The sequence below is a fragment of the Acomys minous genome, assembly GCF_964271855.1.
Source record: "Acomys minous genome assembly, chromosome: 4".
NCBI lineage: Eukaryota > Metazoa > Chordata > Mammalia > Rodentia > Muridae > Acomys > Acomys minous.
This window is the reverse complement of record NC_140486.1, coordinates 127,748,394-127,820,482: the sequence shown is the minus strand read 5'-3', so window position 1 is coordinate 127,820,482 and position 72,089 is coordinate 127,748,394. Positions and strand designations below refer to the sequence as shown.

General features: G+C 46.3%; 1 protein-coding gene and 1 pseudogene across 2 annotated transcripts; one reads left to right on the top strand and one right to left on the bottom strand.

Annotated features, from left to right (window-relative positions):
- Positions 1-34,263: 34,263 nt before the first annotated feature.
- LOC311595777 (protein THEMIS3-like) lies at positions 34,264-69,739 on the top strand (the record flags this gene model as incomplete). The annotated part of the gene is given in 6 exon segments (XM_084778744.1): positions 34,264-34,354; positions 35,446-35,580; positions 62,672-63,148; positions 68,721-69,428; positions 69,431-69,690; positions 69,692-69,739. Coding segments are annotated over 6 exon segments (1,719 nt in total).
- LOC311595778 (large ribosomal subunit protein eL15-like) lies at positions 56,074-56,657 on the bottom strand (annotated as a pseudogene). The gene has a single exon. The product of its transcript is annotated as a large ribosomal subunit protein eL15-like (transcript).
- Positions 69,740-72,089: the final 2,350 nt, after the last annotated feature.

The following is a 72,089-nucleotide window of genomic DNA, read 5'->3' as shown; positions in this document are numbered from 1 at the left end:
ACACGGTGGAGAATAAAACCTTTGCGTTTACTTTCAGGGATGCTTGCTATAAAACCCAGAAAAATAAGAATCAGATTATACTTTTTGTGCTGACAGATTATAAAGCATTTTTTTTAACCCAAAAGAAGGCTGTCTGTCTAAAGGAACAGAAGCTAAAATGCAGACAATTAGCAGATAGCGTGTCATTTTCAATTTTCATGCCTGCTAATGGAGGCTGTGCGGCTGTGGCAATATGGCGTCTCAGTCCTCAGTGACACACACTCTTTAAAAGAAAGCCTAAAGCAAGGGAGAAGTGCTGCCCAGTCATTTGTTCCGTGTTCAGAGCCCTTAGCGCCCACACCCATGTTTTGGGGAGCTACAGCGGCTGTAACATAGGCCCCCACAATCTCTGCCACTTTCCTGCAAGAGGCTGTTGCAGTTTAACGTGGACTGTGCCCCATAGGTTGATACATCTGAACACTTTGTCCCCAGCCGGTGGCACTGTTTGGGGAAAGTGGTAGAACCTTTGGAAGGTAGAAACTTGCTGGAGGAAGTGAGTCACTTGGAGGTGGGCCTTGGGTTTTCTAGGCCACCCCCACTTCTGTTCACTCTCTGCTCCCTGAGTGTAACCGGATATGATGGGACCAGCTAACCTCCTACTCCTCCCTTTCCCTCCCCAGATGCCATGTCTTCCCATCATGAATTTGATCTCTCTCGAACTGCCAAGCCCAAAGCCTCTCCCGTGAGCTGCTTTGGTGAGCATCCTTATTACACAAGAAAGTAACCAAGGCAGCGATAGGGTCTGATTGCTCTCTTCTCCAGCGTCAGCTCTGCGGAGCTGCTCTGCTAACAAGTGAGATGGGGTTAAATGAGCATGCTCAGTTTTAAAGACAAGGGCGTGACAAGGGAGGAAATCCCCCTCAGGAACAGTCATACTGGAGGGAAATAAGGGGAAAATGGGAGGGAGAGAAGAATGGGAGGATACAAGGGATGGGATAACCATTGAGATGTAAAAAGAATAAATTAATAAAAAAATTTTTTTAAAAAGACAAAGTATAAGCCAAAATAGCCCTTTCTACTTTGTATTTGTTAGAAGCTGATGTGGTTGCACGTGTAAGATGCCTCAGTGGATAAAAGCACTTGTCCCACAAGCCTGATGACCTGAGTTCTGTCCCCAGAACCCAAGGTAAAAAGATAAAACCAACTCCTCAAATCTGTTTTTTGTCCTCCATACCCACACTGTGCCATGGGCACACACACACACACACACACACACACACACACACACACACACACACACGCACACACGCTCACGCGTTTGCACACATATACACACAATAATAGTTAACTCAAATTTCTGTCATTGTTCAAGCGTGTCTAAGATCACAGATTTTATAAAGAAGAAAGGCTTATTGTGGCTCCTGTTTCAGAGGTTTGATCTAATCTCAACTGGTCCAATTGCCTTTGGACCTGCGGCCAGTGCAGCCCATCATGGTGGGAAAAAATATTGGGAGGAGAAAGCGACCTACTTTGTGGTAGCAAGGAAATGAAGGGAAAGGAAATCTCAGAATCCCAACATCCCCTGAAAGGTTATGCCCTCCATCACCTCACCCACTTCCATCAGGCTCCACAAAGCCTCCTAATATCACCAACATGTGGGCCTCTGCAGGGTCAGTTAGAATGGTTGGTCATCTCAGGCATCTCCTATGGGAATGTAAAGCTGTCTGCACAAGGCCTGCCTCTGGGTCCTCTGAGTAAATGCTGGGAGGCAAATGTGGCAGCTCAAGTCAAGTCCCCACCCACACCTGGACTAGGACACCTGCAGCAGGGAGGGCCAGCGACCTCTTCTGCTCTCAGGTACAACATGAGGGCACAAAGATGTGAGAAAATAAATGCCTTTCCTCTTCAGTGACGAAGTTTTATGATGTGATGGTGTGGATGCCATCCTGTTAGAGCCTTACACTCATTCCTATATATTCCCAGTGTTACAGCCTTCTCACTGTTTGTGGGATTTCAGTAGCTCTATGAGTTTAGTACCTGATGTCCTTACCTCAGGTTTAAGCTTCAATTCTGATATTCAGCAGAAGCTTCTGGAAAGAGGGACTTCCAACCCAGGAATTTAACTGTAGTCCAAACTCTTTATTATGCTATAGGTTCCCAGGAGGGTTTATAGCCAAAAGATCAGGTTTCAGAGATCACTGAGCCGGTGAGCATTTATTTTCCAGCATTCTGAATTCATCTGACTCTGTTTTAGAGAGGTTGTAGTTTTCCAATTTCAGTGCTAATAGATTCCTTAGTGCCTGAGGGGAATCTGTTCATGCAAAGGGATGCTTGCTACTAATTATAATTTTGGCAATGTTCCAAATATTAATCTTAAGAATTTATTAGATAATTAGAAATCTTTTAAATATTTCGTAATCAATGCCGCCCTAAATAGTCACAAGCACAAACAAGTACTAAGCAAAAAAATTACAATTCCGCAAAATAAATTTTCCCAATCAGTATAAGCCCCAATTATAAACTTAACCCAGCACTTTCAGACACTTAATTAAAATCTAAATATTAACATATTAATTTCCTTTCATAGTCTAATACCTTAGAATGCTAAAGCTACCACAAAGGGAGCTACACCACCAGGGAACATAATGATGTGGGTGCCATCTTTTTTTTGTTTTGTTGTTCTTGGGTCATTTTGGGTTTGGGGGTTGTTTGTTTGTTCATTTGTTTTCCTTTTGCTAAAAATAGATTTTTTAAAATCATAAATATCCTGATTTCAGTATCCCCTATCTCTACTCCTCTGACTTCCTCCCCACTTTGCCTCCCTTCTAGATCCACCCTCTTTCTGTCTCCCATCAGAAAACAAACAGGCGTCTAAGAGATAATAATAAAACATAATGTAATAAGATAAAACAAAAGTAACACACCAGAATAGGATAAAAGAAACAGGAGGAAGAAAGCTAAGAAAAGGCATAAAAATAGCTGTAGACGAAGAGACCTGCTCCTCCCAACACTCGGGAATCCAATCAAAACACAAGACTGGAGCCATGATACACATGAAAGGACTCATAGAGCGAAAAGAGAGATTAAAAAAACAAGCAAGTTAAATTTAAATTTAAAAAAATAAAAAGAATAAGCCACCATCACATGACATTATGTGACAAGGAAGACCAAAGATGCCACTCAGTCAAATTCTGTTGTCATCTACTGCTGGGCATGCAACATACCCTTAAGAGCAGTTTGTTTCCCCCAGAGAGACTCCCTTGGAGAAAACTAAATTTTCATTTCCAAGTGGTTATCAATTGGATAGCGCGTCTGGGTAGGGTTGGGAGGTTATGTTTACTTCTTTCAGCTCTTGGACCCCATCTTATGCAGACTCGTGCAGGCCCCGTTCAATGAGCTACGGTTCATTGTTCTAACAACCAAAGCTACATATAAGTGAATACATACCATATTTTCCTTTCTGGGTCTGGGTTACCTCATTCAGAATGATTTTTTTTTCTAGTTCAATTTATTTATCTGCGAATTTCATGGTTCCATTTTTTTTAAACAGCTGAGTAATGCTCCAATGTGTAAGTGTACCACATGTTCTTGATCTAATCATCTGTTGAGGGACATCTAGATTGTTTCTCATTTCTGGCTATTATAAACAGAGTAGCAACAAACGTGGCTGAGCAAGTGTCTCTGGTAGGATGAGGCATCCTTTGGGTATGTACCCAAGAGTGGTATAACTGGGTCTTGAAGTAGATAGATTTCCATCTTTCTGAGAAAGCGCCATATTGATTCCCATCGTGGCTTCCCAGGTTTGCACTCCCACCAGCAACCAAAGAGCATCCCCCTTGCCCCACCCCCTCGTGAGCGTGAGCTGTCTCTTGTTTTACTGATCTTAGCCATTCTGACAGGTGTAAAATGAAATCTCAAAGTAGTTTTGATTTGCATTTCCCTGATGACTAAGTATGTTAAGTTTCCTCTTTTGAGAATCCTGTTTAAATTCTGTTTAAACCCCATTTTTAATTGGGCTATTTGTCTTCTTGATATCTAGAGCTTTTTTTTTTTTTTTTAGTTCTTTTATATTTTGGAATATTAGACCTCTGTCAGGTGAGTCATTAGGAAACATCTTTTCCCATTCTGTAGGCTGCCACTTTGTCCTGGTGATGGTGTCCTTTGCCATGCAGAAACATTTCCACTTCCTGAGGCCCGGTTTTTAATTGTTGATCTTAGTGCCTGTGCTGATGACATTTGGTTCAGAAAGTCTTTTGCTGTGCCTATGAGTTCAAGATAATTCCCCACCTTCTTTCCTCTCAGATTCAGTGTGTCCGGTTCTGAGCTGAGGATATGCTGATGCCGTCTCTTTTGGCCAACACTCTTATTCTTACACAGTCTCACTGTTACACCCTTTACAACTGTTCCCAAGTTTCCATGACTCTATGAGTTTAATAGCTGATGTTTCTAGAATCTTAGAAATTTTGCCAAAAACCAAAACAGGACTTTTTTTTCCTTATTTCATTGGGAGTTAGAAGATCCTGGGTCAAAAACCTGTTGACTTCGGGTGGTGATGTAGTTGTACAAGCAAGAACCATTGGTCCTTGATGTAGTATGTATTTATTACAAAGCGACTACACTTATACCGTGGGACTTTCCTGTTCTTGGCTGCTGTACTGGTGTGACTTTCAGAGACATGTGGCCTCTCCCATGAACTAAGTGCTCCTGACGTTCTGTGCCCAGTTTCTACTGCTTATCCGCCATAGATGGCGTGTTCCCCTGGAAACTCCTGGACTTGCATCTTCTTCACACTCATCTGCCATAGATGGCGTGTTCCCCTGGAAGCTCCTGGACTTGCATGTTCTTCACGCTCATCTGCCATAGATGGGGTGTTCCCCTGGAAGCTCCTGGACTTGCACCTTCTTCACGCTCATCCGCCATAGATGGCGTGTTACCCTGGAAACTCCTGGACTTGCATGTTCTTCATGCTCATCTGCCATAGATGGCGTGTTCCCCTGGAAGCTCCTGGACTTACATGTTCTTCACGCTATTCCGTAGTGAGCAGACTTGTCCGAGGTTTCTTTCTTTGAGAGAGGAGGCTATCTAGCCTTCGTCTTCTCTCTTCCTAAGGATGAATGACTAGTTTGTTACCTAAAATCATGTGCTTAGATACTATTAATCAATTACTTACCTTATAAATATGCAGGGCATAAATATCCATGACTGTGATGTTTTCTATTTGTCACCATACGTTTTTTGTTTTGTTTTGTTTTGTTTTTATAGCTATTCTTATTTTATGTGTTGTGTTTGCCTGCACATGTATGTGCTCCATGTATGTACCCAATGCATCTGATCCCCTAGGACTGGAGTTACAGACGGCTGTGAGCCACCACCTTTTTTGATCCCACCTTTTTATCTGTGCTGATGCTCAGCTGGAGCCAAGTGAAACTTCCAGGACAATGGGCCCACTTTAACCCCGCTGTTCCCTGTGCTAGTGAGAAGATGAATGAAAAGTGTGTGACTACCCCAGTACAAGAGAAAACATGCTGGGCTCCTGGCCGGCTCCAGCTGCAGAAATTTAAATGCAATGCTAGATTATGGGGTGCCCCTCTGATACCCCATCTTGAGGGCTTATCAGATGGATTTGACAATAAGACAGAGGTTCCTTTAGCTTCCCCTTCCTAAAAAGGAGCAGATCATGTGTCGAAGGCCTCTAATTCCTCTTGTCATGTCGAAACAAAAGTAAATGAGCTATAGCCACTGGGGACCACTTCCCTGCCTCAGTTTCCTCCTCTGTCTGAGGCATGTTACCACTGTTTATTATACAAGGACTCAACATAGGACAAAGTGAAATGGCAGGATATAGAGAAAGCCAAGGGCTACATGAGCAGAGAACACAGGTGGATAGCAGATATAAGGAATTCTATCTCCTGAAAGATTCCCACATGGATAAAGTAAGTTTCATGATAAAGCACATATTGTGTAACTACAGTGATAGGCATTGGATGACACTCCATGTTGTATCTGGGCAGTGATCTAGCTTAGACTCCTGGCTCCTCCAGCTGTTTCTGTGGAATAAACGGCACAGCACATCCTCGGATGCCAAAGCATTCAGCTGGGCCCTCTAAACAAAGATAATGCCACAACCTGGGCCCTAGTGTTATACTTGGCAGGCCAAGGAGAATTTCTCATGCTTCATTAAAGCAGCATTAAGATGCCCTTCATACCTCTATTATTATAAGTAATAGAGCGAGTGTGCAATTACTGCCTCTGCCTCCATCTGGAATAGTTCTGAGAGCATCCCCTGGCTCCAGGCATTAAAAAGAGAAAGAACCTGATCTCGTAGGTAAGTGGCTTCCCTGAGCTCACAACACAGCAAGCAGCCACTCAGGGCTTAGATTCAGTCCTGTCCACCCATTGCTTTCCCAGATGACAGTGGAGTTTGCAGGCCCCAGTGGCCACCACCTCAGTGCATCAGGTGTGATCTGGGGCAGTGTCTCTGGTCTGCATCTGAAGTTACTATAGCCATAGCAAAGTACCTGAAGTTAGGACATCTTTAATAGAAAGAGGGGAGGAAGTGCTCAGAGGGAGGAGGGAGAGCATCCCTCTTCTGTGAGTCAGGGTTTCTCATTGCTCTGCAGTTCGTCAGTTATGTCAGCCCAGCTTAACAGCAGACACTACAGCTCTGCCTCGGTCTCCCCAGCTCAGGGTTACATGTGTGCACCACATGCTCTGTCACTGAGAAAAAACACCAACCAAAAGCATCTTGAGTGTCTTAGTCACTGTCTTATTGCTGTGAAGAGACACCATGACCAAGACAGCTCCTATTCAAAAAAGAAAGCATTTAGTCAGAGGCCTGCCTACAGTTTCAGAGCGTTAGTCCATTATCATCATGATGGAAAGCAGGCAGGCATGGTGCTGGAGCTGTCACTGAGAGCTTGAATCCTGACCCATGAGCAGCAAGCAGAGAGACACGGGGACCAGCAATGGCCCTTTGGAACTTCAAAGCCTACCTCCAGCGACACACTTCCTTCAGCAATGCCACACATACTACAGCAATGCCACACTTCCTTCAGCAATGCCACACATACTACAGCAATGCCACACATACTACAGCAAGGCCACACATACTACAGCAATGCCACACTTCCTTCAGCAATGCCACACATACTACAGCAAGGCCACACTTCCTTCAGCAATGCCACACATACTACAGCAAGGCCACACTTCCTTCAGCAATGCCACACATACTACAGCAATGCCACACTTCCTTCAGCAATGCCACACATACTACAGCAATGCCACACATACTACAGCAATGCCACACATACTACAGCAAGGCCACACCTCCTGATCCTTCTCAAGCAGTTCCACTCCTTCATTACTGAGCAGTCAAATACATGAGCCTATGAGGGCCATTCTTATTCAAAGCACCACATAGGAGGAGGAGGAGGAGGAAGAGGAGGAGGAGGAGAAGGAGGAGGAAACGGCTTATGTCAAGTCACAGGTCACACTCCATCCTTGAGGGAAGCCAGGTCAAAAGTTCAAGCTAGGACCTTGGAGGCAGGAACTGAAGTGGGAGAGGGGGTGGGAGAAGTGCTGCCTACGAGATTGCCCGGCCACTTTCCTCATACATGCCAGGCCCAGCAGTGCAGGGCTGGGACCATCCACAGTGTGCTAGGCTGTTCTACATCTATTACCACAGACATGGCCACAGGCCAATCTGATGGGGACAATTCTTCAAAATGAGGCTTCAGTTTCCCAGGTGTATCAAGCTGGCATCAAAGGTTGGCCACCACAACACCATACCTGCATTTATGTGAGGTCAGAGAACCAAACTCAGCTTGCAAGGCAAATGCTTTCAGACTGAGCCATCTTCCTGGCCTCTTGAAACTAGACTTGATGAGGCTGGAGTTGGAACGTCCTGTTAAGAGGGACCTAAGCCACGTGACAACAAGACAGAGAATTGGAAAGAAACTTGGCAGGATACAGGAAGGACCAGATACATGATGTCCACACCTCATAACCCCAGTATCCCATCCTTGCCTTCCTCTCTCTGAGTCTCACTCTCACAAGACTGAGGGTACTCAAGGAGGTGTAGCTGGCAATGACATGGTCTAACTCTGTAGTGACCTTCCTATCTCAGCTCACCCAGAACCCACTCTTGGCAGCTGACACACTCATAAGACCAGCATTAGTCTCTTATAGGAGCTGTGTCCCTAAGTACCTAAACCTGGGTCACACTTCTTAAAGGGCCAACCAACTCAATACTGCCACACTGGGAACCAAGACACTAGTACACGAACCTCTGGAGGGCACAGTGAAACTATCCCGCAAGACTTCTTGAGAAAGCAGGTGACTGCTGTGGTAGAGGGCACTTCATATCCCCTCAAGCGATTCCTGCAGGGTCCCTCAGTACAGAAACAGCAGGTCAGATATAGGGAGTTCATACCCTTCATACTGTTCTCCATGGGGCAAGGCCAATGCCAGGAACCTAGTCAGTGAGTCGGCATGTGGCTATACTAGGGGCCTTTATAGTTGGTCCAGTAAGAGCCTGAGCCTTTCCAGGGGCAGATGTGGAGTTCTGAACCCTCTAGGGTGTGTATCTGACCAAACAGCTCCTAGCTGGTGATCAAAGCCTTCCTTAGGCTACAGACATTTTCCTAGAACTAGAAACACATCACGCTTTGGGTGTGTGTGACCATCTAAGGCAGAAGGCTCAGTTCTCTGCTCTTTTGGTAACTTAATGAGCAGTCTGAGACCATCTGCCTATGTCTCTTGCTTTCGCTCAGGCTAACTCTATGTCTCTATTTCATAATATACCAATTTGTCGGCCATTAGCCTCACATTAAAGTGTGTACGTTAGTTAAATATAATTCACCTCTCTTTCTGATCCTATTAGCTGATAAAAAAGCATTAGCAAATTGTCACACGTTTAAATGACCGTGTAATAGGTATTGGTTTTAATTGCCGGTGCCTAAGTGGCTATTATAACGACGTGTTTTGCTTCATAAGTCAGGTAGCCCCCTCATCCCCTGAGGGGCGGAGGGAGGCTTGAGAGGCAGCTGCAGCAGACTAGACATGCACTCATAGCCTACCAGGGACATGTACACGGGGCCCTGGTACTGTGACACTGACCTCAGGAGTCTTCCAACTGCTGCTGCTGCTGCTGCTGCTGTTATTGTTATAAAATAGTCATATGACCTAAAATTCACCCTATAACCATTTTAAGAGCACAGTGGCATACGGTTAGCCACTCCGTCACGTGCCTATCTACCAAAATCCATCCCCTAGGACCTTCCCATCTCTCCCTCCTGAAACATTTTACCCGTCAAACAGTTCATCCTCTCCACCCCCAGTCTTGGAAAGTGGAGCCCCGTGTTTTTTCTGCCAATGTGGTTCCTGTAGGTACTCCTGTAGAGAAACGATGTGTGGAATTTTGTCCTTCCGTGGCTGCCTTCACTTAGTGCACGTCCTCAAGGATAACGTGCTCCCTCCCTCTTCCTACCACATTCAGTTTTGTGGTGGTAACTCACATCTTAAGAAACTGTGCAGCAGCCTCCAACCACCCAACTCAGTACCCAGGCTTCCTGCATCCTTTTCTGAAACACTCCAGATCTAGTTCCAGCCCTCAGCCAGGGCCCTGGCTTAGTCTGACCACCCTACCTGTGCCATGAACCTTCAACCACCAACAGGTCCCTCTGTGCTGCTCCAACCACTGAGTACCCACCCAGACTTCCCAGGTCCTCCTCCAGGGTCTATCCTAGTGAGTCCCCTAAAATACCAGTCCATGATTTTTCTGTAGCCTGACAACAGCCAATGCACCTATTTGGTCCAGCCTCCCAGGTCTACCCCCACACTCCAGGCTTGGACCAGGAAGCACATCAGTGTACCAGTCTTGTCCCTCTGACCACCTGACTTCATTCTGCTGGAGCCATATCCAACCTCTAGGCCCAAGCCACCCACATAACCTGCTCTGTCCACAACAGACTCAGAACTAACAAAATCCACATACCCATATCTCATCACAAGAATAACAATATGGAAGAACAAGCCAGCATCTTCTCCCTAAAACCCATCAGTGCTGTAGAGATGTTTGCCAGCGAGAATCATCTAGATGAACTCCAGGATGCAGAATTTAAAAGAACAATCATAAACTTCATCAAAAAATTCAAAGTTTAAAGGCTACACAAAGAAAAAGCTTGATGAAATTAAGGATAAAAAGCTCGAGGAGAATATATACAAGTGATGCCCAAGAAAATACAAAGATGATGGAAATGGTAAAGACAATCCAGGACTTAAAAACAGAATTCAATAAGGAGATAGAAACACTGAAGAGGACTGAAGCTGAAATGAAGATGGGATTGGAAAAGTCAATAGCTCAACTAGAAAACTCAAAGGAAGGCTGTAGAAACATGACAGTTCAAACAGAAGAAACATCAGGACTCAAAGATAAAGTGCAGGACCTAAATCAAATAAGCAAGGATTGTGAAAAAGCTAAACACAGCAAAGGAACACAGAGAAAACGTGGAACACCGTGAAGCTATGAAGCCTTCATATTATGGCCATAGATGAGAGAGAAGAATCTCAAGTCGATGGCATAGACAAGATATTCAACAAAAGCATAACAGGAAATTCCTCAAAATAAGGAAAGACACGCTTAGAAATACAAGAGGTGCCTAGAGCACAAATATACAAGACGAGAAAAGAAAATCCACATGGCGTATCAAAGTTAAAGCACTAAGTATCCATAACAAAGAAAGTGTACTGAAAGTTAAGCAATAGAAAAATGTAAGACTCATATACAGAAAAGCCTGTCAGGATAACAGCTGATTTCTCAGTGGAAGCCTGGAAAGCCTGAAGAGCCTGGCACAATGCATTCCAAGTCCTAAAAGACTCTCACAGCCAACCGAGACTAATATACCGAGCGAAACTATCTGCCTCGACTGAAAGAGAAAGAAAAAAATTAAATCTAAATAACACACAGAGGGCATTATTTTGAGTTGAGAGATGAATCAGCATAGCAGAAGAAACTGTGGAGATAAATAGGAAATCATAATTATGAAAACCCAGAACACAAACAACACCAAAGCTCAGTAAAATGATGACCACAATTAACACACAAATTTCAATAACTTTAAATATTAGTAGCTTTAATATTCCAATCAAAAGACACAGAGTGACTGAGTGGATCAAGAAACAAAATCCATCTATTTGTTGTCTATAAGAAACACATCTAAGCTTTAAAGATAGGAGCCACCTTAGAGTAAAAGAATGGACAGAGGCACTTCAGTCAAGTAGGACCAGAAGACAAGCAGGCATTGCTATCCTAATGTCTGACAAAATAAACTTCAAATTACAACTAGTCAGAAGAGGTGAATAGGACAGTTATTTCTAATCAAGGGAACAGCTAACCAAGAGGTTACCATATATGCACAAGACTTTAGGGAACCCAATTTCATTTTTTTTTTAATGTTCTACTGGATTTAAAAGTATGGATTAACATTAATAGCAGGTGATTTCAGTACTCTACTCTATCCAAAAGGCAGGTCAACTGGACAAAATAATTAACAGAGAGACAGCAGAATTTATTGACACCACTCAAATGAGACTATTAAGGGGCTGTTCCACCCAAGCACCTCATCTTAGTGTTCTTTTGCTGTGAAGAGAGACCGTGGCAGCTTCATAGAGGAAAACATTTAACTGAGGACTTCAGAGGTCTAGTCCATTAGCATCATGGTGGGAAGCAGGCAGACATGGTGCTGGCTGGGAGCTGTACATCCAGATCAGCAGGCAGCATGAAGAGAGAGAGACACTGGGTCTGGCTTGAGCTTCTGAAACCCCAAACCTTACCCTCAGTGGCATGTTTTCTCTAAAAAGGCCACACCTCCTAATAGTGTCACTCCCTGGTGACCAAGAATTCAGACCTATGAGCCTATGGGGGCCATTCTTATTCAAACCACTACACACAAAAGTATGTATTCTACTCAATAACAAACAGGAGCTTTTCTAAAATAGACCATATTCTAAGACACAAAACAAATTCAAAAAAATTTGAAATTACACCTTGTATCCTGACTTAAAATTGACAGCAAACAATTCAAATAAATACTCAAACTTATGGAGATTAAATAGCTTGTTAATGAAAAGTGAATGGGTCGAAAAACAAAAAAGAACGAAATAAAAGTCTTCCTGGAACTACACGAAAATAAAAACACAGCAAACCTCCAAGACACAAAGAAAGCAGTCTTGAGATGGAAATTTATAGCTCTAGGTGCCTACAATTAAAAAAAAAAAATAAGAAAGAACACAAATAAATGTTTAGTGATGCAACTCAAAAAGTTAGAAAAACAAACAAAGTCAAACACAGTCCAAGGAAGGAAATAATTAAAAATTTGAGCAGAAATCAGTGAAATAGAAACAAAGAAAATAATACAAAGAATCTAAGAGTTCAGTCTTTGCGAAATGAGATTGACAGACTCTTAACCCAACTAATGAAAAGAAAAAAAAAAAGGACCGAAATTAACAGACTCAGAAATAACCAGGAAACATTATAATAACATACAAGAAATTCAGAATGTTATAAAAGGACATTTTTAAATGATGTACTACATTAAGCTATAAAAAAATCTAAAAGAAATGGAGGAATTTCTAGATTTGACCAAACCACCAAAATTAAACCAAAAAGCAGTCAACAACCTAAACAAATGACAAAGGAAGGGATTGAAATAGTAATTAAAAGCCTTCAGAAAAAAGAAGGAAAGAAATCTAGGACTTGGGTTCACAGCAAAATTCTACTAGACATTCAAAGGAGATCCACAGCCAACCCTTCTTAAAACTATTGTAAAAAGTAAGACACAGAAGGAGCACCCAGGCTCCTTCTAGAAAGCCAATCTCACTCTAATACCCAAACCAGATACCGACAACAGAACAAGAAAGCAACTGGCTAATACCCCTGATGAACATAGATTCGAGCCACTTAATAAAATACCTGCAAAGAGAATACAGACATACATCAAGAAGATGGCCACCGTGACCTACCTGGCTTTTACCCCTGAGATGCGTGAATGGTATAACATATGCAAGTTAATAAATGTAAAAAAAAAAAAACCACATAAATGGACATGGGATGATCAGATGATCAAATGGTCATCTCAATAGATACAGAAAGGGCTTTTAAAGTGCATGTTTTCATGATAAAAGTCCTAGAAAGATAGGGCTAGAGGGAACATACCTCAACACAATAAAAGCTGTATACAAGAAACCCACAGCCAACATCATCCTAAATGGAGAAAAGCTTGAGACAATTGAATTGGGACATTTCTACCATTCCCACCTCTTTTCAGTACTGTGCTTGAAACACTAGCCAGAGCAATAATGCAAGAGAAGGAAATTAAATGTGTACAAATTAAAGGGGTAGGGAAAGAGGAAGTCAGAATATGCCTGTTTACAGATGATAAGGTGCTATACACTAGGGAAATCTCTAAAATTCTAGCAGAAAACTTCTAGAAATGTTAAATCAGCAATGCAGCAGGATGCAAAATCAACTTGCACAAATCAATAGCTTTTTTAAACATCAACAACAAACACAGAGAAGGAGACCACGGACCCATTCACAATAGCCTCAGATAAAATAAAATATCTACAGATAAACCTAGCCAAGGAGGTAAAGCACCTGTACAATGACACCTTTGAAAGAGTTAGAGAAAGACACCAAAAAGTGGAGAGACGTTACATTCTCATGGATTGGTAGAATTAATATCGTGAAAATGACCATTTTACCAAAAGCTATTTGCATACTCAAATCAATACCAATCAAAATTCCCATATCATTCTTTGCAGAAATAGGAAAACATTCAAAAATTCCTATGGAACCCCAAAATATCTGCGATAACCAAAGCAACCCAGAGCAAAAAGAGCAATGCTTGAGGGAACATCATCATTCCAGATCTTAAAACATACAGTAAGGAGCTACAGTGATAAAAACAACATGGCAGTAGCACAAAAATGGACATGTAGGCCAATGGGACAAAATCTAAGAGCCAAACGTGAGCACATGTAACTTCAGCCACTTAATATTTGACAAAGATGAGAAAATATGCTAGAGAAAAGAAAGTATCTTCAACAAATGATGCTGGGGAAACTGGATGTCCATATGAATGAAATTAGACCCTTATCTATCACCTTGTACAAAAACTAACTTCAAATGGATCAAAAACCTAAGTGTGAAACCTGAAACATTGAAATTGCTAGAAGAAAATATAAAACAAGACCCTCCATGATATAAGTATAGGAAAGAGCCCTCTGAATGGAAATGTATTTGACCAGGGATTAAGGCAACAGTGGACAAGTAGGAGTTCAAAAGACTAAAACACTTTTGTACAGCAAAAGAAAAAATCAGCTAGGTAAAGAGGAAACCTACAGAATGTGAGAGAGTCTTTGTCAGCTATATCTCAGACAGAGGATTTATATCCAGAACATACAGAGGACTTAAAAGGCGGAGACCAAAAAAAAAAAAAAAGGGCCTGGACTATTAACAGAGTTCTTGAAAAAAGAGGAAAAAAAATGGCTAAGAAATATCTCAAAAATGTTCATCATTCCTAGCAATTAAAGAAATGCTAATCAAAGCAACTCTGAGATTTCATTTTACCCCATCAGAGTGACAGAGATCTACCAATTGGCTGACAACAAAAATGGAGGGGATGCAGGACAGAGGGAGCCCTCGCTCCATGCTTGTGTGACTGCGCACTGGTGCGGCCACTCTGGAAATCAGTAAGGACACAGACTCTACCACATGATCCAGATACGCCACTCCCTGGCATATGGCCAAACGACTCAACACCATATACTTGCTCTGCCATTTTCATCGCTGCTGTATTCTCAATGGCTAGGAAATAGAAACAAGCTACATGTCCTTCAGCCGAGGAGTGGGTAATGAAGACGTGGTCCATACACACTATGGAGGAGTACTCAGCTGTAAGGAAAAGCAAAGTCATGCGCTTTACAGATAAATGGGTTGAACTAGAAATAATCGTATTGAATGGGGTAACCTTGACCCCCAAAGGACAAATGTCACATGTTCTTCCTCAATGGAGACTCCTATCTCCAGATCTCCAGATGAGAGCACACAGCCTGTATTGACTACGGAAACCAGGAGAGTAAAACAGGATCGTTGCCAGTATGGGAGGACTGGGAAGCAATAAAGACGGAATATGTTGGCACAAGCAACCTAATTAGGAAAATAGGAAAAGGGGCTCTAAAATAGCAATAAGGATGTCTGAAGAAGTCATAAAGGATCATACTATTAACTATTTATCTCAAAAAACATATACATAGTTCTGTGTATAAATATACAAGTATAGTTGTAATGAACTTTTCTCAGCTGGGCTGACAATGCACCCTCTAGGAGCCAAAAATCATTTTTAAAAAAACAGACATGAGAAGACGTCTTTTGAATTGTTAGTCAGGACTGTCCAAGAGGCTTCCAAAACACACAGCCTGTTGCTCTTGAACGTGGTTGCCCGTCCCACGCCGTCCATCACCGAGGTAGAAGGGAAGTCCTACTGCTGGAGACACAACGCATTCAGACACAGGGCCGAGAGGCCATAAGCTGGCTCCGACCTAAAGTCTTCTCCCTAGGGACCGGCTTTCATGGTACCCGAAGGTGCCATCCAAGCTTCCGGAGGGGGGAAGCGCCCAACAGTCGATGACAACCAAGCAACAAGCTATGATGTCTATGAGCCACACTAAGCGCCAGTGTGGCACGAGAACCCTGCAGTAGTTGTGGTGCCTCACATACCCTGGCAGTGGTAAACAGCTCTCTAAGTGGACTGAAGATCTGCGCAACAAGAGGGAAGCCATGCGTGGCACTGAAAACCCAGCCTGCTTGATGCTAGTGAGGATACTGTCGGAGAACCTATAACCACCACTTGGCGAAACCAGCTTGGTCCCTAACAACAACCTAAACGCTGTCCTTCCGCCCTCAGCTAATGTGCCTCTCGCCCTTCACCAAGGAAACCTCTCTTTGCAACAAACAGAGACCGTTACCGAAGACCACAACCAATGAAGACGCGGGGAGGTGGAGCCCAGAAGACCACAACCAATGAAGATGCGGGAGGTGGAGCCCAGGCCCAGTGGACATGTCTTACAAACCAGCCCGCACCTAAGGGTGGGGAACGCTGTGGAGGGTGTGGGGTGGCAGAAAGATTGTAGGAGCCAGAAGATCGGGGGGGGAGGGGGTTGCTGGAAGATTCTGTCTCCTAGGAACGTCAGAAGCTACATCCGTAGAATCCCACCAACATGACTGCCCAAACATGAGCTTGACAAAGATGACACCAACAAACATGCCAAAGTGGACAGGGAAAGCAAGCCCAAGAGGCCTCAACCCTACACAAAGAGCTGCAGGCAACTAAGGAGTGCTGAGAGATCGAGGAATGGTCTTCCCAGGGAAGAACACACTGCTTATCCAATACCAAGTGGTCAGCCCGGAAACCGGTGATCCAAGTAACAGGATACAGACTGAGTGGACTCCACGTCATATATTTCATATGTATGTATATGTATATGCATACACATATGTGTATATGTACATATATGCATATAGTGACAATGAGAAAAGGGTGATGAATTTGAAAGAGAGAAAGGAGGGGGTAGATAGAATTTGGATGGAGGAAAGGGAAGAGGAAATAACATAGTTATATTATGATCTTAAAAATAAAAATGAAGCCAAGGCAGGAGCTTCTTTTATGGTCTGGATGGAGATGTTTAAAGAGTTGTCTAGAACTCACACAGGCGTGCGATAGCCAAGGGCCTGGGACACAGCTTCAGACAGCCTTGGCTAAAGCCTGCACCTCCAGGAGCCAAGGCAATCGGCTGTAATAGCCACTTTTTTTTTTTTTCTGAAGGAGTCCGAGGAATGTCCCAGATGGCTCCTGCTGGCAAGGGTAGTCTGACTGGCTATGTGGCTGATCGTCCTCTTTGTTCAAGGAATACTGGGAGCAAAGAAAGCCAACTAAAGAACGAGATTGTCCTACCCGCATTTTTCTTGTTTGTTTGCAGAAGGCTAACATCAGATATACAAACATTTTCCTTTTAGTGAAAACAGATTTTTTTTTTTCCTTATATGATATATCCTGATTACAGTTTCCCCTCCCTCTACGCCTCCCGGCTCCTCCCTGCCTCCCCTCCAACTGGATCCACTACCTTTCTGTCTCTCTTTAGAAACCAAACAGGCCTGGCTGGAGAGGTGGCTTAGTATTTAAAAGCACTGACTGCTCCTCTAGAGGACCCAGGTTCAATTCCAGCACCCACATGGCAGCTCACAACTGTCTGTAACTCTAAGATCTGACACCCACAGATATACATGCAGGCAAGACATCAATGCACATAAAATAAATGAATAAATAAGTAAATAATTTTTAAAAAGAAAACAAACAGGCCTTTAAGGGATAATAATTACTAATATTCTACATATAATATAGTATATTACATTAGAATATATGAAAAAAACTAACACATCAGAATAGGTCAAAACAAACAAATAGAAGGAAAATAGACCAAGAAAAGATGCTTGGAGAAAACTAAATTTTCATTTCTGAGTGGCTAACAATTGGAGACAGCTTCTGGGTTAGGCATGGGGCATTGTACCCACTGCTCCTTTTAGCTTTAGGACCCCATCTGGTGCAGACCATGCAGGCCCTGTCTGCGCATGCTGCCTCAGTCTTGTAAGTTCATATGAGCTTTGATTACATTGCTTTAAAGGGTCCTGTTTTCTTGGCATTCTGCAGCCCCTCTGGCTCTTATAGGCTTTCTGCCTCCTCTTCCACGGGGTTCCCTGAGGCCTCAGTGGGGATTTGATGGACACGTCTTGTTTAGGGCCAAGTGTCCCAAGGACTCCAACTAGTGATCTTCCTTGTGCTCAACAGTACTCAATACTCTTCCAGCGTCTCGGGGACAAGCAGCTCTTCCTCGTCTGTGTCACAAGGTGGAAGCCATCTTCTCTGGTCTGCCTCTGCCATCTTATATGTGGAGTTAATAGTATTACTTTGTGTGTACAACTGTTTCGCATGCATGTATGTTTCTGTGCCACGCAAGTACCAGGTCCCTGCCGACCCCAGGAGGGGGGCGTCAGATCCTCTAGAACTATAGTTAGAGGTGGTTGTAAGCCACCATGGGCGTGCTCAGGATTCAATCCAGGCATCCGGAAGAGCACCCAGAACTCTTAGCCACAGAACCACCTGTCCACCCCCAAATTTTTAGAGAAAGAATTGTTATTACCTTAGAGCCTCCTCTTTAGTTATGACCTTACTTGCTTTGATGGACTAATTACACCATCACAGATATAACACACCCAGTTGTCACAATGTTGCTGCTGTGGTTTGAAATCCAATTTTTCAGGTTGGAGTGGGGGGGGGGGGCAGGGGGGGATCACATGAGTGGGAGTGGAGGCTGGGTGCCCCCAGCTGGTGAAGCAGGAGCTGAGCGAGCCGACTAGAGCCATCACAGGGACCGACAGGTTGCTGATATAAATTCCTCCATCAGCAAACAGCAGACATACTGATGACTTTATCATCACGCCCAGGACTCCGCTGCAGTTCGTATCTTCCTTGTGGCTAATGGCATCCCAGCCCACTGATTCCACACGACACGTTCATCAGCTCAGAGGGGCGACTTCTACCCGGAACATCAAAGCCAATTTGTAAATATGGAGACAATTTTTTCCAGCAAATTTATATCAGAATGAGGCCATAATGCGCCCACAAAAATTAATGTGTCCTAGCAGATGTCTGACTTTTGACTAGCCTGGTTTGAATATATATTACCTGCAAATGTCTATACACCGAAAGCATTTTTTTTTAATTTCTACTCATTAAATCTCAATCAAATAAGTAACCATCCTAAATGACAGAGGCACAAAACTACCATCCCCCTGGCCATAAAATAATGGCAGCTTATGGTGGTATAAAATTAATTAATTGCCAGTATGTTGTAAGAAGCAACGCTGGCCATGGCAAAACCTATGTCCTCGGGAGGAATTATTATGTCAAGCCAGGGCTCGAGCCAGAACATGGTCTGATGCTTTCTGATTGGCCCTATCCATTTGCTTTGCCTGTGCCTCTGCCTGTCTGCTCAGTGTGGGGGGCATACACCCCAAAGACTCTATACCCTACTGCAGAGATACCTGCACATCCAAATTCATTGCTGCCTATTCCCAGTAGCCAGGAAAAAGCAATATAGACACCCGTCAGCTGCTGCATGAATAACCATAATGCACACATGCACAATGAATCCCACGTATGAGCCAGTGGCCTGCAGAGGTAGTTCTCCCAGCATGCTGTGGGGCAGCTCTGCAGAGACTTCTGAGATTCACTTCCTCCATGTGGACAATGTGGATGACTAGCCTCGCTTCTCAGAGGGGCATTTCCTGAGAGGTGAAGAAGTAGACAGAGCCCCTAATAGGCAGACAGATAGGTATGGGGATCATGACTAAGTAATAAAGCTGGTGAGCCTCCAAGATGGCTGGCTTCTTCCTCACACTCCTGACCTGAGACAAAAGCCAGGCAGTTTAAAATAAAGGCCCATGGGCTTTTTCTCCTGCCTGTAAGGTCCCTGGTGATAGAATGACCCAACAAGTTCAAGGCTGGATCAGGACAGTTTACACAGCAGTTTTGTGCCATCCTGTCTTCCTTCAAACACACCAACCCTGGTTTTGGGGAGGAAGAACCTTCACAGACTTTTAGAACTCCCAGCCCTAGAGGAAACACTGTCTTCTGCTTCCTGAGCCCCCTAGCCCCTCCTCTGCTTTGGGGGAGGAGGGTGTTTTTATCTGGGGTGTGTGTGTGTGTGTGTGTGTGTGTGTGTGTGTGTGTGTGTGTATGCCCTAGAGGAAAGACTGTCTTCTGCTTCCCGAGTCCCCTAGCCCCTCCTCTGCTTTGGGGGAGGAGGGTGTTTTATCTGGTGGGGGGGGGGGTGTATGTGGGGGGGGGTGGGGGGGTGGGGGGGTGGGTATCGGGTGTGTGTGTGTATGTGTGTGGGGGTGGGGGTGTGTGCGTGTGTGTGTATGTGTGTGTGTGTGTTCCATCACTGCTCCTGTTGGCTGTGCTCATGATTTCTCCACTGCCACCCATCATGCTGAGTTTCCTCTCCGTTTAATTCTTTAATGGGCAGAAGCAAAACGAATGAACAAGCAAAAAGTTCAGGACTCCTGGGCGGGTCCTGTTCCCATCCAGTTCTGTTGGGGCGACCCACGTGACTTCTCTCCCCACAGTGAGTCACTCACTACCTTGCCCTGTCAAAAGGTCTGGACCAGCCTGAGCGATGGTGAAGGCCACTTGGGTAGAGTTCCAACCCGGCACCAGGGCAATAGCTATTTCCTGAGTCTGTGACTCCTTAAAATGCTCTTTAAAGTTCTCTTTACTTCACCCCTTGTGCCAGTTCCCTAGAGTAATTAATCATTCTGTGTGTGTTACATGCGTGCGCAGGCATTCAGATGTGTGTGCATGTTCATGTGTGTGCACCTGTATGAGGAGGCCAGAGGTGAACGCCAATGTCTTCTTCATTCGCTCTTCACATCGTTTTTTGTGACAGGGACACTAAGCCTGGAGCTCACAGACTCCGCAAGACTAGCTCACCTGAAATGCCCAGGCATCCTCCTGACTCTGCCTCCCCAGCACCGATATGAGCGTGCACCACCACACTTGGCACACACACACACATGGGTGCTGAGGAACCCATCTGAGACTCTGATACTTGTGTGACAGGCCCCTTACCTGCCAACCCATCATGTCAGCCCCTGTAAGTCTTTATATTAACAAAATACTGTGTGTGTTCCATCTCCTGGTACCTGATTATACTGAAAGCCACTTAGCAGAGGTCCCCCTGTGCCCACCAGACCTTAGTTCATGGTTTCAGAGAGTTCACTGCATAGTCCTTGGGCGTGTAGCTTCTGGAGCCCAGGTGAGGCAAAATGTCACTGTGGCAAGATCACACAGGAAGCAGAGACAAGAAAGGTAGGCAGGGCCGGGTTTAAGTCTCAAAGCACTGCCAGGGACATGCTTGCTCCCAGAGGCTCCACTCTCTGAAGTTCCCAGAATCTCCCAGATAGCCCCACCAGTCTGGGACAAGAACAAGCATGCCGTGAGGATGTAATGTTAGACTCCAGCTGTGGCCAAGGCTCCAAATCTGCAGCAAATCTTCCTTTCACAGATAGGACAGAGAGTGTCTGTGAACACCTAGCTAAACAGCAGCCCACAGGGGTATTGATGACACGCCCTCTTCTCCACACCCTCCCTGCCTCCTGCCTGGACAGATCTTCTGCCACTTGGGCATTCGTTCTCTTTAGCCCTCATGTCAAGCTGTCTGTTTCTGCTGATGGGGCCTGAACTCGGTCTCTGAAACCCCTGCCCATGTTGCTGCTTTTCTTTCTGTCCATGGCATTAATAATTTTTTAAAAAATATATTTATTGCGTATACAGTGCTCTGCCTGCATGTACACCTGCAGGCCAGAAGAGGGCATCAGATCTCATTATAGATGGCTGTGAGCCACCATGTGGTTGCTGGGATTTGAACTCAGGACCTCTGGAAGAGCAGTCAGTGCTCTTAACCGCTGAGTCATCTCTTCAGCCCTGCACTAATAACTCTTATAGTGTGACCTTACTGCTCAGTGATCCATCTCAGTGTCCCCTCGAGCCCTCTCCCCCTTCTGAGACTTTTCACACATGAATCTATAGAGTTCTGGGGTGTCATATTCAAACCATAGCACCCCGTCCTTTCTGGGGTGTCATATTCAAACCATAGCACCCCGTCCTTTCTCGGTTGCTGCCGGCTATGAGAAGCTCTAGCAGGCTGGTGTGACAGCCACAGTTTAAAGCACTCAGCGACTGATGCCTCAGATGCAGGAGAAATTTACCTTGTGACTCTGATGCTATAATAAGCTTGCTTAGCAAATACTAAGATGCACAGCCTGGAGTCTAGTTAAAGGAGAGCTGCACCCAGAATAACTGGAAGGTAAGCAGTGTACTGTTCACCAGGCTCCTCAGAAACTGTGAGAAAGTTTGTGTTATAACTGAAGTTTGGGTGTTGCTGGGAAAGTTTCTGCTGATGTCCATTCACCCTGATTGGCCTCCAATTAATTAGATTTCGTTTCCATAACAAAAGAAGACAGCCCTGACCTACAGCCAGCCAATAGGTCTATCCCTACAGGCATCAAAGAACATATCTCAAAGAGGCAGCTCAGGGGGACAGCACAGGGTCCTACTTTACCACTAAATTCCCTTTGCTCTTACCAAAGAAAAGCATAAATCTGCCAGGTGGACAAGATGGCCCTGAGGAACAGCTGTGCCAAGAGAGCAACACAGATGTACTCAAGAGATCATACTGTCTTTGCTTGGCAAATCTCCCATCTGCCCCAGTGGCCAGACTTGGAGTCCCCTGTCTACTTAAATTGTTCAAAGGTTAACTTGGGGCCATGACCTAAAAGATGCTTCAGAACGATAGTACATGTAAAATATTTAAGCCTAAAGTGAGCATAAGTTTGTAAGAATCGTCTGTTCAAGGCCAGCTCTTCCTTGAGCATTAGCCTCAGCCAGACAAGTTGTTTCCTTCAGGGCAGTGGAAAAGCACACCTTTAATCCCAGCACCCAGGAGGTAGAGGCAGCTGGATCTCTGTGAGTTGAAGGCCAGCTTGGGCTATAAAGTGAGTCCAGGACAGCCAGGGCTACACAGAAAAACCCTGTCTGGGAGAGGGAAAAAGCTTTTCCTTTATTTCTAAAGTGCATAAGGTAATTTCTCACTATAAAAGAATTTTTTTTTTGAGACAGTGTTTTTCTGTGTAGCCTTGGCTGTCCTGGACTGGCTTTGTAGACCAGGCTGGCCTCGAACTCACAGCAATGCACCTGCCTCTGCTTCCCACAGTGCTGGGATTACAAGCATGCGCCACCACGCCTGGCTCATGTTATTTCTATAATACCTTCACTCAGTCACTCAGCAAGTAACCATCCTGCACCTATATCAAACACTCATTGCAAGTAATTTACAGACTACTGCAGGTATGAGGCCAAATGAAAGTCTTTTCTTCAATGGCTGAGCCATCTCTCCAGCACTAAAAGTCTTTTATTTAAGCCAGAGAGGAAAATAAGCTCCTGCCACAAAGAATTCTTGCTTCAAATTTAGGCAAACAGAGTTTATAAAGTCAAAAAGGCCAAGTGTGGATCAAGGGACTTTTACAAGCATTGTTTCCTTCCAAGAACGGAGGAGCCCTTCATCCTCTCAGGCAGGATGTGATAGAGAAGGTGGGGGAGGGGTCAGTCAGAGCCCCCACATCCTGTCAAGCTTGAGTTAGGGCAGCCTGGTCCAGTTCAGTATACGATTTTGTGTTTGTGTTGTTCAACTAGAGAGTGGGTAAATTGAACACGCCTAGGCATGAGCTCTACATAGCTAGGGTTAGGGTTAAAGTCAGCATCAAATCTGGGAGTCATTAGTCTCTCTGAAGCATTGTCTGGCTTCGGCAGTTGGCTGCTGAGAACGGTCTGACTATGTAACTAACGCAGCCGCTCTGGGGCCAGCATTCTGCCCAGGCCAGCCATTTACTCCAAAGAAACAAGGAAAAGACCTTATCAAGGTCCAGGGAGGATCAAGTTACACCCTACAGGGACTGGAACCCACTAAGTTGTGCTGAGATACGAGTGACGGGAAAATCAGAAGTATAAAGGTCACAAATAGCATTTTCCTTCTTCCCTGTCTCAGCGTTACAGCCAAACCTGAAAACCTGAATTTCCTTGAGTGAATTCCCTGTCCTGTGTGAGCTAAATCCACTTGTCTGCATCCAAAAATACCCTGACCACCACCCTTTACTTGTGTTAACCTATGACCTTTGGACAATTATAAAATTGGTAAGATTCCCTCAGAAAACAGGATTCATCATCCATGATTCAACTGTACAATAAGTAAATATTAAAATAATGTTTTGAAAATTAACCCAGGCCTTAGACAGTAACATATGTATGTATGTATATATACATACATATATATAATGTATAAATGAAATCCTTATATAAGCATACAAAATCTCCAGACAAATAAATTATAAGCAGTACAATAAAAATTAAGCTTAATTTAGCATAGTGGTTTTATTTTTCTTTAAATAACTAAAACAGATTTAAATTTTAACAAATTTTGGACACTTGAACACAAACTACTCTGATTGCCTCAGCCTCCCAGTGTACTGGGATTACAGGTGTTAAGCATTGGCTGCTCCCAGGTGTTTCTCCAAACTCCTATTAATCAAGTTTTCTACCACCCAGCCCAATCGCCCCAAATACCCACAAATATACACCAAACTCAAAAGACGCCCACACCTTCCTTCAAGTTTAGGGTCATCAGTGAATTCTGAGCCCAAGACTTGGTCAGGAGCACCTCCAGGCTGGGGCTAGCCTTGACTGCATAGACTGTCTCTAACGATCAGGGGCTGGGAAGGTAGAGCCTGAGGCTGCGTTGCCGCTACCTCTCCCAGGCTAGACCCAGGACTGCCAACCCAATGGCCAGAAGGGCCAGAAAGGCCCTGGCCCACCACGTTCAGTGCTATTCCCAGAGTTACCCTCCCTCCCCTTGAGGGGCCATGTGCCTAGCTTCATCACTGAGCATCAGTTCTTAGGGGAGGCGCTGAAATGTGGGTGGGGTGTTTGTGGTGGACTATTTGGCATGGTACACATGTTTGGATGGTGGCCATCAAATGCAAAGTGTGGTGGGGACCATGTGCAGCGCCTGCTGGTCATCCTTTGTCATGTCTGGAGAGCTGGGCCCCTAACTGCCCCCCCAGCCCCTCCTCCACTAGAACCCGGAAGGAGGAGAGACAGGAAGAGGCCTCAGCAGGGGAGGTTTTCTACAGCTCTGAAATCTCTTTTGTGCAAAAACAAAAAGAAAATAAGGGAGGGCTTTCCTCTGCCAAGATTCTTACTTATCACATATGAAAGGGCATCGTCTTCAGCAGATTTTAAGATGTCTTTAAAATGGGTATCAAAGACTCCAAGGCCAATTAATCTAAATTGCTTTAACACTTTGAGGAGAATAAAAGGCGCCTTCTAAAATCTGCAAATGAGAGTGTCCTACAAAATTACAGATTAAATGCTGGGTGGGGGAAGGAGGCATTTTGAGTTCTCACTTGAAACAATCGTCTCAGGGAAAGAGATATTACTTTAATATTTTTAAATCATGTTTTGAAATAGATGAGAAAAAGACAGATAGCTACTGAGTCAGACCCAACAGAAAGCAGCAGAGGAAAAACTTCACTTCAGATGAAACCAGCTGACATTACATTTCATTCAACAACGTTTCCCAAGGAAGGGTCAGGTCCAGAAAAAAGACTATTTTTGCAATCTGTGCCGAAAACCATATACACAAATCTAAATTTCAAAGTCATTTCTACTTCGAGAGAAAATACACAGTTCTCAAAGTGTAGAGGCCAAATCTTGTTACAAATCGTCTTTGTTAGATCGAGGTTGATGAAGGCAGAGTGGAAATACAAGAAAATAAACCTACCTCCACAAAGGCACAGCTCCCTTTAACAGGAAGGACGAAGGGCGCCATGTCTCCAAGGAGTTTTGCACACGACACGAGGCCTGGGGTTTCATAGGGCGGAAGAGGAGAGACTCCATCTGCGGGCCCGATGCCCTGCAGTCTCCAGGTGGTAGATTGCAATGGAGAAGCACGCTGAGCTTCTGTCGGAAGCCTCCAGGAACCTGACAGCCCACATATGTTTCCAGTCAACCTTCAGGGCTGAAGCTGCTCAGCCCACCTGGGGCTGTGAGGCCACTAACCCTTCAGGCTTGCTTCCCATTTAAACGTAGCCTCGAATACTCAGATAGTAAAAACAGAATGAAAGGCCTACAATTCTTGACTTTGCAGCCCCCACCCAGGACAGGAAAAAGTCACAGGAATAGAAACCCTTACAGTTGCCTCCTGCATGTCTCCAAGGAACTCACAGAACTGACCAGAAAAATTGAGAATCTGAGTAATCCAACCGTCACCCTGACAGGCAGCTACTGAAGAGATGGGGTCTCTCATGAGCTCTGAAGCAAAGCTCCCTAGGAGACCACGGCCCTTCCCAGCAGCTCTAATTCTACTAGAAACTTTACTAGGCTTCCTTCTGCCATCCTCTTAAATTCCCTCTCCCCAAGTTATCAATATTATAAAAGGCAATACAAGCCCACGTAGAAAGCGATATCTGAGTAAATAATCAACTATGGGAGAAAATAACCCATAAGATTGCCATTTAGCGTATACCCATTAGCCCCGGCTGCCTTAGCTGATATGCTCATGCTTGTACACACACACACACACACGCACACGCACACGCACACGCACACGCACAGCTAAAAATACCATTGAGTTCATTTTGATTTGGCCATTTACTGCTGAGAGTGGGGCCCACTCTTAAGTATGGTTCATGTACCATATGAGACCCCAGTGAAGAAACTAATTTTTCCTTTGCAAGCAGTTGGTTGCTTCTTGGTTAGAGGCGAAAGATCATGTCAGTTTTCCTCTCTCAGTGCTGGGCTCCACATGGCTTTCACCTGTGCAGTCTCTATGTATGCTGCCAGAGTCTCTGTGAGTTCATATGTTTGTCAGTCCTGCTGTGTCTAGAAGCCCTTGGTGTCTTCCCTCCCCACTGGCTCTTACAGTCTTTCTGCCTCCCCTTTCGAATAATTCCCTGAGCTCTGAGGGGAGGAATTCGACGGAGACATCCCATTTAGGACTGAGTGTCCCAAGGGTCTTTGCTTGGCACGTTGTCCAGATTTAGCATCTGTTTCCGTCTACTGCAGGGGAAAACTTCTGATGATGGCTGAGCAAGACATTGATGTAAGGGTATAGCAACGTGTCTCTAGAAGCCTCTATATCACTACATTCCTTTAGCCGTACAATAGTGTTTGGTTTTCCTCTATGCCCATAGCCCATCTGGTCCCAGGTTCTTGGCCACCCAAGCAGCTTCAAGCATTAGTTCCATCTCCAGGAGTGAGTGGGTCTTCGATCCAACCAGGTAGTGTCTGCTAACCCCAACAACTTTTGTGTCTCTATTGTACCAGCATTATCAGGTAGGCAGGTCACCAAAGGTTTTATAGCTGTGTTAATGTTCACCTTTCTGCTCTGGTAGTGTGCATAGTACCATGAACACTGTTCAGTCAGGAGGAAGACGCTAGTTAGACCCCAGCTTGACTTCTCCATGTTCTGTGAGATGTATGTGTTGTCTTCAGCAAGAGTTCTTGCCATCAGTTTGTGGCGTGCATACAATAGACTTGGTGAAACCTGAGTCGTTTGGGGGGTTCCATGGAGCCTGTTTGCAGCCGGTGCCTTTAACCATTGAGCTGTCCTTCAGCCACAAATATGACTGATTTACAAGTGGCTGAATCCTTAGGTGTGGGACCCACTGGTCCAGAAAGCAACTGTCCATGCCATTAGACACACACCATTACACACACATGCCCATGTACTCACATGTGCCTTTGTTTCCATACATGCCTCAACACTTAGTAGCATTAGAGATTTCCATGTCTTGGAGCTCAAAACCCTTTTAGCTGAATATATCCAAATGTTTTGAAGTATAAAATGTTAACAAAGAAATATATGTATATACCCTATGATCTTTTCAAGTACTTTTCTCCCAAAGATCTTTTATTATGTTTTAGCTTGTGTTGATTTTTTTTCTTTAGTTTCCTCCTGCACCTTCCCTATAACTGAAATCATTGGCTTGATTTCTTCTACAAGCCTCTCTATGTGTAGGGAAGCATGTACACACAGAACCACCGGCCACCTTTTGAGAAGGTCAACACTTGAGCTTTGGAATACTTAGCCTAGAACAACAGAAAGCCCTGTGAAGCCAGGTGGCTGGCTAAAGGCTAATTTATTTTATAAATTGATGTAGCTCTACTGATAAATCATGTCTTCGAATGTTCTGGACATTTCTGCCTCTTTCTTTCATCCTTGTATTCCCCTTGTCTTCATTTGGGTAGTTCGTGAGGTGGCCACTATGGCCTGGATAGATAACAAGGTTGGAAGGAATCAAATTTCCTGTCCCTTTGCCTCGTTGACCTGGGCTGGGTCATGTGACCACTCCCAGCTACAAAAGTACCTGAGACAATAAGTATTGTCATTGTATGCTTCCACTGAGTAAAGATGCACAGAGAAAGGAGAAAACAAATTGCCGAGGTATTGGGTTACCATGGTTTCCGCCAGAACAATAAACCAAACTGTTCAAGTGGAGTTTTAAAATAAGAATAAACTGCAGAAATTTTCTCTTTCTCTGAGGATGAGGTTGGCTTAAGGCCCTAAAAAGCAGGTTTTCCTACTCCAGGTTTCAGGGAGACTGTAAGTGAGTGGGGACGTCAGCCTTTCCTGTGTCATCTTCAGAATCCAGAGTGGCTTTGTGTTCACCCTCCTGGACTTGGGGTAGCACCCATCCGAGTGGCAATGCACACACACTTGCTCTCTCTGGACTCTGAGGTCCCACCACCTAGTCCCACTGGTCTTTCTGCTGTTGGGATTTCTCAAATGCACGGGTAGAAACTCGGCACCTTGTTTGGTCAAATGGAGAGCTGATGTATGCCTGGTCCTTTTTATCACTGGAGAACCTTGGAAGAGGCCTGTTGCCACCTCCTGTGGGTGGACAGGAGTTGCAGGCAAGGCATTACACAGTGTGTTGCATGCATTGTTAGGAGTTGTCTCCAGTGTCTTTTCTCAACCCCGTTTGCCATGGGTCTCTACAAATCAAAACTTTCTTGTCTTAATATGGATAAACATGAGTTTCCGTGCTTAGGATCGACAGATGTCCCCTGACCTCCCGAGCATGGCTGACTGTTTTTGATACGTGGCCACCAACATCATTCTGCAGAATGTAGATATTCTTTTATAGTGGTGGACTCAGTGACTTTGAGCTGCAAATCTTTTCCTTTGTTATGTTGCTATGCTCTGTGTCGCATGAGTATAACTCTTTGGTAAAGAAGAACTTATACAAGTATTCCAAATAATTATCAGCCATAAATCCTACAATGTATAAAAGTAAGACACTGCTCCCTGGACTCTGTGCAAAGTTTTGGAGGCAAAAACATATCTACAAGGAAAAATCTTTTCATTTAAAAAGCCACCAGAAAAGAAACTCACTGCTCCAGATGTTTTCTTTGCACTGACATTTGGTTCTTCAGGAAATCCACACCCACAAAAGTCCAAGTCTGACTCAGAACTAAGGGGGCTCAAAGTTTATTCATTACTAGTTTGTTTATATATCTGTTGATTAGAAGTTGCTTAGTATAAAGAAATAGTTTTGCATACAGAGACCTGAACAATTAGCCTATGCGCGGATCATCCTCCCATTAACTTTTATGGTCTTGTTTAACTTTTAGACTGTCCATGAACGGGAACTTTATTTGAACTTGGATTTCCATTTCACACTCAAGGCTGCTCGAACGGACTGTTACATCTGCTGACGAGGAAGTTTCTGGAGAGGCAGTTTCTCCTATAGTCTTTAGATATGATGTTATCTGTGGAGACTGGGAAGGAACTGAGACAAAGCAAACAGTCAAAGTGGACTGAAGCCCTGTGTAATATTAGGACACTCCTCCCTTTCAAAGACAAGCCAAAATCCACAAGGAAAACTCCTTTTATTTAAAAAAAAAAAAAAAAAAAAAAGTTGGGGCCTGGAGAGATGCCTCAGCAGTACTGTCTGCTCTTCCGGAGGTCCTGAGTTCAATTCCCAGCAACCACATAATGGTTCACAACTATCTAGAATGAGATCTGGTGCCCTCTTCTGGTGTGCAGACGTACATGCAGGCAGAACATTGTGTGTGGGATTAATAAATAAATAATATATTCATAAAAATAGTCATTCATTGTGCAGTCTGTTGCCTTTGCTCTTTGTACCTTAAGGAAGCTTAACCCCAGAAGGGAGGCATTGGGACCAGAAGAGGATAAAGGATGAGGCTCTTTGATGATGTTAGTGGTGTTATAAGAAAGGGGGGTTGGCATCCTGACCCTGCATACTGACCTTATTTCCCCAGGAGATGCATGTCGGATGCAATGCAAGACCCTCACCAGGTGGTACACTCTTGGACTTCCCAGCCTCCGAATAGAATTCTCTTCCTTTACAAATTAACCAATCTTGGGTGTTTTGTTGTAGCAACAAGAAGTGGACCACAATGCAACCCTGCCTTTGGGCATGAACAAAAAAAAAATATTAATGCATATACTGCTGCAAATATATCATTTTTGGTGATCACGGTGAGCAGCACAGCCATTTCTTTATAAGCAAATTCACAGAACACTGAACTGTATTCCGGGGACTGCGGTTGCAGGTCAGTTGGTCCAGTGCTTGCCTCCTGTCCTCAATCCCTGAGTGCAGCGCCCAGCTCTGCGTTGAATGGATGCACTGGTGCACGGCAAGAGTCTCAGCACTCGGGAGGTAGAGGCAAGAAGAGCAGAAATTCAAGGTCATCTGCAGCATAGCCATGTTTGAGGCCAACCTTGCCAAACGAAACCCTGTCTCAAAAGAATACAACTAATCCAAAGCAATTCCTTACATCTCTTTAACCTACCAGTGGCAGATGTGCGGATCTTTGCTGTGCTCTCAGAAGCATAGGGTTGAGTGTCAGCAGCAGTGGGGTTCACCACACTGACCGTTATTTCTGCTTCTAATGATCGCAAACAACAGGAAGGAGTCCTGCTGCTGAGGTCCTCTTCTAGGTGACTGTCACTTAGACCCTATGACAATGACTTCTCCAACTTTCTAATAGTTAATTAGAAGAAAGCAGATCCTCCCCCAAACTAGCACCCTCTTCTTTTCCCCTCATCATTTCTGTCAGGCTCAAGCACAGGCCTGCACAAGCCCTGCTGTGACAGCTGCTCTTTCAGGGGATTTGCGGGCTGGAAAAGGCCAGCCCAAGCCATAAACTACATTTGAGAGAAGGGAGGATACATTGACATTTGGAGCCTACGCCGGCTAGGAAACCGAGCTGTAGAGAGAAACAAGCAAACAGTTAATAAGCACGTGCAGCCGGAAGTTTAAAAGTGCATGTAGAGGGAACTGAGTCTGGGGTGTTGGTAGGACTGATGGGTTAATGCAGGCTGATGACATCTGACCAGTGGAAGTGAAGCTAAACCAAACCCTCTTTCCTCACCAAAGCTTGTCTACCTGGCTATGGGACTATCGGACTTTTACACACACACACACACACACACACACACACACACACACACACACACACACACACACACACGCACACACACGCAAGAAGGGGGCTAGTGGGAGCAGTGTGGGTAGGCTGGACAACAGCTGCCTATGTGCAGGGTCAAATCCAGATGTTGCCTTGGATCAGACGAGAGCCGGCCTGGGATTGGCTGTCCCCAGGCATGTTCTAGAAAGGTGCAAAAGGTTAATGGCCATGAATGTTGAATGGCAGGGGAGAGCTCCAGGAGCGGACATGGGGGAAGTTAAGTGGCCTTCAGATGCCTGAATCCTCTTAGCTCTTTTCCCACAGCGGCACGGCTGCATAGCAAACAAAGGCCCGTCACCCCGAGGAAACAGGAAAATGACAGCCACGCCAGGCTCGTTTCTATCACATTAGCAAATATTCCAAAATCAGCAGTTCTCAAAGCTGGGAGGAAGACCGGGACCCTCATATACAAGTCAAAGTTTCAACTATTACAACTTTCTGCAAAGCAACTTGGCAATAGATAACAAAAGCCTCAGAAATATTAAAATCATTTAGCTCAGTAATTACTATAATTAACACTTGTAGGACTTGCTCCAAAAGAAGTGAGATGAATATAAAGATCTCCTTTGCACATATAGAAAGAAAATTTTAAGTGGCCTATTGTCTAATGTTAGTACAAAAAAAAATGTTTATTAGTGGCTACTATTTAGGTATTTGTAGGGATTAAAATTGAGTCAACAGAGAACTTTTAAAGCCTAAAATATTACCTGTACAAACCGGTGGCATGACTGCTCTGTGGAACAGTTGAGGAGAAGGTTTTATTGTGGCTATAAGAGAAAGGACAGCCAGGGGCATCTGGAGGAAGCTAGAACAGAGAGAGAGAAAGTGGCAGAGTGAACATGGCATGAGAGAAGCAGAAGAGAAAGAAGGAGAGAAGTGTGGGGAGGACAAAGAAGGGCAGGCAAAGAGAATAACCAAGACAACAGGGCTGTGAGGAGAAACAAGTAGCTTCCAGGAGGGAAGCCTTTGAGCCAGAGAAGTTTAGGGTAGAAGAGGAGGCGGGAAGAGGCGAGAACAGCCAGGATGCCAGCACGGACTCTGATGTGTGTAACAGGTGCTCATGTTACTGAGGGAGCCTGGAGGCCAGCGTGCGCTCTGGTGTGCTTTGGACACCACAGACAGCCACTTGTCCCTTCTGCCAGTGATAACGGCTCCTTTGAGTAGAGGGGAACTGGCTTCACAAATTCCTGAGAACTGCTTCTGGCTTTTGTCTAACTGCAAGAATCTGGGGAAATGGCGTTTCCTTTGGACTTGATAATATCAAGTTAAAAAACAAAACAAAACAAAATCCATGGTATCTGAGGCATGCTTACAAGAAGAGACGGAAGAATGCTCCAAACAACGAATGGTGGATGGTAAGGGTGAGGAACTGTTCATTTCTTCTTCTTTTTTTTTTTTTTTATAATTTTATTCTCACAATAGATACTACTCTTCTAATCAAAGAAGGAAGAGGAAAAGCCCTGCCTGGGATGGACTGTGGTGGGAGGAGCATGTGACCCATGAGGCTCACTAGGACCCAGTTCTGGCAGAGGGGATTGGCCAGTGCTCCGTTCTGTGGAGCTGGGGTGTAGATTCCTCAGGCCTGAACTGTGTTGCCCCTTAAATGCTCAAGTGCTCAAGGTTGTTCTTGCTCTTCTAGAACAGCTCTCCAGTGGTTCCTCTCAACCTGCAATGCTTAACCTAGCAAGTGGAGGACATGTTTAAATGAGGAGTCCGGTTCAAGGTTCCTGAGGCGGTGACCGCATCCTCAGACCGCTGGTAGACGGCAGAGACGCCGTCCTGCCCAAGCCACAGAGTACTGCACCCCACGCCTGGAGAGCTGCGTGTCACAGGTTGACAGGGGACCACTGACCTGCACTCTCTCTCCAGTAGCACTGGTGGCGCTGATCTACAGACCTGACATTCTGAGAGACTAGAACTTTTGCTGGACCTCACAGCCAGAGCTAATAATACACCCTATAGCCACTTAAGGCTGTGGTCCTACTGTGTGTCCTGCCTGTTCGTTTAACCTGCCTTTAAGAGAACAATCAACCTGAGTAGCCTTACCTCTCCCCTACAATCAGCTTTTACAACCTGAGCTAACGCATGGCTGTAATCTTAAGTTACGGTCTCTCCCATGCCCCCGACCCCCGACCCAGATAATGCGTATATATCATTTCCTGAAAGCAGCAGATACAGAAGTTGAAAGCAAGTTTCTAAAATCCACCATAGAGGTTGAAAGTGGTCACTTGTGGTTATTGGTTGGTAAACAATGGTGTCTGTCCTCCAGGCCACTGGAATCCATTGCAACCAGCGACTTAACCTCTCGTAAAACACCGTTAAAGATTTCTGTAAAGCATCCCATTTCTTATGCCTGTGATGCTTCCTGTGCCGTTCAGTAAATACCAAGCCAAGCCCTATTTGTGAGGGACAGACTGACTCCACTCACACAAAGCTCCCACGACAGACAGACACACAGAGATACAGGGACAAAGGAATTCATAAGGCAGTCACAGATTCAGACAGACAGACAGACAGATGGAAGACACAGGGAACATGGAAGCAGAGAATTCAATCCAGACTCACTCTAGGTTAAATGACTCCAAGGGGAAACATTTTTCTTTCTTTCCTTACTGAGACATCTAGGCATTATTGGTGACTCAGAATTAGTCACCTGTGCATATAAGACAAGCAACACTGGTATCCTTAGTGCCTTGTTCCTCAAAGGGTAGTTTAAGAGCCAGCAGGTGCCATCTGGAGCCTCTCCAGAAGTGCAGAAGGCTAGACGCCCCCTTTAGAACCAGAGTCTGTGTTGTGACAGGACACTGGGGTGGTGCTGTGTATGATTCTGCCTGGGACCCTTGATTCTAGAAGACACTCCCGACAAGCCTTTCCGGAAAATCACTCAACCAAAACAGTCAGGTGCCCTGCCCTTCCCAGCTGCTTCCTGGCTCACCATAGTAGCCATGATCACAAGGCTGATTGCCTGTTCTTAGGAAATGGCCTTTGCTGTCCCTTCACCACCCTGGGCGGTGTTGACCATCCCCTGCAGGAGAAAGCCAACCGCACTGCCATGGAGCAATCTTGGCATTCTTACGTTAATTCCTTAAATCAGAACTCCTTACCCAGACAAGTTGAGGTGACCGATGGAAACGATTTTTCAGGTAGGAGAGAGGGGAATGGTACCTGGGAGGCGGGTGGAATTCTGGGAACTGGAGAAGCATAATTTTTTAAGTCCCAAAGAAAGTAGGCTTGTTTATCCCTCCTGGTGCAAGACGTCGGGAGTGAGAGTGGGCACAGGGAGTCACGTTCTAGCTAGATTATGTCAGGAGATGCTAGGCTAAGGCAAATCAATCACTATTCTACAAGAACCATCTGCCTGTAAAAAATAACAATAATAATAACTGCACTTATTTTTTTTTCAACATACCATAACTTAAAGGGGCAAAGAAACCTCTTTCCCAAGAAGGTAGAGTACTGAAAAAGTGAGAGAAAATGTTCTGTTTATGGAAGACATATATTTACTTGCTAAAGTATTTTCCTTAGCCCTGGGCAGAATGAAATATACCACCAAGCACTGCTCCTTGCTATGTGTTGTCATATTTCTGCTGTCTGAACAGTTGTTTTATTTATTTTTTAATTTTTTTTTTATTTGACAGGAGGCTGGGAAAGGAGGGAGCTATTCACCAATATTGCCTAGGAAGAGGGAAAATGTTATTTTTTGAGCAGTGAATATTTTTCACTCTGCTGAGAAATTACTGCAATTTGACACGTGAAATCTAAGGCATGGATAAGTGTGAGCTCGAAAAATTGTCTTTTGTTGGCTTGATGATAACTAAAAAAGCCATGCCAATGCTCTGTGCCTTTCCCATGGTTAGCAGGAACCCCCTTGCACGTCAGACACTAGCGTCTATACTTTTTTCTGCATTGTCAGAACAAGGGAAATTGGGCTCACTGCTGGATATGACGGGAGTGGCCACACTGCCCATCATGCTGGCTACTTCTGAAAAAAGAATTACATATTCCAACATACTGAATGATCTGCTCCTTAAGAGATGTTGACTTACCCCACTAGTGGTCTTTTTTTTTTTTTCTGCATTAAGAGGCCTCCGTTTGTCTTCTATGTCATATTTAGCACATTTTACTTAAAACTTTACACAATTTACTTAAATCTTTCACTTACTTGGAGAAATACTGGGTACAAATCCTTTCAGATTTGAGATTTTTCCCCACCATGGCAATTATTGTCTTTCAGGGTCACTAGACAACCTGTCATTCTCCAAAGGGGATATCATAACGGTGGTTGACCTTGAGCCAATCGGTGTCAGAGCAGAAGTGAAAGCTGGTGAGCAGGCGCTGGGCGTGGTCAATATACCTCTTGGATACAAAGGTACAGAGTACAAATGCTTCCTTTTCGCTCTTGTGAATCCTTGCAGAACACAGGGAAAGTCATGTTTGTCCCATTTTGTCTGCTGTCATGTAAGGAAGTCAGGTTGTCAGCAGTAGGCATGGGAATTTTCCAGACTCGAGCCTGCAAAGCGGGCTGCACAGTCCTGCGCCTGTAACAAGGCTCTCCTGACGTGTTTACAACAACCTGTGGGACTCTTTCCTCGCGTGCATGCTGAGGCCTCAACTCCAAGCCTGTTGGGGCTGAGAGGTGAAGAAGTCCTCAGCTTTTCTCCCTTGTGGTGGATCTGGTTGTCAGTGTTCCGACGCAAGAGTAAACGTCAGTTTTAGAAACTGTGGAAAAGACTGAGAAGCCACAGACATGAGCAGTGCAGCTCAATTGTGGGGCTGCTTTGTTTTCTTGGGTGTTTTGGTTTTGTGGGGGTTTTTTTAAGACAGAAAGAGAAATAAAAATACTCGTCTCATAATTTAAGAAGAGTATATGAAATAAATAAACCAGTGGGGCTGGAGAGACAGCTCAGAGATTAAGAGCAATGGCTGCTCTTCCAAAGGTCCTGAGCTCAATCAATTCCCAGCAACCACATGGTGGCTCACAGCCATCTATAGTGAGATCTGGTGCCCTCTTCTGGTGTGAAGGTGTACATGCAGGCAGAATACTGCATGCATAATAAAGAAATAAATATGAAAAAAAAAATCCACTCTCGTATCTACAGTGGGGTCAGTTAGGAAACACCGAAGAGAAGCAAGCGAGTACGCAGGGTGCGCGGGCGCGCACGTGCGCGTGGAGAAAGGCATTGACCGAAGCGTACAGCGGGCCCTGTCAGGATTTAAAGCACAGGCAAGCCGAAAGCTTCCACGTGGGCGTCAAAGTTCAGAGCACAGGAACAGTAGTTCTTACCTCCATCTCGGCAATGGAGATGACTCTGCTGGTGCCTTGGGGACACTAAGACCCCTGATTGGACAGTTGGTGTAGGCGCCAAGGCTGGTGCCAGAGCAGAAGGCACTGACTAACCCCTAACCCCAACCCTGATCCAAGGACACGTTGGACGGCTTGCGGCAGGAGACAGGGCTTGGGGGTTAAGAGCACTAGCTTCGGTTCCCAGCTCTCACACTGTGCCTCACGGCCATCCGATGCCCTCTTCTGTCCTCCTTGAACACTACAGACACGTGCTAGACATACATGGAAGCAAAACACCCGTACACATAAGATAATCAAACAAATAAATCTTTTTAATAGGTATATCTAACAAAAACATATTAGAATGCTTAAGCCACGGAGGCAGCATCGCTGGACAGTACTACCAGACAGACGCGAAGGAAACGGGGTCCGCTCAGGACCTTCAGATCCTGCCAGCGGCATCTCCATTCGAACCGTAGTCCCCGGGGCTCTCATCTCTGGGTATGGACACACACTCTCCCGCTCTCCCAGGACACAAATGAAGCCTTTTAAGCATGAATTACCCGGAAAAGAAGGAATGAAAGTATCAGTTTTGTTATTCAGAGGATCTGGGAAAGCATTTCTGGCATCAGGGTTAACTTGGAAGGAAGGAGGCTTCTGGGAAGTTCCTCAGGCCCACACCTCAGGGCATGCCTATCAATGCAATCCAAGCTGTCAGTCTGCTCATGTGCAGGGCTCAACCCCTGCCTGTCTCTTCTCCGTGAGCCCATTTGTTTAGCTCAGGTTTGGGGCTTGGGTGGTGGTGAGCACCTCTCCATCCCCTCCGGCAACCCAACCTCTGAGGACAGGTGTTCTGAGGGAGCTACAGCTGACAGAGCCCAAAGCACCTGCTTGCCCTATCGACCACTTCCATGCACTGCGGCCCAGCCTCTCAGGAAGCAGGGACAGAAAGAAGTCCTAACACAGGCCTCTGTATGAACAGCTGCAAGACTCGCCTCCTGGCTTAGGCATGTGGACTCTGTCCCGGGCCCTCAGATTCAAAGACCTACCGCTGCCATGATATAAAAGTGGAACCTCCTGAGCTCTAAAGGGCTTATCAGAAAGCAGTAGCAGCTCTCTCTGTAGGCTCAGAGACGGGCAGGGACAAGGAGAAGGTGACAGAATGCAGTGGGATGGGCAGAAAGCAGGGAAGGCGGGCACATCAGCAAAAGAGGCTGCCCTGGAGCTCTCCCACAGCTGGAGTGCAAGATGAGGACTAGCTTCCTCAGCCCCTTCTGCTTGACCACAGGAGGAGGGTGTGGCTAACCTCTCAAGGTCTCTGCCTAACCATCTGTGACGGCTTAGCCAACTCACCAAGCCAAAGATGGGGCACAAGATGATTCAATATTGCCAAGGGCGGTGTGCCAGTGCCAGTCAGGATGAGCCACCAAGTAGAACTTGAGGATGAGGCAGCAGTCATGCTGGTCCTGTTTCAGATTTCAGGGCAAAGGACGGAAGGGTTAGAGAGAGCAGAGGGCAGCCCTGGGCAAGAGCAAGCAGAGCTGGACACCTCCCTCTGTCTGCATTCCTTTGCTGATTAGCATTCTGAGGTGCCTCTCTGTTACCCAGAGGGTCAGATTAATCAAAATGGGGAACATCCCTCTTTGAATTGCAATCACAAGCATTATTTGTGTTTTGATATTAATCAATCACCATTGACTACCCTGACTATTTTTAAACCATTTTGGCAAATGGAACAAACAAAAATTTCAAGGCCTTGCAGGGCAGGTAGCCCCGTGCTACAAGGCATCAGTGCTCTCACGTCGTCGTGATGGAAGGAGGAAGGAGCACTGGCTGTGTGATGGGTACTAAAACTGAGCAGGCAGTTTCTGAATAAAGCAGCATGTGATTTATGACTCTGAGCTAAAATCCAGTGCTTTTAGTAAGCATGTCCGCAACAGGGCTCAGCCACATCGGCCGTGCATTTGGGGAATTTCTCCGGGAGCACTTGCTAGTACCGTGAGTCCATTCTGCTCACTGGGTGTATCGAAGCTGTGTGAGGTGGACCACAGTGTTCAGTCCAGCCACACGCACCTGTGTATGCAACGCCGACGCATCCACAGTGTTCTCTCTCTTCCTGGTTTCTGTGTGTAGCGTTTGCCCTCAGCACAGCAGAAGACGGATATACTTCACAGCTATGCTGAGGCCCTGGCTCACAACAGCAGGATATGCCAAAGAGGCAGAGGCGGGAGGATCAAGAGTTTGAGGCCAGCCTAGGCTACACCTTCTTGGCTGGAGAAATGGCTCATGGGTTAAGAGCACTTACTGCTCTTCCGAGGGGTGGCTCACAATCACCTGTAACTTGAGCCTTTCCTGTGGCCTCTTCAGGCACCATTGTGCACACACGCATAACTCTACAAACTCATATGTTTGAGCAAAAGAAACCATGTAGTCGGAGGAAGGAAGACTTACACACCAACTAATGTAAGAGTTCCTAAACACCACCGTGTGTGGGAGGGATTGGTGCCAACATCCCTCTCTCTGTGAAGAGGAAAATCTTTCCATACTCAAGCGCCTTCTATAAAAACGGCATCTTTGCATATAATCTATATGTATTCTCCCATCCATTTTAAATCATTTCTAGATTACTTATATTATCTAGCAGAGTACAAATGTTATTCTGGACAAGCTCAGTACTGATTTGTTGTTGTTGTTGTTGCTGCTGCTGCTGCTGCTGTTGTTGCTGTTGCTGTTGTTGCTGCTGCTATTACTATTGCTGCTGCTGCTGCTGCTGCTGCTGCTGCTGCTGTTGCTGTTGCTGTCATTTAGGACAGTCTAATCATGTAGCTCGGGTTGTCATTGACCTCACTATCCCCCTTAATCAGTTTTGCCCCCCAAATGGTTTTGACCACGGCTGGTTGCATCTGTAGGTACAGAACCTGCAGGGAAGGAGGGCCAGCCATTTTGTTAGCATCTTCTTTTCTGCTGGTTATTCCAAGAACTGGGCGGTAAGCAGCAGTTATTAGGGATCTACAGGATGTAGTGGGAAAAGAGATAAAATTTCATTTTAAGCAGTGGTCTGAGCATCAGCAATGTTCGCTTTTGGGTGTTAAGCCTTGTCGTTGTTTGTGTCCTCAAGGCTGAGAATTCTGGCAGGAAAGTAGGCAGGCACATAGGAGCGCAGTCGCAAACAGCCTCCAGACACGCTGCCTTTCCAGATTCCTTATGACAAATAGTTCCCTCTACTGCCTGCAGTTTTCTCCAGAAGCCCATTTCCCAGCCCCAGGCCTCAGACCCTGCAGCTTCTTAAAGCCCAATACTAGATGTCTCTGTGTCCAAAGTGCTTAGGATGTGACCTCTGCCACCGGAAGGAAACCAAACCACTGTGGGTGAACCAGACACAGCCTAAGTCTACACTTGCCTGGAAGGGTACACTTTGCCCTCAGACCAGTATTTGGACTGACCAAGGGCCCTGTGAGGCTGTGAGGCCACCTTCATCTTTCTTTCTATGTTGATGGTATGTGTAAGTGTCCGCCCTCCCAACCCTTGCAAACCAGGTTTCAGGGACCCATCTCAGCCCTAACTCAGCGGCTGGCAGTTAGCAGATTCTCCGTTGTCAAGCTGAACCTGGAACCCATAGGAATCATTCACTGAGTCCACGAACACGAAGCCCAGTCCATTTGGTTGCTAAGTCATCTATCCGTTTGATTGCTACGCTTTCTTCCAATTAGGAAAACGGATGATCCGCTGAAAACTGAATGAGCGGTAGGGTCAATAATAGCCTCATGGAGTAATTTATTGTTTATCCATCCACACGTGCTCACTATTCTGCTCATTTCAGCATCTCGGTCTCGGGTCCTGTTTGTTAACTTTACAGATAAAAAGGTTCTTCTGGCTCTCAAATCCTATTTGACTGTCAAAGCTCCTGCCCGATTCATAGCAGAGCAAAATACATTTTCTGCTTACTCCCTGAACGTGCTGTGTTTTTCTGTTAAGCCCAGAGAGGAGCTTAGAATCCGAGGCTGGCACCTACGTGTGGTTTCTCGCTCCCGTTCAGAACAAGGCAGGGGAAACAGGCGTGGGATGGACGCACTCGCCGTCCGCATTAGCCCTACTTCAAAATGGTACAGTTCACAGAACAGCCCCGCGGAAAGCCTCGGGAATCTAGCGCAGATCCCATCGCAGCCACAAGCAATTCTGCCCTGATTGCTCTAACCTAGATGCCCGTGCGTTGCGCTGTACAGGGAGGAGCTAATGAGGTGGAGAGCTTTCTGGGATGGGAACCTGCTGGCCCGCTGCCTAATGCACCGTGCCTGGGACCTCTGGGAGCCCGCCTCCCGGGTTGCCGACGTGCCTGGTTGAAACAGAACATGCTTATGTTGTCTGTCGGTGGCGATGGGGTGTAAGTGGGCTGTAAAATGGAACAGCAGGTGATGCGGGGGTGTGAGGGAGAGCCTGCAGCAGGTGATGGGGGACCCTGCAGGGAATCAGCTAACCGGCCCTTCCTCTCAGCACAGCAGACACCAGCATCATCACTGGATAGCATTTTATCTGCCTGGAGTGTACATCAGGAACCCAGCTGCGGAACCAAGATAGGAAGGCCACAGCTGGAGACCGAGGCAGCGGCTTCAGGCCTGGCACTCATGTCAGGAGCCAGGAGTTTATGCATTAGTAATACGAATCATGTAGCAACTGAACAGTGTTATCACGAACCTCATCCAGGTGAATCCGGGGGAGCAGAGCACCAGGGAGCACCTGCTCTGCTCCAGGAAGGGACCTGCTCTTCAGTAAGCTTGGTTGTTTAAGTTCAAAGGGCAGAGATTAAAAAAACAAACAAACAAACAAACCAGAGGTCATTGATGGTAGCATTTAGTCAGCTAAATGATGATCAAAGGAAAAATGGAGAGCAAGAGCTCAGAGCACTATGGAAGTCTCCAGGAGAGACTAGAAGCTTCCATCTCATGCGCCCTGTCTGCTTCCCTGACGGGGGGTCCTACTTGTGACAAATGACAAAAGCACAGCTGTGTTTCCACCGTGCCTCATTTGGCATGTCTTCCCATCCAGTGGAGCTCTCTGTCGGACCACGGTGGGCTGGCAACACTGAATAGAGCAAAAAGGATTTAAAAATCGAATCTGCTCCGCTTTGATTGAGCGAGTCACCAGCCCGTTCCTGAGAAAGAGTCAGCAACGCTTCTCTTGCCTTGGTTCTGGTTACTGGATCCCACGGGACACAATATGAAGGGTTCTCCCAACCCCTGTCTCTCTCACGTTTCTGTCTGCTGGGCGCTAAGACAAATAGAAAGCCGGGACAAACGATCACTGGCAACGCTGCGGCTGGTCCCATCTGGAGTGCGTGGGCTCTGTGACAGAGGGCTCACTTGACTTCACCGTCACTGCCAAGCTTCTGTGTACGCAGCTCTGTGCCTCTGGCCTCTTTAGCTTTTCTGTCATCATTTCAAAACCCAGGTTGGGTCTCTGGAGGGCAGAAGCCACAGAGGCAGAGAAAAAACACAAAGGGCCCAGGGCTAACGTCCTAGAGGGTGGAACTTGGGGTGTTGATAGATTGAAATAGGAGGGCAGTGACCCTAGAGAGTGAGTTCACTGTTGCGGGACACTGCCACAGGTGGCACAGCCGAAGGACTCTTCCATCCCCTCAGGTGGCACCCAGTGGGGACAGCATATGGCAGCCAACCACACTAGTTGGCCCAGGGTATGTTCCAGGTCTACCTGGCGTCATTGTGCCATTGACTGAAGTCACATTGTTGACGGTTGTCCCATTAGAAGGCAGCCAAGGTCGTCCGCAGCCTTCCCCTGAGGAACCACGGTGCTGAGGCACGTAGGCATTGGCGCTCCACCCTCAAGGAGAGGCAGCTGGAGTTGCACATTGAGAGAGCTGGCTCACCCAGCAAGGAGGACGTAACCAGGGCCTCTTTTCTCTTGCCTTAGTGTTTGACTATGTTTCCGTTTCTCGTGGTTTTATGGTTCTTTGTATTTTAGAGTTGTCCCCGCGTCTTAGCTTAGGTGTGCAGTTTAAGGCTCACGGAGCTGATGCATGGTGCTATCGCCTCAATGTTTTGCCTTTTAAAACACTTTCCAAAAGGAGGTTGAGAAAAGTCTTTAAGGCTACATCTTTTTTTTTATAATTTTATTGATTTATTCATATTACATAAAGCTACATCTTAAGGGGGCTAGACAGATGGCTCAGAGGTTAGGAGCACTGGCTGCTCTTCCAAAGGTCCTGAATTCAATTCCCAAGCAACCACATGGTGCCTCACAACCATCTATAATGAGATCTGATGCCCTCTTCTGGAGTGAAGGCAAAACACTGTACACATAATAAATAAATTAATTAATTAATTAACCTCTGATTTATAAATGAGGAGTTCTGGTGTAAAGGGGATAAAGAGCAAGCAGCATCCCCTTGCACACTCACACAAGCTTCTGATAGCCAAACGCTGAGTGCAGACTCACGCACATACCCAGCTCACACTGGAAGGAAGAGACGGCAGCTCCAGCATCGGCTGCGCAAAGATAACAGATCCGCCCATTTCCCCCAAAGTTTGCCCCGGCTCTCTTTAGTCAGCCTCCATCATTCTGGCAAAAATCCCTGTGAAAATAATTGAAAAGCACAGAAGAGTCTGGGGGTTTGGGCTCATATTTTTGCAGTCCTCAGTCTAAAGGTGCCTGGCCCTGTGTGGCACACGCATCAAGATGGGAGCCTGTGACAGCAGAGGAGGCCAGTCTAATAGTCCCTCTCTCTCTCTCTCATAGCGTGTGCTGTTCTGCCACCCCTGCACCACTCCCAGCCTCCTGCTCCCTCTTCTGTGGCCCCTTGCCATTTTCAAGTCTCTACAGATGCTCCAAGTTAAACAACTAACCCTTCATGACCATCATCCGCATACGAGAGAACGTGCAGTATTTGACTTTCTGGGTCTGGGTCACTTCAATCAGTATATTTTTCCAGTTCTGCCTATTTTCCTGAAACTTTCATAATGTTCTTTTTCCTTACAGCTGAATAAAGTTCCATCGTGCCTGTGGTAGTTATCCTTGCCCACCAGCTGACAGGCCTGTGGGCTGATCCCACTTCCTAGCTACGTGAGTAGAGCAGCAGCGGGCAGAGATGCACAAGTGTCTCTGCAGTAAGACAGACCTCCGTGGTGTGCCCACAGCTGGCTCACACGGTCCCTTATTTCTAACTTTTTATTTTTAGAAAGTTCTAGCGCGATTTCAAAGTGGTTACACTAGTTCACACTCCCACCACCAGTGTGTAAGAGCCCCTTTCTCCACGTGCACACCAGCATTTCTACTCCTGTTCTCCAGGCCCTGAAAGCAAGCATTGTGATGCCCTTGGAGCTGGCTTGCCTAGTGACTGCCAGGCAGGTAGTGACTGCAGACACACTGGCCAGGGGTCATTCACATCCTAGGGAGGACAAAAGGGGAACAGGAAGAGATGTAATCATGGCATTCATTATGTTGAACAATTTAAAGTTTATAGTTTGTTTCTGAAAGTTTCCATTTCGTGTTTTCAGACATGGTTGCATATAAACAATGAAGCCACCAAAAGCAACACCTCAGATAAGGGTGCCTACTTCAGTCAATAGCTTCTACTTGGAAAAAAAAATCCTGGCCAGATGTAGTGGTGCACGCCTTTAATCCCAGCACTCGGGAGGCAGAAGCAGGTGGACACTGTGAGTTCGGGGCCAGCCTGGTCTACAAAGTGAGTCTAGGACAGTCAAGGCTACATAGAGAAACCCTGTCTCAAAAAAATACAAAAAAAAATGCTGAAAGAGTACCCCCCAAAATAGTAAATGTGTGAGGTAATGTGTGTTAGCTTGATTTGGTCATCCCCCAATGTGTACATATTTCAAAACACCATGTTATTAGTATAAATAGTTTTTATTCAGCAATTCAAAATAATAAAAATAGCACAGACCTTTAAAAGTCCACAAACAATAATGACTACACGTGAATTTCTCATGTGTCTGCTCTAGACTCAAACCCAACACAAACGATTGTCTCTCGTCCTTAGAAATTGCTGCTGTGGAGTCATGGCTGCCTCTGAACAGCCTGGGCCCAACAACTCCATGCTCTGGTGCCGTGATCTGTAGCTCTGTGCATTTTACCCCATACCTGAGACCCAGGAGCCCCCAGGAAGTTGGCAGGGATCAATCAGGACTTTGGGGTGCATTCGCTCCACGCTCGCCCGCCCAGCCACAGCAGCTGGGGAGAGGATTCTCCCCACAGGCCCCTAGTCTGTGTGTGCTCCTCGGCTCAGACTCAGCAGTGGAAACTGCAGAGCGTTGCCTTGATGTAGGTCTGTCTGTGGCTCTGCTAGACACAGCTTCTCCTACAGCCAGAGACCAAAGAAACAAGGGCGAGTCACGATCTTTAGGGCAGTAGATGGTCTTGGCTGTGCATCAGAATCCCTGGGGGGCTCTAAAAGCCTGAGCTGGCCTCTCTCTGGAACACCTGATTTAATTAGGCTAAGGTAGAGCTGGGCCTGGCTGCTGCTAAGGCTCCCCAGGTGACTGTAATAAGTAGTCAGGCCTGAGCATAGCTCAAAACCACTCTTCTCAAGTGTGGTCCCCCGGCAGCATCCCAGTGTATTCCGTTAAAATGTGCACACCTCAAACTGCTCACTCAGAACACTTGTGTACTTGGGCATGCCCTCTAGAAGATTCCAGTATACCCTAAGGTTTGAACCATCAGGCTCAAAGAAATTGTGACATGTAAGGAAGGTATTGGTGGGGAGGCGCGGTGCATGGGGGGGCACAAAGAGGGAGGGGGGGGGGAGCAGAGAAGTGAGGATGTTGAGGAGACAGCTGGCTGGAATCCACTCATTACAGAGTCAGAGTCTGGGGAAGTGTGGATGGTGTGGCACTTGCCATGGCTAAGACACAGGAGGCTGGGACACAAGCTTTCTGGAGACATGGAGTGGAGGCCATGAAAGGCCAGGATGTGGACGCCCTGAGCAGAGGCTGTGGAGTGAGGTAGTAGTGGTTGTTCAGAAACAGGTTTGCCGGCTTTTCCGCTTGTCCCTGGGGCCCTCCCTGTGGCCCTGCGTGCTCATACTGGAGAGACTTACAGAGCAAAGGAAATACTCCCTTGGGGACACTATTTGCATTTCAGGTATGTTGTTTACTTTTCTCACTGCACAAAACATCTGACCAAAAACCCAGGAAGCAAAGTGGGTTTATTTGAGGCAACCAGTCACATTGTGCCCACAGTGAGGAAACAGCAGGTGAAGCTGCTCAGCCCTGTCCCCTTATGTTCGGTCTGGGACTCCTGCCCGCAAAAAGGCGCTGCCCATACATAGGGTGTGTCTCCCCTCCTCAGTCAGTGGCTAGACTCCATCACAGACATGCCCAGAGGCTCGTCTCTTCAGTGACTCCAGATTCTGGGAATCTCACCATCCATCTTAACTCTGTCACAAATGGTACCCAGCAGGTGGAGGAAGAGAGTGAGGCACTGAGTGTGCTGCAGCGCGAAGGTTCCAGAAGGAAACAGCCTCAGAGAGAGGGGCACACATAGAATAGAGGGTGGGGTGCAGCCTTAATGAGGGGCCACACCTCAGCCTCTCCACAGTAAAGCCCTTGAAGCATTAAGCTCTGTGAGTCCGGTTTCTTCACCAGGATCTTGCTGTGTGGGCCTGAGGCACAATGGGGCTCACCTGGCTGGAGCGGCAGGCTGCTCAGGTACAGCATGAGGTCGGGCTTGCTGGAACCTGGACTTCTTAGCCAGCACTGTCATCAGTTGCTGGCTGCTGCTAGGGTCTGTTATCCAGACCTGCCTGCTTTTCCAGCTTTTTACTTAGTGGTCCTGTGTGATGCTGAACAAAAGCCGACGGTTACTATGGCACTCAGCAGCTTCATCAGTGATAAACAGGGCTGTGTCTGCAGCAGGGTGGTTTGAATGACATACCATAAAGTGATCACTTGGTAGAACCCAGGCACTGCCTCCGTCTGTGCACCGCCGGGCTGGCTCTGCATTTGGTCATCATGGAAAGGAAGCCCCTAAGACACAAGTCCATCTGCTGGACTGACACCTTCTTATAGAAACGTCCTTGTCCATCTCTCATGGCCCCAACCCCTAACACGTGCCTTTCCAAGGGCCTATGGTGCTACAGGACAGTTTGGCAACCGACCCCTCAAGACCTCAGTGGAGACTGGTGACAGTGTGGTTCACTCACTAATGACCTTTCTGTGCATTATATCCACCTGTGAGAGGTTCTCAGCCACATCACCATACCTCAGCTGACACCACAAATCTTCGCTCTGTGGGCAGCAAGGGGCTCCCAGAGCAGGTGCCAGGGCAGGTGGTGATGAAGGTGGGTGTGAGCCTTGTTAGACTTCCACTGTGGCACCTGGAGCCATGGGCGAACACCTGCTGCACGTCCCACCTGGAAGCCCCCCCTCTCTGCTGACTCTTCTAGGGTTCTGCTTCTCCAGGACCGAGTGGGCATGGGCTAGACCTCCTTGTCTGAGGGAAGTGAAAGGTGCCTTCGGAGGGAACAGTCCAGCAAGTGAACTCCCAGGCATCTCTTCCATGTGACTACTGTGCTGTACTGAGTTGTCTGGAAAACCACAGCTCTCCTGCGTCACCTCGGACCTTGTGCCTCAGTTAGGGTTTCTCATGCTGTGATGGACACCATAACCAAAGGCAGCTTCTGGGAAGAGATGGTTTATTTCAGTGTACAATTAGCATCTGTCACTGAAGGAAGCAGCCAGAGGCAGGAGCTGATGCAGAGGCCATGGAGGGGTGCAGCTTACTGGCTTGCTCCTCATGGCTTGGTAGGTCTGCTTTCTTATAGCACTAGGACCACTGGCTGGGAGGTGGTACCGCCCATGATGATCCGGGCCCTCCCCCGCCCCCATCCATCATCAAGAAAATGTCCTCACAGACGGAGGGATTTTCTCAATTTCGGTTTCCTCTTCTCTGATGACTCTAGCTTGCGTCAAGTTGACAAGAAAACAAGCCAGAAGACCTTGAGGTTAAGAGCTTGCCACTTAAATTGGATAAGCACACTGTTGATAGTAAAAATAAAAAGCTTACTTTGAAAATTATGATGAGCGTGTCTGTGGAGAATTTATGGAACAAAAAAAAAATTGCTCCAAAGCTTTAAGTTTATTTTCCCCATTTATGTGTATTCTTTATGGAGGGGAAAAAAAATGGATGCTGCCCAGAGCGACTGTGTGAGAACTATGTTTACAGATGTGCTTTTCTGTGGTGTTGCTATACTGTTTGTTAACACATGAAAGTTGCCTGGTAACAAACTGAAAGCGCATCCTTTAATTGTACAACTGTCCCCAAGCATGAAAGCAGGACGGGCATCATTCCTACCTGTAGCCACACATGGGCCCAGGTGAGTCTCTGCCAGGCATTCCGGTCCCCGGCAGGGATAGGCTCAGAGCACCTTTGTGTGATGACAGCGCCATCTTGTGATCCTGTGCAGTATTAAGGAGGCGAAGGGCCCTGCGCCTTTCTTCTCAGCGTGAGCGCCCTCAGGATCCTCTTTGGCAATCCATGAAATCCATGTCTCCTTCTAGGGCTCTTCTGCAGGTAGAGAGGAGAGGGGGCGGGTTTGAGAACTAACAAGAATCTTCAACTCGGGGAAATCTCTGTGGCTTAAGGAAGGACGTGTTCATCTGTCTGGGGTTCTGTAGAACCAATTTGCCGGCTAGGCTAAGAGAAAAAAAGCCATCTGGCCCTTTTTATGTGATAAGAAAACAGTAGCGGTAGGCATAAGACCTTTCAGACTTGTCAGCCACATTCAGGGCCCGAAGCCTGGCTACCTTTGGGAATAGCAATCTCAGAAGAACGTGTCAGGATGAGCTGCACTTTAGTGTTTCTGTCAGACAGTGTATGTCAACGTCAGTGTTCTTGAATGCAATATTTATAGGTCTCCTGCTTGCCTGGCATTATCTTGTTTTCAGAAAGACACACACAGCACCGTCTGAGGACACACTCTGTGGCCTTTAGATTTGATATGCTTCAGCTTGAGTGACAGCTGAGTTTGTTAATTATGACTTCTGTGTACCTTGGGGGGAAATCTAATAAAAAGCTTTATTGATCCACTTAAAAAGGAGAGACATGGTGATGTCTAGAAACTCCAGATGCGCTTGAGGCCTCTGGCAGAGAGTGTGAAGAGCAACCTGAGGTGCACGATGACTCTGCGGCTGGACATGGCGGTCACGGAACTTCCGGTTAAGCAACCTGACTGGGCAGTGACCAGCAGTAGTGATCCCTCCCCCACGACCCCACGACCCCACCCACCCCCAAAGCAGGGCTGTCATTTCCTCGGTCCCTCCAAGCCCTACATGGAGGACGGGTCAGACCCCTGAACTGTGGATGAGATGATCCTGGGGAGCCTTGGCCACAAACCATGCTGAAATCTACAAACCCTGTTCTAGAGTTGGGGACATGCGGGCACTTTCAGCTCCACAGTACCAGGCGAACTGACCACTCCGGACTCCTTTCCCACCATCCGTCAATGCCAAGGTTTTGTGTTCTATTTTGTAAAGATTTAATACAAGTCTTTTTTTTTTTTTTTAATTCAGCATTTGACCAGGCAGTGGTGGCGCATGCCTTTAATTCCAGCTCTCGGGAGGCAAAGGCAGGCAGATCTCTGTGAGTTCAAGGCCAGCCTGGTCTACAAAGCAAGTCCAGGGCAGCCAGGGCTACACAGAGAAACCCTGTCTCGAAAGAAAAAAATTCAGCATTTGATATAAGTGCATGGAAACAAAATTAGCCCCACGTGTTAGAGAGGACTTAGGTTGCCAGGGTGTTTTTAAAGAGGTTGTATGTCAGTGACTTTACATCCGTGACACAAGCCTATGACGTTCTTGTCCTTTACGAGTGTTTAGGATGTTTTCTGTTCACAAGCAGCATCTGTTCATTACGTAAAGTTGGAATAGCATATGAGCCAAAAAATGCTAATCATTCCCAGCCCTGGCAGTAGTTCTTGGATTGTTTCCAGGTATTTGTTTGGCTTTGGTTTTAGTTGGGGGGAGGGTTGGTTTGGTTTGGTTCTTCCAAAGATTAGTTCTTCTTCTCCCTCTCAGATTTTATTTTTCTCAGTTGCATGTAAACCACTTTGAGCCTATAGATATTATTTTCAACTTAAGGTGTGTGTGTGTGTGTGTGTGTGTGTGTGTGTGTGTGTGTGTGTGTGTGTGTATGAAAATTCCAGAGACCAGTAGTGCATAAGTTTGAAGTTGCACTGATTCCGGGTAGTATACTAACCTCCTGCCCCATCCCTGCCCAGGAGGTAACAGGCTCTCAGCCCAGCTTGTCCGAGCCACCTGCCTGCTAGTGGGCCAGCAGTCACGTGAGTTATCACATTGGACGTCACAGTCCCACGGTGCTGAGGTTTTACTGGCCTTTTCCCCCCTAATGGTCTCAAAGCACAAGAGTAGCTTTAATGAGCCAACGAGAAGCTACAAATTGCTTCTTTTAAATGAAAGGTGAAAATAAGAATATGTTAAGAGAGACAGCATATCTATGTAACTTTTCCTGTACTAAACTGTTGTGGTGGTTGGTTGGTTCTGGTATTTGGGTCTAGACCACCCCTTAAAAGCTTGGCGAAGGTTGGATTCCCCAGCCCTTAGCACTATTGGGAAGTGGTGGTTAGTGGAAGGGAGTTAGCTTCCGGAGAGCTCTGAGGGGAATGTTGAAAATCTAGCCCCTCTTTTTCCTCTGCCTTTGCTTCCTGGGAGCTGTGAGGTAAACACATTTCTCCACCTTGCGCTCTCACCATGTTGTGCTGTCTTCATACAGGGCCAAAAACAACAGTGGCACAGGCCACAGGCTAAAACCCGGCACTGAGAGCTGAAATACACACGTCCCTTTTGTAAGCTGATTGACTTTTGTGTCCTCGTGTGGCAATGCGAAGCTGACTGAGAGTTCATGGTTTCAGGTCCCTACTACCAAACCTACAACACGTCCCTCCACGGGCAGAGGGGACTGCTGTCATAGGTCAGACATCGCTTTATTTCCCACTAACGTTATAACATAGCATCTTGCCAGGCGTGGTGGCACACGCCTTTAATCCCAGCACTTGGGAGGCAGAGGCAGGCGGATCGCTGTGAGTTTGAGGCCAGCCTGGTCTACAGAGTGAGTCCAGGACAGCCAAGGCTACACAGAGAGACCCTGTCTCGATGATGATGATGATGATGATGATGATGATGATGATGATGATGATGATAAAATAATAATTTAAAAAATAGCATCTCACCAAATTCTTTGTAAATATCATTTTAACGCCCCACATTTTGGACACAGGCAAAAGTACACTCAGGCATATGTGTGTATTTACATTGCTGTTACCATTTTCCCCCAAAGAGAAGACAAGGTGAACGAGAGGCATCTCCTTCCTCGACATTATCAGTAACACTGCAGTGCCAGCCTCTGTACAACAATTCACCAAGGTGTCAAACGGTTGCCTTGCAGTATGGTCTCAGAGGCGAGAGGACTGCACTGAAGGGGCCAGACAGGCCTCTGCCTTCTGCTTGCTTTAGTGAGGGGGCAGCCATCAGCGCTTCCATGCACGACACTGAGAAAGCACCTGAGGGACCATCACCTGTGAGAGTGAGTGGACCAACCCTCTGGCTGGGCACCTTGAACATTGCATTCCAAGTGTGTATTTCCAACTTCCTCTGACATTCACCCATCCATCCCAAAGCAAATAAGCACAGGGCCAGTCTCTCTCGTTTTCTCTGCTTGTCCCCACCCTCTTCCAAGGGCAGGCCAGGTGTCCCCTGAGCCTCTCCAGGCCAAGCCAGATCCTTCCTGCCACACTTCCCTGCGCTGGGCTTTGCAGAGGTCTCCAGAGACCCGCAGGGTAACCAAGCAGCATGGGGTTTTTCTCTCTTTTAGCGCTGGGGTTGGAAGCCAGCTCTCTCCGCAGAACCACGCCTCCAGCCCCACTGATCACTCTAAACTGCATTGTATTTTTTTTTTCTCCAACTATCCGACTCCTCCCATCCTTTAGCTTGTGGTCTGCTAGGTGCCAGAAGATTGTCTCAGAGTCTGGCTGCACAGGAGCGCTTCCTTTCTTTAGGCTAAGATGGATGCTGTTTCATTGTACAGTGTGAGCCCTTGGGCTGGTGAGGTGGCTAAGAACAGCGGCTGCTCTTCCAGAGGATCCAGGGTCTGTTCCAGGGGATCCAATGCCCTCTTCTGGCCTCAGTGGTTACTGCACACGTGCAGTGCACAGGCATGTGTAGGCAAAACAGCTACACACATTAAAAAAATGCCATAGAAGAGATGTGAGTGCTCTAAAGAAGGGCGTCCACTGAGCCGTAATTACCTTTGTATCACCTGATGGACCAGCACTCCTTGCTGTGCCCCTTTCCCCTTTCTCCCATTCTTCCTCTTTTTTCTTTCTTACCCTTTCTATGCAGTTACACACACAGACACATACACACATGCATACACATACACACATACACACACATACATACATATACATGCATATACATGCACACATACACACATGCACATATACATACACATGTGTTCACATGTGTATGCATATACACACATACACACATGTGCATGCACATATACATGCACACAAATGCACACACATACATACACACACATGCACACACATATTCTTATACATACACGTATGCACACATGTGCGCATGTGCACACGCAAAAACACAACTACTTTGTTAGCTCTTCCTTCTGGCTTGTCTCCGTATTTCTAATGCACCGTTTGGTTTCCACTGGGGTTTGTTCAAGGACCCCGTGTGAATACTAAAATCTACAGAGCCAAGTACTTTATACACAACGCACAGGATTTGCCTGTGTGTACATTAAATCATCTCTAGGTGACTTGCACTACCTGATACAATGTAAATACTAGGAGAGTCTTTGTTGCATGTATTGTTTAGGGAATGTTAAGAAATAAAGTCTGTGCGTGTTCAGTACAGATGCAATATTTTCCCAGGTACTTTCAGTCCTCAGTGGAGTCATCAGTCGTGGGAGTGAACTGGCAGGTGTGCAGGGCCACCTGTGCTGGCCTGCTTGGTTTCCACTTCTAGATAGTTTCTGTTATAGATGACAGAGGTGTGGATCCCTTTATCTTTCTACCCTAATCTGCATAAAGGCACACACAGGATTTACATAGCTGCAATTCAGTTATTCACAGCTGAGCCATATAGTGCAATAGTTAAACCATCCTTTCTGTAATTTTTTTTTAGGAAGGGTCTTACTATGTATCCCAAGCTAGCCTAGAATTCACTGTGTAGCCCAGGTTGGTCTTGAACTCATGAACCTCTGTTCTCAGCCTCTGGAGCACTGGGAATATTGGGTGTGCACCACCACCATGCCTGGATGGCAAAGCTCTTTTGCTTGGGTTTCTTTGTATCCGTTACTAACTTATCCTCAAATCCTCTGCCATTTCTAGTCAGCAGTCTGTTCAAGTGCCTCAGGCTGATCAATTTGATCTTTTTCTTTATTCCCCACTCTCCATATAACTGTGAAGAATGTGCTGTCCATTGGGTAGATCAGAGTAGGGGTTCGATGTTTACTACTTATATTGTCCTTGGTTAGTGCAATAGTTTAAGCAGACCACTCTGGGCCCTGATACGCCCGTCACAATGTTCTTCTTGTAGATTTCTAGGATCCTCTGGATCCTTCTATTTCCCCATCTCCTGTATTTCTCTTACCTAGAGTCCCAGTAGGATGTCCTCACATCTATCCCCATCTTCTGGTAAGTGAAGACTTTTATGGAACATGCCTTTTGGGCTAATGTCCAATTATAAGTGAGTATATACCATTTGACTCGTTCTGCTTCTAGGTGAACTCACTCATTATGATCATTTCTAGTTCAATCCATTTGTCCACAAATTTCGGGATTTCCTTGTTTTTAATAGCTGAGTAGTATTCCATAGTGTAAATGCACCACAGTTTCTTTATCCATTCTTCAACTGAGGGACATTTAGCTATTTCCAGGTTCTGGCTATTATGAATAAAGCTGCTATGAACATGGTTGAGCATATGTTCTTGTTGTATGCTGGAGCATCTTCTGAGTATATTCCAAGGAGTGGAATAACTGGGTCTTGAGGAAGCCCTATTCCCAGTTTTCTGAGATAGCGCCAGATAGATTTCCAAAGTGGTTTGTACAAGTTTGCATTCCCACCAGCAATGAAAGAGTGTTCCTCTCTCTCCACATCCTCGCCAGCATGTGGTATCGCTTGAATTTTTTATCTCAGCCATTCTGATCTAGCCAATGGACAGGACATTCTCCACAGTTGAGTGGAGAGTGGGGACTGACTCTGACATGAACTCTGGTGCCCCATATTTGACCACTTCCCTTTGGTGGGGAGACCCGGTGGCACTCAGAGAAAGAATAAGCAGGCTACCAAGATGAGACTTGATAGCCTATGACCATATAGTTGGGGAGGAGGTCGCCCTCGGTCATAGACCTAGGGGAGGGGAATAGGGTGAAAGCGGGAAGGAGGGAGGAACGGGAGAATACAAGTTATGGGATAACAATTGACATTAATCTGAATAAATTAATAAAACAAAATTTAAAAAAGAAAAAGAAAACTTGTGGAGATCAAACCGACTCACGCTTGCCCACTAGTGGTAGAGTGAGTCAGACGGAAACAAAGACAGCAAGTATTAATGAGTGAAGTACATTATATAAAGTCAACGATTTAAAGTGGTGGCCCACACCTTTAAGTCTAGCTCCCAGGAAGCAAAAGCATGCAGACCTCTGTGCTTTTAAGGCCAGCCAAGGCTTCATAGTGATGTCATCTTGAAAATAATAAAATAAACTAAAAGGAATTTAGAAACCATTGGAAACTAGAGATGTGGTTTCCACTTGGCAGGTGATCCACCCGTGTGCTATGTTCATGAAGCATTCGGAAACATAGCTGTGGATGGAGAGAGGGAGGGGGAGGCGGGGTGGGGAGTCCTCTGCCTCCGTAAATTTTCAGGAGGCACCATATACAAGCTCCCAAGTTCACCCACATGTGTTCAAAATACAGTGTAGATCAGAGCAATGAACCCAAACAGCAGTGGGAGCTGGCCAAATTAAGTCATTCATACAAGAAACAATTTGCTGTCACTTTTTATTATAACACGGGTCGGCTTCCCCCACTTCTTTCTTTTTCTCATCAAGATAAGTAAGTTTTCTGCCCCACTGGGTATCCAGCTAATTTCCAGCTTCTTTGTATATTAAAAGTGAATTTAGAAACTGCAATCGGATTAAAAAGAGACATGGTGCTTACTCAAACAATTTCATCTGAAACAATTTAATTTTCAAAATTGCAGGGTAAACAAAAACTGAACACGGTGGTTTTAATTTTTCCAGTTACAATGTTTCTTAAAAACTACTACCCAGGAAGTCTGAGGGGGGAAAGTCCTTGGCTGTGAGTCTTAACTAATCAGGTGTGACGTTGAAAAATGAAGTTCTAAAATTGAGGGTTTTTTTTTAAAAACTCTGTACCTCAAATTTCCTTTTTAAGAGCCTCGGCCACATGGTACAGCCATGTGCAGTATGCTTTTCTTGCAAATAATTAAGAAACACCTTCAACTTCGTTGCATGGTATTCTTATAGCATTGTGTTCATCTGATGCAGGACAAACTACAAGAAATACAAAGCCAGTGGAAATGCATTAGGTAGCTTTACTCATCGAGGGGAGGGATCTGTCGTTATAAAACAAAACTGGAACAATATGGAGAAACACCGAAGAACAAAGGCTGTGCTTGGGTGGCGCCTCCTGGAGGTGGCATGGCTAGCATTTGGCACATACACCCTCTTTCTCTCTGTCTCTGTGCCCTCGATGCGACATGCAAACTCAATCTCAGGCACACATCGATAGTACGGTTCTGCAAGAGCAGCGTCTTCTGCGATCCACTGGTCTGCTCGCAGTTCATTCAAGTCTGCGATCTACTCTTGTGCTCGCAGTCACAGAAGTCTGCGTAATAGTCCATGCTAGAGCCACGTCCATACCAGCCAACCTACCTCCAATAACTGAGCCAAGCGCGCATTTTCCAGTCTCGAATGACGGTGCCGTGAGCACTGTGCATGTCTGGCTTTGTCTCTGACGACTTCCTCAGGATACATTTCTAAACAAAGACCAGATGTGTCAGGGAAATGCTGCACCCATTGACGTTTTCTTTTACTTATAGAGCGGTTTTACCTAAAATGAAGCAAATCACAACAAAGCTGAGTGGGAGGCACAGACACTGCCTACAAATCCCCGTCCCCACATGTGACACAGTGGACAGATGCATAGTATTTGCTCGCTGTTGCATACCACTGCCCTAAAGACCTATGGCCTTACACATTTTATAGGTAAGACAAATACCCCAAAGGTGAAACAATTGGTACTTAAGTCACGCATGGACGTTTCTGGTGTGAATTCTGAGAACTTAAACATTAAGAATCATAAGGAAGCACTCCCTGACATCTCACCTTGATTCTGTAGTGTGCTTTACTGAGGCATAGACTTGTCCTGTGTCTGTTCACGCCTTCTGCTGACTCACCTGTTTTGTTTTGTTTGTTTTGTTTTGTTTTGTTTTGTTTTTTGACTGCCCTAAATTGTTTATTGGGTATGAGTTTTACAAACAGCACTCGTATTAGTGGTAACAGTGGAGGTGGAGAGTATTGCTCGGTCTCCAGGCTGCACGGGGAGAGCCACCAATAGTGTGGTAGAACTTGGCCCTTTCCAAGGCCAGGGCTCTTGCAGCCAGCAGATGTCAGTCCACAGATCTTGCTGTGTTTGAGGGCTGGTTTGGTGATCTACTGGGTGTCAGGATTTCTTCTGATAGCTTTATGGGATGGGTCAATGAGGATAACCTCAAACAATGTGTATGTGGAATCTTCACTATCCCAGTGAGAATTTAGGACTCTCAAAGCCCACAATGGCACCCAGCTCTCTCCTCAGCAACACACTGAAGGCTCCCTGCAAATTTTAGCTGGTTAACACCACAGTAGACAGGCTTGCCGGAAGTGGCACCCTTCGGAGCTGGGTGTTTGTGGCCCCCAGGGTGGACACGAATCCTGTAAATGACGGAACCTTGTTTGGCCTTGTATCCCAGCCTTATCAGGCCAAGTGGGGCAGAGAGCTGTCGGTATTGCCAGCAGCAGACCCTCAGAAGAAAGCATATCAGTCGGACTGCTTCGTCCTCCATAGCTCCTGGGTGTGTTTGTGTGCACCCATCGCGCTCAGCTCATGGCTCACCTCATAGCTGCCGCCAGAGGAAAGGAAGAAGTCTTTTTATTTACATTCCTTGGTGTTTTAAGGCAATAGCTCAAACGTATTGTCCTCTTGCCTCAGCGTCTCCCAAATTACAGGAGTATGTCACCACGCCAGGCTGCCTTTGCCTGCCCTTAAATTGAGTATTCCTGCCAGGCATGGTGGTGCACGCCTTTAATCCCAGCACTTGGGAGGCAGAGGCAGGAGGATCACTGTGAGTTCCAGGCCAGCTTGGTCTACAGAGTGAGTCCAGGACAGCCAGGGCTACACAGAGAAACCCTGTCTCGAAAACCCAAAAGTAAATAAATAAATTGAGTATTCCTACTTTTCGATTTGTAACAATTGTTTATATAAGTAAGTTACAAATATTTTTCCTAACTTGGAGAGGGTCTTTTATCTCTTTGTATTTAATGGTAGCAATTGGCTGCTTTTTACAACGAGGTGTTTTAACTCTTATAGATTTAACTCCATGAAAAATTAATTGGTTCTGAATATTTGAAGCTAGGTTTGTTTGTTTTTCTTTGACATATATATATATATATATATATTTTTTTTTTTTTTTTTTTTTTTTACTTTTACATCCAAACCAAAGAATCCAGTTCTGCATTTCTGCAGGTAGGCATTTCCACACTCGCTGAACTGAATTTCTTCTAGTAACAAGAAAGGAACGTCAAGCAAACAGCTCCCAGGACCCAGACAGAACAGTTCAAACGACAGAAGGCAACTGCCTGCCAACTGGAGTGATTTTGACTACATTTTCCACTTTCGTTCAGTCAGCATTTGCTGAAGGGTATTCAGCAGGATGCAGGCAGCCAGCAGACCTGTAGAGGAGGGAAGAGGGCATTTTAAATGCAAGCAAGGCACTGAGGGCCGGAAGGCTACACAGTCCTGTCACCTCCTGCCTCTTCCAGCTCCTGTGTGCCTGGGTCCCCTGAAAAGCATTGCTGGAGTGGGGTTGTTACTGCTACTGTTGTTTGGTTGGTTTGGTTTTTCAGCTTCGCAGGCGCATATTTTGCATATAATACGGTTTGGTGTGGAACTGTGTGATCACTGCCATAAATCACCTTTAGGTCATTTTTGTTGCCAGCCGGAGACCCTCCCCTTCCGTTAACTGTTAGCCTCTCTGCCCATCCTCTGCCCTCCTAATCCAGCATCTCTGTAGATGTGTCCCGAGAAACACTGTTGTCTGGGAGAGAGGTTTTTAGAGGCCTTTTTCAGTCTGTAACATACCCCCACTGTATTTATGGCTACAGTTTCCTGATCTATTCTTCTGGAAAGAGACCCTCTTGGGCTGCTCCTGTCTTGCTTGGCTGCTGCGAATAATGCAGCATGAATTTTGATATAAAAAAAAAAAGTCTACATAAGCTCTCTCATTTGGAGTCCCTCCTCTCCACACCTAAAAGTAGATTTGCTGGACTGTGTGGTGAGGCACTGTTCAACTCTGAAGGAGCCACCATGTTGATTCACACAGTGGCCATATTACATCTTGTTCCGGTCAGCAGCATGGGTACCAATCCCTTCGCATCTTCACCAACAACTGAGACGGTGTGTGTGTGTGTGTGTGTGTGTGTGTGTCTGTCTGTCTGTCTGTCTGTCTGTGTGTGTCTGTGTGTCTTCTGTGTGTGCCTGTCTATCTGTCTGTGTGCCTGTCTGTCTGTGTGTGTGTGTCTGTCTGTCTGTCTGTCTGTGTGTGCCTGTCTGTCTGTCTGTCTCTGTGGTGTGTGTGTCTGTGTGTGCCTGTCTACCTGTGTGGTGTGTGTGTCTATATCTGTTTCTTTTAAGATGTTGTTGTTGTTGTTGTTGCTATTGTCATATAACACTATTATTATGTATGTGGAGAGAGTCCATGTGAGTGCAGGTACCCTCAAAAACCAAAAGAAGGTTCTGGATCCCCTGGTGCTGGAGCAGCAGGGGGTTGTGAACCATCTGATGTCAGTGCTGCCAAAGAACTCGAGTCCTCTGCAGGAACAGCGCATGCTCTTAACTGCTGAGCCAGCCCTCCAGCCCCATTTGCAGCTTTTCTAGCCAATCTAACTGGTGTGCAGGGCTCTCTCTCCATTGCTTTGACCTGATTTTGTCTAACATCTATTCGACCATGTTGTAGTGTGCACATGGGCAGTCTGTCCACTCTGGGGAGCCGTGTTCAAATCTTTTGGCTCCTCTAACCAAGTAGGTTCAGTGCTGTTGAGTGTCTGTATATTCTGGGTGTTAACCTCTCAGCACATTATTTGACATTTGCAACACATTCTATGGATTGTATTTTCACTTTTTTGGGGGGGGGGTTGAGACAGGGTCTCTCTACATAGCCCTGACTGTCCTAAAACTCACTATCTAGACAAGGCTGGCCTTGAACTCAGAGACCTGACTGGCTTGACTGCCAGAGTGCTGGGACTAAAGGCATATGCTGCTATACCCAGCTTGCCTCTTCAGTTTCATGATAGAATTCTTTGATGCAGAAAACTTGCTAATATTTTTAAAGTCCAATTTATTAGCTTGTGTGTGTTTCGTTTGTTTGTTTGTTTTGTTTTGGGGGTGTAGGAACCAGGCCCGACTGGGCTGCCTGCCTGTCTTGCTGTTTCATGTCCTGTTTCTAGCAGCTTCCACGTCTGTGTTTATCTTGGTTAGCTAGTCATGTTTACTGCTCTGAGAACGCGCCCTTCCCTTCCTCGAGACTTTTCCTCCTGTGTGGGATCACCTCTTGAGGGATTTCACCTGGGAGGAGGATTCCTGTTTGGCTACCTATAAGAAGGCTCTTTGGAACTCTGGAAGAATAATAAACCGCTGCCGTGGCTGCTGCTGCGGCTGCTGCTCTCTTAACACGAAGGACCAGCTGTGTTATCGTGTGTGTGTGTGTGTGTGTGTGTGTGTGTGTGTGTGTGTGTGTGTGTGTGCATGAGTTAAATTCGCAGTCCCTTGCCCTCGACTCGGTACTGCAGTGGCGAGGGCACCACATTGGGGGCGGGGGGGGGGTGTTTTAGTCTCTGTTGCTTGATTAGTGGGAAAAGCATTGGGTTTTTTTCTCTTTCTTTGATAAAACAACAGAAATCCGGTACATATCTTTAATCAGAGTCATACTCAGGAGGCAGAGGCATGTGGATCGCTGTGAGTAGAAGGCCAGCCTGGTCTATATAGTGAGTTCCAGGACAGCTAGAGCTATATAGATATCTCAATTAATAAACAAAGAAGAGTTGGAGAGATGGCTGAGTGGTTAAGAGCACCTTCTGCTCTCCCAGAGGTCCTGAGTTCAATTCCCAGCAGCCACATGGTGGCTCACAACCGTCTAGAATGAGATCTGGCGCCCTCTTCTGGCCTGCAGGTGTACATGCAGGCCAAGCCTTGTGTACATAATAATAAATAAATCTTTAAAAAATAAAATAAACAAATAAATAAAACCAAAGAAAAAGGGCCTGTTAGTGAAAACGAACAAACAAAATCATGTGATGCCATAATGGAAGCTGTAATTATTTCTCTACATTTGATTTCTCCAAATATTCAGTTGTTTCCACCACAGAACCAACAGTCACTGTGGCTCCTGTTTGTGAGACACAGCTAACATGTCAGACAGACTGAGCCTCGGGCACCTGCTGCTTCCAGAGTTGTGTGTCCTGAGTGGGCTGAGAGGCTTGGTTATTAGTAAACTGTTTTCAGTTCTAAGTGGACAGGAAGGCAATTTAAAACAGCCTAGGCAGAAAAGGGAAATTACTACTTCATGTGGCCAAAGTGCTGAGGCGGAAAAGGGCGATTCTAACTAGAGCCAGATGCTGTCCCTCAATTATTTGAGTCTTTTCTTTCCTCCTTCCCCCCTGCCCCCGCTGTGACCTGAATGTTCATTTCCCTACCCCCACTTTATACGCTGAAATCCCAGCCCTCAAGGTAATGGAAAGTAGCGCCTTTCAGAGGTATTTAGCCGGAGTCCCGATGACAGTAATTGGTTTCCTTATAAAAGGGGCTCTGAAAGCACCCTTGCTCCAAGTGAGGTTATCAAGAAAAGATGGCCCCTATGCACCAGGAAGCAGTCTCTCTCACAAGCCAGGGCACCTTGACTGAGGCTTCTCAGCTCTCAGCACTAGAGACAGAGTCTACAGCAGCACGGGCAGTGAAAACACTCCCAACCCATCTCTCTCTTGTTCTCTAAAGGTCTTGGCTTCAGTTGAGACTTTCCTTTACCTATTGGCTCCATGCCTGCGTATTGTGTGTAACTTCCTCCGAGTGTCTGGGGGGAGTGTGGTCACGAGGTATTGTCGCATAGCTGATCTGACTGTACTGTCCAAGTCCCAGGGAATGCTGGGACTTGGTATGAGTCTCTTTGGATCCTGTGCTATGTCTAAATCAGTCTCCAGGGCCACGGAAGTGGACCTCTCATGACAAACAGGCTTGGGGGTTGCTTGTGTGTGGTAAATCCACATAGATGCACAGAACATGTTCTAAACAGCGTGAGTGCCCTACTGAGCATGCGCCTGGCTCCCTTCAGTGCCCTACTGAGCATGTACCCCAGCTCCCTTCAGTGGTATTCTCTGTCAACTAGTTTGATGGGAGGTATCTCATTTGATGAAGCCTTTTTCAGATATAAATGAAAACATTATGCTCTTGTAAGATAAAAACTTTTTGACCCATGGAGATTTCCAATAGAAAAAGCATTTGATGACCAGGATGTAAAGTTAAATAAGCAAACAAATAAATAAACAACTCGGGGGGGGGGGGGAGAAAAAAAACATTTGGCATCATCTTGACATTGGGAGATGGTAACTTTATGAACAGGAAGAAGGTTTTATGTGTGCACACAGTGGGGCAAAAATAGCAAAAAGAAAGTTAGAGTGTCCATGACTAACCTTTTGACGAGCAGAAACAGTAATGAATGTGGCTTTAAGAAGGCGTGGTGGCGCACGCCTTTAATTCCAGCACTCGGTAGGCAGAGGCTGGTGGATCACTGTGAGTTCACGGCCAGCCTGGTCTACAAAGTGAGTCCAGGACAAGCAAGGCTACACAGAGAGACCCTGTCTCGAAAAAAACAAAACAACAAAAAAAAAAAAAAGAAGGAGGAGGAGGAGGAGGAGGGAACCTCGGAAGGCTGGCATAACGTCACATACCTTTGATGCCAGCACTCAGGAGAAAGAGGCGGAGGTGGAGGCGGAGGCAGAGGCAAGCAGACCTGGACTACACACTGAGACTCACTCAGACAGAGAGAGACAAGGGGACTGGATCCAGGCTACATGCCTCTGGGGTCCACCGAGGCAGATGGCCGCATAGTCATCAAGTGCTGGCATTCTCCGCAAAAGCAACCAACAGTGCAGTCTCCAGACACAGCGGGGACAGCAGGTGCTGGGTTCCAAAACCGTGACCCTTGAAAGTCTAATCATCTCACTGATATGAGCTAACAGAAGTTGAGATAAACAGTCTGTAAGTCCAGAAAGGTCTAACTGTTGAGTAGTGAGAAGTGGGCTCTGGAGAGCACAGAGTCCTCCCAAGGATCTGAGGTATTGACAACCTAAAGAGAGAGCTGAATGGGTTCCGAGCAAGCAAAGGAGGAACCGGGGGCGTGTTGGGAGTAACAGGCCTGCAAGTGTGTCTGTATTTGGGACCAGATGCCAGGAGACTGATGGGAGACAAGGTCACGGGGAACAAAGCGCTCGGGACAGCTGTGGTCTGAGCGATGACAAGAAGATACCAGGGAGGAGTGAGCACAGAAATGACAGATGGAGATCTGTGGTAATCTTTGGGAAGGGGAGCAGCTAGAGACACAGCAGCCTTCTCAATGGGGAGAGATGCTGCTGGGTCCTGATTTGGGATAGAGGCTGTGGGATGGCGGAGGGCTGGTTCTGAGGAAGGCCCACTGCGTCCATGGAACCCAGGAGGTGAGTGAGCTGACGATAATAAAAGCCATCCCCGTACTTCCCAGTGCTGTGGGGTTTGAAGACACAGCCCCACCGCTCCTGCGCACGGTGGACCCTGAACATCCTCTTCTGTTACTGTTTCTGCAGGGTACTTCCAACTGATTGCAGATCCGGTTCCTTTTGAAACTGTGGCTGACTTAGTCCATTCTGTCCGACTTCCCAAGAGCCCCATGACCCACAGAAGTCCTCCTCACTTCCAGAACCTGGTCCCCGTCTCCACGGATGAAGATCCGCCCTTGAAGCTCAGGAAAGGAGAAACGCTGTCCCTGATTGACCTTGATGAGAGTCAGGGGAGGAGGCTGCTGCGATGTGAGGTGCTGAGGGGGAAGACACCCCTGAGGCTGCTCCTCCCCGTGGACTGCAGGGGCCTCTTCCAGGAATGCCGGGATGACCAGCTCTATTCCATCAACACCATCCTGAGGTGGAAGCTGCTCGCTGGGAGGAAACGCAGGGTGAGGGTAGAGGCAGGACTTCACCTGAGGCGTCTTAGCCCCCTGGTTCCGAAGCACTTCAATGGCCACCTGGTTTTGCATCCCTGTTTCTCAGTGATGGCACATCTGCCGGGTGAGTAAGGGGGGAAAAAATTTTTTTTTAATCTAGAGCGTGTATTAGTATGTTTTCTGTTGCTTAAAACAAAAATACTTGAGGCTGGGAGACTTATAAAGAAATGATGTTTTTACAAATCGTAGCTTTAGAAACAAAGTCCAAATAGCGCCAACTCTGGCAGGGACTTCATGTCGGGGTTTTTGCAAGAGAGGAAGATCACATGACGAGACAAGAAGCCATAGTAGGGGGGCAGTATTGCTGCTTTATGACCCTCTCTTAAGAAAAGAACTAACCAGGGCCGGGCGTGGTGGCGCACGCCTTTAATCCCAGCACTCGGGAGGCAGAGGCAGGCGGATCGCTGTGAGTTCGAGGCCAGCCTGGTCTACAAAGTGAGTCCAGGATGGCCAAGGCTACACAGAGAAACCCTGTCTCGAAAAAAAAAAAAAAAAAAAAAAAAAAAAAAAAAAAAAAAGAAAAAAAAAGAAAAGAACTAACCAGTGTGCTACAAGAACCATGTTGTCTTAACATCGCCCCTCTAGGGACCAGGTATCCACGGCAGAAACTCTTGGAGGGCAGACCCCCACGCCGCAGCAGTAAAAGCAAGGACACTGCCCCCTACAGGCACGGAAGGCTGTCTGCTTCAAGGACTTGTGACGCGGTAACAAGCAGTGAGTGACTCTAGCCTGGGCAGGCAACTTGCCAAAGCCCAAAGATTTGTAGACTGGTGGGTTGAGGAACCCCAGAGGTAGATGCAAAGATCTCATTTTCAGAAACCGGTTATGTGTCACCTCACTGGCTTCACGTCTTGATTTATGAAGAGCTATCAGATGCTGAAGACCCTCCCCACCCCAGAGGTGATTTATCCTATTAAATCCATAACCTCTCCATCCCATCACCCGTCATTATACTGGTATCACCGTATATATTTAAACACGGTCCTGCAGTAGGCCTAAGATGCTCTAATTTTACTCCCTTAATAAATACCCATACCATGGTGACAGCCAGCTGGGCTGGGAGCAGATTAAAAAAATAAATAAATAAAGAGGTCTCTCCTTTGAGAGAATTTATTATTGATGTATTTTCTTATACCTTATCATAAAAGCCAGTCCCTTGCCACCCATTAATTTTATGATTTTGTTTATAGTCTGTGTGAAAGCCACACTCTGATGCACTTTCCTTTCTCCTCACTTTATTGTTCTTTGCAGAAAAGAAACGCTGCATTATATTAAGCATGAATTTACAGCAGCCTTAAATTTTCGCTTACTGGAAGATCCCTTTAAGTAGGTAGTGTTTGTAAAGGACTAATTTAGCTCCGTGGCAGGATGGGAGCATGCGTGGTTTCCTTTGTTAGGTTTCCAATAGAAACCTTGCTTTGATCTGTTGTGCTGCATCTTTGCTTATTGGCCATATTTAGACTGACTGCACCCTGTTCCCCTGGGCCTCATCCATGATGGCTACATAGCTCATGTCCATTTTTTTTGTAGTTTTTTTTATTATGTTTCTTTTTAACATACACATTTATGTTATTACACATGAATCAGATAAACTACTTACAGCAGGAAGAACCACGAGACAATCAGGAATTATATAAACGTCACATTCATAGTGATATGGCTATTTGTATTTGTCAAACTTGAAGTAAACCTCTTTCTTATCTTGTTGGGTCTAAATTTCTGAACGAAAGTCAATACCTATCATATCTCATCTCTATTAACTTAAAACATCTATCTTGATCTAAAAACATCTTAACCCCTAACCAACTAAGCTTAATTGTAAGACCCATTTTTTTTTTATTCTCAATCTGCTCGGTCTTTTGAGAACGATGACAACAGCTGTGCGTGTGATGGCAGTGGTTGGTGTGGCAACACAGTCCCAAGGGGACCTCAGGGCAAGGAGGGCCCCTCACCTGTGTGCGGTTGTGTGGCTGACAGAAGCAGCTCTCTGTCTTGCTCAGCGTCCTTCCTAACCCATTCTCGGGGAGCCGTTTGTCTCATCTTCCAGTTTCCGAGGCTTATAGCGTATGGCTTCCGCTCAAGCGAATGAACAGAGTTTACTGATAAGAGTAAGGCTGAGCCTCAGGCACAGGTCACGTGCTCGGCACATGGGAAGCCCTGGGTCCAATCCTTAGCACTGAAATGGTAGGGAGGGGCTGGAGAGATGGCTCAGAGGTTAAGAGCACTGGAGGTTCATCCAGCGGACTTGGGTACAATCCCCAGCATGCACGTGGCAGCTCACAGCTGTCTTTAACTCCAGTTCCAAGAGATCTGACACCTTTTTCTGGCTTCTGTGGGCACTGCATATACACAGTGCACTGATACACATGCAGGCAAAACACTCACGTAAATTTTTGTTTTAAACTTTTTAAATAAAAATAAATAAGGTGGAACTCACTTCTAAGAGTCGAAGAAATGGAAACACCCTTTAAAAATATGACTCTACCTGGTGCGATGGCACGTGCCCGTCAGCCTAGCTGCTTGGGACACTCAGACAACAGCAGCACTTGCACCCAGGAGTTTAGGGATAGGCTGGAAAACATTAAGATTCTGCCTCGAAAAAAAAATACACACACACACACACACACACACACACACACACACACACACACTTTGTGGGGCTGGAGACATGGCTCAGTAGTTAAAAGCACTTGATGCTCTTCCTACACTTCCGGTGTTTGATTCCCAGCACTCATATGGCACCTCACAACCATCTACAACTCTGGTTACAAGAATCCAACACACCTCTGCAGGGACCAGACATGTGTGTAGCACACAGACACATGTGTAGGCAAAGCAACCATACGTGTAAAGTAAAACAAATAAGTATCTTGGTTTAGGTTTTTGTTGTTTTGGTTTGTTTTGTTTTTGTTTTTGTTTCTCTGTGAAGTCTTGGCTGTCCTGAACTCACTTTGTAGACCAGGCTGGCTTCGAACTCACAGAGATACGCCTGCCTCTGCCTCCCTGAGCGCTAAGATTACAGGCTGGTGCCACTGCACCTAGCTTAAAATAAATAAATCCTTAAATTTGTTTGTTTGTTTGTTTGTTTGTTTGTTTTTTGAGACAGGGTTTCTCTGTGTAGCCTTCACTGTCCTGGGCTCACTTTTGTAGGCCAGGCTGGCCTCAAACTCACAGTGATCTGCCTGCATCTACCTGCCTCTGCCTCCCAAATGCTGGGATTAAAGGTGTGTACCACCACTGCCCAGCCTAAAAAATATTTTTAAAAGTTGGTTAATGTTACTGACAGGTGAAATGTACATTACACTTGAACCAGCCCTTAAATCCTGTGGGCTGTCAGCATTGCCCACTAAGATATCTAGGTGACATGGCCCAACACATTACCCTGTGGAGGTAAGCCCGGAAGGATCGCCTTTGACAAGGGTTAAAACAAGCCTCTTATCGCAGCTTTTGAAAGTGACCTAACTTGGTATCACCATCAGAGAAGATCTGGCCAGACCAATAGAAATCTCTGAACAAGTCTAGACTTAGAAACTGGTCTTTGGTTAGCATTTTCCACACCTTAAAAATGCCCAGTGTTTTTTGTTCCTCCCCCACCCCCTTCCCCCCACCCCGTGCCCCTTCCTGCCCGCTGGGTCAGGGAAGCAAGGCTCAGAAAAGATGCATACATCAGTTTATATGAGTTCAACTTATCAAATAGTGAGGACTAAAGAGATGGAGCCGTGATCCAAAACACATGCTGGTCTTCCAGAGAGACTGGGTTTTGTTCCCAGCACTCACTTCAAGCCTATAACCTCAGATCCAAGGCATCCAAGGCCTGGCCTCTGAGGGCCCATGCACACATGCGACATATACACGCATATACTTGTGCATGTATTCATATATGTTCACATGCACACAAACAAATAAAAATAAATAAGCCTTTTTAAATGGGCCAATATGACTATACTAGAAATTAACTGAGAAATTAAGAACACAATCCCTTATTCACTTTAGAATAACAACAATAGACCTATTTCATCTTCAAAACATATTGTCAGGACAGCTTGGAGGTGATGAAAGGGACACACACAGTTAAACCTTCTGGTCATGTTCACCTTTTAAGCTTCAAGGGAAACCTGAGAGGGGAGACTGAGGACTGAGGGGCAGCGGCTCGCCCCTTGTGCTGTGCTGAGGTTTGGCTTCTTTGTCGCCTACTCAAAGCCATTTTCCACTTAGAATTTCTGAAGTTTAAAAGAAAACACGGTGGATCCCCTATTACTACCTCATTGATAAGATGCATTGTTGTTGTTTCCATCCTTAACGATAACTTAAGCAAAGGGACTGAAGAGATGGCTCAGCGGTTAGGAGCCCTGTTGCTCTTGCTGAGGACCTGGGTTCGATTCCCACCCAGCACCTGTATGGTGTCTCACAGCTGTCTGCAGCTCTAGTTCTTGGGGTCTCAGTGCCTTCTTCTGGCCTCCACACATGGGGCACATTCACACATGCAGCCACCAAAACCCTATATATATAAATAAAAACAAAATAATTATTTCTTAAAATAATTTAAGCAGAAGAGATCTTTGCAAGCCTATGATGCCAGCACTGGGGAGACTGAGGCAGGAGGATGGTGAGTTGAAGGCCACAGCCACGTTCTAATAGGCTCCTGCTTCACTCTGTAGAAATACATATTCCTGTCTGGCTCCAAGCAAATCCCAAGCCCATCTCACTCTGGGGACCATCACTTTGTCCTGTCTTCATCCAGCCCCAGAGACTGGACCTTACCTGTGAAGATGGTGTCAACTCACCTTCCTATTGCACTCGATAGTTGACCAAGAAATGAGAGTTCTCGGAGGACTTAGGAAAGTGAGGCAGAGGAGGGATTCCCAGCTGCCTTGCCGCCCAGCGCTCCAATCAGGCTGCCCTGGGTTCTGCTCATTGCACAAGGGAAGGTTTTCTGGGGTTGTTTCCCATATTCTGTCCAATGAGTTTTTTTTTTTTTTCAATCCTGTCTTAAAATCTTCTCAAATGACCTATTTTGGAAGCCACTTGATTCTTGCAAGAGCTAGCGGATCTCCAAGTCTGAACCACAGGTGAGGACAACAAGAGCTTCAGTCGCTGCCCTGGGTCTTAGTGAGGACGGTGGGTGTGGGCGTGGCACAAAGAGCTACAGCTCACTCAGCCGTGCTCACTCTTCCTGGAAGGGCCCCTCGTGTCCTCTATAAGGAGTGTGATTTCACTGTCCCACTTACCTTCCAGTACCAGACACACTGACAGGTCACACAGCAAAGGACGCCTGGCGCCATCTTGCCACTAGACTCGCTTTAACATCTCATGCAGATCTGTTGGGTAAAATGTTACAGCCAATGGGGAAGGATTATAAAGTGGAGCTGGGCGGTGGTGGCGCACGCCTTTAATCCCAGCACTCGGGAGGCAGAGGCAGGCGGATCGCTGTGAGTTCGAGGCCAGCCTGGTCTACAAAGTGAGTCCAGGACAGCCAAGGCTACACAGAGAAACCCTGTCTCGAAAAAAAACAAACAAATAAATAAATAAATAAATAAAGTGTAGATGTGTGAACAAATGAATCCATTACCTGTGCTTCCTTCCAAATTCACTCCTTTCTCAAAAACCTCACGCCGTTTCCCTCTTGCCTGTCCCAGGTGAGCAACAGGTCAGCATCCCCTCCGATCTGGACATCCATGTTACTGAGATGACCAGCTTAGACTGCAAGCCCTTTGCAGCGACAACAATGAGACAAATATACAGTATGGAAAAAAGCAAGTTCCCAGTGAGAATTAAAATAATGAGCGTTGTCCTGTTGGAGAACAGCGCACACCAAAAGCCGCTGACGTGTGGGCAGCTCTTAACCATCCTCAGGACTGAGGAGGTGAAAAAATTCGTTGCCACGGAGATTTCCCAGGGAAAGAAAGGGAGGTGTTTTCTCATCTCATACAACTATCAGGGCCTGGTGCTTAGGAGAGGCCGCTATTTTTATGCCGTTTCTGACGTTGCTGCAGCCATGCACCATGGACAGCTCTGCTTCCGGTCCTCCAGGGACTACACCTCCTTCCTGGAGCCTCTTGCGTCTTTCACAGCCAATGAGTGCTTCCTGGCTCTGAAGAAGAGCATGGTGTCTGCAGAGATTTACAGCGAGCTACACAGGGTGGAAATCCTCAAGTGCCTAAACATTGCCACCAAAGCTCACGTCAAACTGCCTTTGTTTGCAGAAGGAGAGTTCGTAGAGCTGTTTGACGATGCTGGGCCAGGGACCCTGCAGGAGCTGTGCCAAGTCCCGATTCTGCCATGCCACGTCAAGGTGGTCAGCCCAGATCCTTCCATAACTAGAGACCCTCTGTATGGAACTGAGGAATGCGGATTGAAAATATCATCGTTGAACAATGTCTCATAGCCAAGGAGGAGGCTTCACTGGAGGACATAATGTCTGCAGAAGACATCTACAGGGACTGGCCCGAAGCCACATTTGAAATCCCAATTGAGAAGTCAAGCTGTGAGGTCCTGGTGGTAGAAGAGCGCTCATGTATCGCTGACGTCAGGAAAGAGAGCAGCACCTCTCTTCAGAGCATCCAGGAGACCATGGAGGAGTCTCTGGCCCTTAGTCACTGCTTGATCAGTGCCTCGTCCGCCACTGCCTGTTCCAAAGCCCCGAAGTTTGTCTTAAAACAGAAAATGCGACTAGTACCCCTTTGCTTTGCTCACGGGATGCAGCATCTACGCACTCAGGAACTGAGTATTTGGGGTTCACTAGAGGTAGAGAGTAGCCCCCAGAGGCAGGATCTTACAGGGGTTTACACATTTACTCTCGCCATCGCTCTTATACATTTGCTACAAGTTATGTCAGCGTTCTGTCGCTGTGACCAAATGCCAGAGATGGTCAACTCATGGGGCAAGAAGGTCTGTTTGGGCTCACGGTGACAGAGACTTGAGTCCAGGACCACGTGGCCCCGCTGCCTTTGGGCCTGTGGCATGGCAGCACATCCCGGTGGAAATGTGCGGCGGATCAAAGCTGCCTACCTCATGACAGGTGGAAAGCAGAAAGGCTCCCACATCCCTTTCTGAAAGCCCCCAGTAACCCAACTCCCTCCTCAAGGCACAGCCTCTTAAAGATTCCACAACCTCCCAATAGCCATCTGCTTCTAGTCATTTCTGTCCAGCTACCTCCCATCCATAATCCCAAATACTTGCTAATGTTCTTCATCTGGGCCGAAACCTCCATCCACACTGGCCATGTGCTTCTTACTCCACCTCACTTAGCCCAAGGTCACACTGGAGGCTTGGCTCCCCTTTCTACTTTTTCTTTTCTTTTAAGATTTATTTATAAGCCGGGCGTGGTGGCGCACGCCTTTAATCCCAGCACTCGGGAGGCAGAGGCAGGCGGATCGCTGTGAGTTCGAGGCCAGCCTGGTCTACAAAGCGAGTCCAGGACAGCCAAGGCTACACAGAGAAACCCTGTCTCAAAAAAAAACCAAAAAAAAAAAAAAAAAAAAAAGATTTATTTATTTAATATGTATACAATGTTCTGCCTGTATGTAGGCCTGTCTGCCAGAAGAGGGCATCAGATCTCATTATAGATGGTTATGAACCACCATGTGGTTGCTGGGAATCGAACTCAGGACCTCTGGAAGAGCAGACAGTGCTCTTAACCTCTGAGCCATCTCTCTACTTTCTTTTGAATAACTTCTGCTCACTCATTAACTCTCACTGTTCATTGCTTCCCTCCAAGCGAGTTCTCCAAGCTTTAAGTCCAACTTAGTCTCTGCTCTGCCCTCTTCAGGATCATCACAGCCATGTGTATTAGAATGGACAGTACTGGGGGCTGGAGAGATGGCTCAGAGGTTAAGAGCACACTGGCTGCTCTTCCAAAGGACCTGGGTTCAATTCCCAGCAACTACATGGCAGCTCACTGTCTGTTATTCCAGCTCCTGGGTATCTGACACTCACACACAGACATATATTCAGGCAGAACACCAATGTAAATAAAAATAAATAAGTAAATTATTTTTAAAAATGGATAATACTGCAGTTAGACACACGATGCTTACACTCTCCACAATAACAGCTCATCCTCTGGAGCTTTGTGTCTACTCCGCAAACTGGGTAACTCCGACTCCCGTAAGTGCACAGCACAGCACAGCACAGCACAGCACAAGGCCTGCAGATATGTGGGCAGTCCCTAGACAGGTTCATGAGCGTGTCTCCATGGCTTCTCTGTGGTGGGTAAAATCCTCTATAGGCTCTGGTGCTTATACATGTGGTCTCTAGTTTGTGGCACTGCCTGGAGATTCTGTGGAACCTTTAGGGAGAGCCAGAGGAAGTGTGTCGCTGAGGGCAGACTTTGTCCTGCTTCCACCTTGCTTTCTGTGTTTCCTATTTGCAGTATAAGATGCAACCTCTCAGCCCTTTGCACTTGCGGTGTAAGGCGTGATCTCTCAGCTTCCTGCTTCTGCCTACCACTTGCAGGCAAGCTTCTCTGCCGCAGCGGACTCTGATCCCTCAGGGAAAACGAAAACCAAAATAAACTCTTCCTTCCACAGATTGCGTTTGGCTGTGGCATTTTATCACAGGAGAGAAGTGACCACTGCACCCTCTTCCCTTCTTCAGTGGCACAAAGGCACAGCCACGCAGGAGGGCAATCCCCTTTTGTGGGGGCGTCCTAACGGAAGCAAGGACCCCTCTGTGATTTCTCAAGGACTAGGAAATCCAAGGATTTTAATTGGTCTCTCCCTCAGTCAAGTGGAATCACAGGTTGTTTGTTTGTTTGGTTGGTTGGTTGTTTCAAGATAGGGTTTCTCTGTGTGGCCTTGGCTGTTCTGGACTCGCTTTGTAGACCAGGCTGACCTCGAACTCACAGAGATCGCCTGCCTCTGCCTCTGCCTCTGCCTCTGCCTCTGCCTCTGCCTCTGCCTCCCTGAGTGGTGGGATTACAGGTGCCTGGCTCCTGGCACAGGTCCCTATAGTAAGACATTGATTGCATATCTAGATGGCAGCGGGTGCCAAAGTGACCCAGGCAG